This window comes from Talpa europaea (assembly GCF_964194135.1).
Source record: "Talpa europaea genome assembly, chromosome: 4".
Taxonomy (NCBI): domain Eukaryota; kingdom Metazoa; phylum Chordata; class Mammalia; order Eulipotyphla; family Talpidae; genus Talpa; species Talpa europaea.
In genome coordinates this window covers 101680266-101744618 of record NC_140070.1, presented here as the reverse complement: position 1 = coordinate 101744618, position 64353 = coordinate 101680266, and the positions used below count along the sequence as shown (strand labels likewise).

The window sequence follows — 64353 nt, the reverse complement described above, 5'->3', positions numbered from 1 at the left end:
CACCCCAAACAATCTCTGTCATTTTCAAAGAAGCAAAATTGTGTTAATTGTCTCCACCCTCATCACACACAAAAATGCCTAATAATAGCAACCCTTGTCTTCTTTCCTCTCCTTTACAAATGGCTCAGTGGCTAGAAGAGGCGGACTGATAGCTGGAGTTAAATATAAATAGATTAATAATACATAGAGAACAGCAGCACAGAAAAGGAGAATTCTATGAGAAATTGACAGCTCACTAAATCCTTCGCTCTTTACAGGTTACAACTGTCTCACTCTTTCTCTTTTCTGTTTGGAAATTGGTAGGGTGAGATGTAAGAACTGCACAAGGGTAGTAGAGATATTTACAGTCTCTTCAGTTTTTATTTTTTTTTAAAGGAAAAGTCAACTCCTGAAATGTCCCTTTACTGTAGCCAGTAAACTAAGAATATTATTCTTTGTGTCTAAGTCTATTTATGGAGAGAAGTTAAAATAAGCACCACAGCAACACATTTACATGAATTATGGTCTAGGATTCTTGCACTTCACAATCCAAAATTGGGGGCAGGGGGAGGGGGTATGTGTATGCGTAATTGTTCGTTGGTACTTTTTTTTTAACCCATCTTTCTTACTTGTTTAGTTCTCTCTGTCCCAGTTCTTATTTTAATATATAAACCTGCTTTCCAAAAACTATAATTGGCTGCCTTATTCAACACTTTTTCACCCATGTTTTTTCTCTTGGTTCTGCTGCAGGTCTTTACACTCCTGATTGTGCTCCATATTAAAACATAATAATAATAAATATACAGTTTCACTTCTCATTTGAAAACCAAAGGGAAAACAATAAGTTTAATTTCTATTCCATTTTTAATTAAATTTCAGAAGTGCTTTAGAAATCAAGGTATTCTAAAAGAAGATATTAAACTAAGAATGTTAGAGTATGCTTTTATAAAGTCAGTACTGGAAATATGGGAAAGGATGTTTTAAGCACTTTTTGTAGTGCCAGAATATTCTCCAATGTTTCTTTGCATCCTCTACCACAAGACGTAGCCCTGATTTCTTTTTTTGACGTAAGGATATCAGGATCTGTATATAGAACTTGGCACAAGTGTGCGATGACAGGGCTATGAAGTTAGGAAGTAGAAACAAAATGCATATCCAAAATATTATACAAAAATGAACAACGATGTAAGAAATTAAAAAAAAATTTAAATGCATATCCAAAGACCTAACCCAATTAAAGATCTTTATGTTTAAAGATAAATGACCCTTCCCTTTGCTCCTCTTTCTTCCTCTTACCTAAAAAAAAAGACCTACCCCAATATCTTTATTTTCTTCCTTATTAAAAAATAAAACTAACCCATCATTGGCTTCAGGATTCACCTTGAAAACTTAATAGTACTCCTTAACTTCATTTCTTCTTCCTGTCAGACTTTACTCCTTGAATTACAGTTTTCTACAAAAAAATATTTTTTTACCTAAAGTAAATGTGCTACAAATACTAGCAGCAAAATAAGACTTTGCCAAAATATTAGCCAGTGTTCTTCAAAACAGTGTTTTTAAAGCATAATTTTTTCCTAAGTCTTCCTGAGAAAATACCTCAACTCCAACCAAGACATAAAACCTTCATCAGAGCCACCTTTTTCTCAGAGGCATCTATACAGGATTTCTTCTTCTAAATCCATTCTAGAGTAACTTAGGCCTGTCATACTCTCTTTCATGTTACCCTGTAACAAACCCAGCTTCCTGGATACAATATTTTTCACTCTCAATGTTGGTCAGTCTCCTAACTAGGATAGGTATGTGTCCCCACCCAAGAGGTGCAAGCACCCAGCTTTGAGGCAATCATTTTCCAAATCATTAATTTCCTCATGTATATGTATGTTAAAATCATCTGCTTATGAGCAGCCCAATATTAGTTTTTATTTCCACCCTCTACTCTCGCAACTGCCTTTTGTCTACTACCGAAATTGAACATCTCACCACTAGTACAACAATACTATGTCATATTACTAGAGGGTATAAATGTTTTCAGAATGCCAACAAAAGGGAAATTTGGAGTATTAGTTTCACTAAATGACTGAGAACAAAGCAAAGAGCATCTGTGAAAATATTTAAAGCTGGCACATTCTTCCATGGCAAGGCTTCCTACTGGTCTATCAAAATACTGAACTTAACATTTTTATCAAAAATAATTATATAGGCAGATGTGAATAAAATTAACTTTTTTATTTTTCCAAAACTTAATGAGTTAGCAAAGCACCTCTCGGTGAACAGTAACAAAGTTGATTCCACAAGTTAGTTAACAAAGCCTTTCCCAATCATGTTTCCAATTATTTGCTTGCAACAAAATTTAAAAAGAACTTAATTGAGTTGTTAACTGATAGGTCATTAAAAAATTTTTAATAATAGATTACTATGTGTGATTTTTGGTACTTAGAAGTGAATGATGCTATAACAAAATTCCTTCCACTCATACTTGTGTCAGCAAATTTTCTCAACACTTATGCATGTAAATCCCAAAAATAGCACTAAGTGATGCTGAATCTTAACCAAAAAAAAAAAAAATTTATTAAATGATGCTGAATCTTGCTTCATTCTAGAAATTAGAGTTAGAAATAATAAGTATTCATGAATATATGAATTAATGGGGGAGCACCCACTTTACTAAAAGATGTAATTCCAGTAGTCCTTATTTAATAATCATTTATCAAAATGTGTTTATGGGCCACCATCCTAGAGAAGAATCCAATTTCCTTCTGGATGGCAAAGCACTTGCCAATAGCATTCAAGAAGGCCACTAGATGAGGCTGCAGGTTTCATCACCACTTATTATACTTGGTTTTGGTCCTACTCCCCCTTCCTGGTTGAGAGTCTGGAACTTCTTTGACTTTTCTTCCAGAAATACTGCAGAGAGTAAATATATCTTGTGCTAGAATCTGGGTGTGGCAGAGACCTGCTATCTCCAATTCCTGGTCCTTATCAAATTCACCTCAAATGTTCCCCTTATGTGGAAACACTGAATCCATCTTCCTCTGCCTGTTTGTCAGCATCTGTTCTTGTTGCTCTGTGACACTCACTCTCTGCCCCAGTACAGTTGCCTTGCCCCTACACATAACCTGCTTCTTTTTGAATGCTAATCACCAGGCCCAGAAGACACCCCCCCATTCAAACTCCCCCTACTTGAAACGTCTGTCTAAATGTTCCCCTTTGCTCACTGGTTTCTTCCACTACGTAGCAGTTTTAGTCACATTTCCCTAAACACTACTTTGCACTGACCTTCCATTTCTCTGCCTTTGTATGCACTCTTCCCTCTGTTCTGTGCCTATCCAACACTTTAGAAAGCTTTCCCTGACCCTCCTAGTTAGGGCAAGGTACCCCCCTACACCCTTCTGTAGGTCCCCTCAACTCTTCCCTCTTAATAGTGTGTATGGCATACTTATAATGGCATCTCTGTATTCCCAGGGTCTGGTGCATAGCAGGTCCTCAATTACTGTAAAATGAATTAATGAGTCTGGGCTTATATTAATTAAAATGGAAGGTCAACAGATGTAGAATCACCTATGCCTGTGTTTTATTTGTTCATAGGCTTCAACCAGGTTACTATTTTTCCCCAACTTAATATTAAGATTTAATTGATAGATAACTTTATATAAATTTAGGGTATACAATGTTGAAAAGTCTTAATATGACTAGTGATAAGAAGGGAAACTCCTAGAATAGTTTTTAAGAAAATCCTTTATATTTTATATGGAAGAATTTCTGCCTTACTAAAAGTAAAAATAGTTACAAAGCAAATACTTGTTTTATCAAACTTAACCAAAAAAAAAAAAAAACCAGGAAAAACAAGATACAGAGTTAGCCTATAACGAGAAATTCCTAAACTTTGGAGATAGGCTTATTCAATTTTAAAGATTTTCAGGCCTCTCAAAGTAATTTTCATCCAGTCAAGGATATGTTACCACTTTCTGCTTTTTTGTAAATCTCTCACACCTTAGGAAAGAACAAACGCATCTTTAAATCTGCCATCAAAACTGATTCAATGGAAAGAACACAGAACATTTATGGAAAAATAAAGTAATAAAGTGTCTGTCTTTTATTGGCTTCATCCATTTTTTTGTCCGAACCACCCAAGACTTAATCTCCAGGATCAATAGAGATTTAAGACCATTGTACTTATAAACTCAGAAATGTAAGAAATAGTTCTTGAATTCCCTTGATTCTGAGTCTGCATATTACAGAAATAATAAAAACCTAGCCTTACTTAAACTGTAGTCTGCATCCCCTTTTCATCCCAGGCTTGCTTCTAAATTCTAGGGAAGCCTATGTAACACTACAATGTCACCTGTCTATGCTGACAATAGGATGAGACATCCTATGAACTGCTTGCTCCAGGTATCAGTGCACAGTTTGCTAACCTGTCATTTCTTTATTTGACATAGCACCTTTGGTCTGATCCTCTCTGTTACCACCTCATGCATTCACAGGAAAATTATTCTGCTCTGCAGTGTCTGGAACCTGGGGACCTTTGGAGATTGCATGGACCCATTTAGAAGGTCTAACTGGGTTTCAAATATGGAGGGTTTCAAACTGGAAACCCATAAGCACTTTCAAACCTGCTTTATATGGTTTTTGACATAATTGCATCAAGTGTCTGTCACCATGTACAAAGCACCCCAAAACATAGTAGGATGTAATAAAACATTCTATTTGTTCACAATTCTGTGGGTCAGCAATTTAAGCTAGATTTAGCTGATAGTTCTGCTGGTCTATCCTTGGGTCACTCATGGCTGTTGTCATGAATTGCCTTGCTCACATCTGGCTATCACATGGCCCCTTTGTCCATGTGGTTTCTCATTCTCAAGGAAGCTACCCTTGCTTCTTTGCATGGTGGTCTCAAGCAGCCAGATATGGACAAATCCTAAGGCACAAGCACTTTTCAAGTTTCTACTTGTGTTTGCTATTAGATTCAAGGAGGTATGAAAAAGACCTCATCTCGTGATAGGAAGAGCAGCAAAGTCTCAATGCAAAGGGACAGGCATATAAGGACGGGAGAAATTTGTGAACATTTTTTGCAATCAACCACAATGGTTTGTTCTTTCATTCATTCTAGTAGTCAAAGTTTAAAAATTCAAGTTTCCCATAAAAGCCTTATCTTGGCCTTCCTGGTGGCACAAGGGGTTAAGATGCAGCACTATGAAGCTGTCTGCAGCCACTGCAGCATGAGTTCAATCCTGGGCCAAAGAAGTGACCCACATGTCAGTAGACCTCTCTGTCTCACCCGCTGCTCCCCTCAGCAGTGTATTTCAGTTGATCCGCCTGTTCTACTTCCCATTCTGTCTCAGTGAATCCTCTCACCCCCCACACCTCTGGCCTGTACCCCAGTTCTTGTATGCATAAATAAACCTTTTTTTTAAAAAGCCTTATCCTGAAAAATCATCTAGCGTACTTGACCCTTTTATATTGAGTTTGTGATAATAAAGTTTGAGTTTGTGATAATAAAGCCTAATTTACAAGATTATTTTGTGAAATTAAATGGGGGCATGTCTGTGGGAAAATATGGTACAAGCAGACCCTCACTACACAGTTTCTTCCTTCCTGAATACCATTAACCACAAATTTGATACCTGACCATGGCTGAGGTGAGTTGCCAAGATGAAGGACAAGAGAGTTGGGGAAAAGGTTCCCTTGCTCTGTTTTCAGAGGAATAAAGGCATTAAGGAACAAGATTCTTAAGCGTTTATAGGAGTAATAAATGTATTTAAGAAACTAAGAGGAACAATGGTAAATATTTCTGTTTGCTTTAAATGAAGTGCGTCAGGCTCTTCACAGATCATTCAACTCATCCCCGGGAGGCATGCATGGAGAGCTGCATAGGCCCTCCCCATTTCAGGCAGCTTTGTGTAACCATCCATGTCAGAAAACAATTTATTTTCCCACTGCTCTTCAGAGGACAAACACTCTGCCCTGTTCCTTCCCAGCCTGAGTCAGGATTGAGTAGAGAAGCCTCTGCCACACAGAGCAGGCCTACCTACCACCGTGCATTTCCTAGATAGCCTTAGCCCTCTGCCTGTAGTAATAAGCCTCTTTCCTTTTTTTTTAAGATTTATTTTTATTTATGCATACAAGAACTAGGGTGTAGGCCAGAGGTGTGGCGGGTTAGAAGATTCGCCAGAGACAGAGTGGGGAGCACAATGGGCGGATCTACTGAAATACACTGCTGAGCGGAGCAGCAGGAGAGACAGGAGAGGTCTGTTGCACCGTGTGGGTTAGTTCCCTTGCCGGGATGGAACTCATGCTGAAGTGTCTGGTAATAGCTTGATAGTGCTGAGACTTTAACCCCTGCACCACCAGGGAGGCCCCCATTAGCCGCTTTCTTTTAACTGGAACAAATAATTGGTCAATCTTTATTTCAGGCAAAGAAGAGATAGGCCTCTGCAAACTCTTTTAGGAAAAGCCTGAACTTAGTCAAACCAAAGACAATTGTGTAAGTAGTTGAGAAATAAGCATTTTGAACTTTCCCCCTAGTTTATCGGTTGGGCAATTCTTGTGGCCAATTTGAATGTCCTGCTGATCAGTGAGCACAGAAAGCAGTGGGAATAACAACCACTGGAGAGTGATCTGAAGGAGAAGCAGAAGCATTTTGGGCTGGCTGCATATAATCTGTGGGCCTGGGTTTCCTGAATTCATCATCCTTGCAGCAGAAGAAAAATGCAGGCACTGAAGGTAAAGTATCTGCCAAATTTGCTGTGGCTTCTTCGGCCAAAAATTTGTGGATATTTCTGAGATTCTCAGGGTGTCAGTTAGAAAGGACCGCAAGGGACACTAGTCCAAACTCCTGTGTTTAGAGGCTTCATGTGGTGAAGACACAGGGCTGGGGTGCAGAGAAGTGATGAATAGATGACGCTCTTATTGTCCATCTCTTGCTGGTATTCATTTAATATGGTCGTGGGAATGTGTAGACATCATAAAGTCTGCCCTGCCATGAGCACATTGCTCATGGACTCTGTCTCCCATCCTCAGCTCCCCGGGATGTTCCTATTCCTGCAGCTTCCTGGACTGCTTCTCATGGGCCAGTTCAATATGCTAAACCTATTTGGTTATTTTGAGGCTCCCAATCAGCCCTTGGCCAGTAGAAACCCTAGCAGCTCCTCTAGGAAATAGTTCTTTTATATTATTTAGTGGTAATTGAGAAATGTGTGTGTGGGTTATGTGCTACTAAGTGCAAAGCAATTTAACTATGAATTTAACTATGGATTACAATTTAACTCATAATCCTCAAAATAAATCTGAGATATGACATTCCTGTTTTTATTGAATCAGTAAAAAAGAGTTCAGAGAGATTAAGGTCACTACAGATAGGTGAAAGAAACTTGATTCTCGTCTGGGTTTCTCTGAATCCAAAGCCCAGGCTCCAGGAGATATCTTGGTGGCATCTGCTAGGCTAAGTGCCTTAAAGCCAAGGAAGGAGAGCGTGTCCCCAGTGTCTAAAATGGTGCCTACTGTCCAGCCCGGGCTTGTATCAATGCCAGCACATGCATGTGAGACTGAATAGAATTACCCAGAACCTTGTCTCAAGTCAGGTGGGTCAGACCACAGTGTTCTTTTTGGAATACTAGCTGTGAGCATTTCTATAAGGCCCTTAACTGATGCTGAGATTGAAGAATCGAACAGCTCCTTAATGGATAGGGATCCTGAAAATGCTTGACACAGGTGTACAAGTTTTTTTTATTTTTAAGATTTATTTGTTTATTCAAGAACCGGGGTACAGGCCAGATGTGGGGGAGGGTGAGAGGATTCACCAGAGACAGAGTGGGCAACAGAACAGGCAGACTGACCAAAACACACTGCTGAGGGGAGCAGCGGGGAAGACAGGAGAGGTCTGCCCCACAATGTGGGTTGCTCCGCAGCCCGCGGGGATCTTACCGGCACTGCAGAGGCTGCGGACAGCTTCACAGTGCAGCGCTCAACCGCCTGCACCACCAGCCACAAGTTTGTTTCTTTATCTTTATGCCTGATTGAGAGTTAGAACGTGATGCTGCAGATTAATACAGGAGAGGTACTGAGCCTGAGGCAGGTAGGGTTAAAAAATACTCCCTGGGGCCTCCCCTGGTGGCGCAGCAGTTGAGTGCTGGGCTGCAAAGCTGCTGGCAGCCTCTGCAACACCAGTTCAATCCCTGGCCACCAGGCGAGGGTCCCACATGGCGCGCAGACCTCTCCTGCTGCCCGCTGCTCCCCTCAGCAGTCAGTGTACTTCGTCAGTCTGCCTGTTCTGTTCCCCACTCTGGCAATGGTGAATTCTCTCACCCTCCCACGCTTCTGACTGTACCCAGTGCTTGAATAAATAATTGTTTTAAAAAATACTCCCTGAAGGAGGTTGTTCTTGAGTTGAGTCTTAAGAGAGAAACAGAAGTTAGCTAAGTGAAAAGAGATGGGGACCAGAGGGAGCGGTGAGTGAAAAGGTACAGCATACGCAGAAGGCCCTGCATGTTGTGGGATTCAAGAGTGTTTCAGCTAAATTTGAGTTGCTGCAGGGACAGTCAAGTGGAGATATCCAGGAGGCAGTTGAATGGATGAATCTGGATCTCAGGGGAGTAGGTAAGACTAGGAGAAAAGAAGGGAAGTCATCCTATGGTGGTAGTTGAAATATTGGAAGAGAAAGTGCATAAAAATCATGTTTCCTGATTAGAATCCTATGGGGGTTGTTCAGCAGGAGTTGGACATATCCTTACCATTTATAAATAAATTATATCTAAAATGCTATCTTGCTGAAACTTTTAAGCAACTTATTATGCGCAGCACCAGCACACCAATGTAAATTGCATGCTGGTCTTTGTTCTCAGTTTCAAAGGCATTCTTCCCAGCCTGCTGTCTAATCTCCACAAGGAAAGGTTAGCTCTGGAGATCAGGAATCCAAACACAGAAAGCCAGATTGCATCATTCTAATCAATAAACATTATATAAGATAAAAAAAAATACTTCTCAGCTTATATTTCTTCATTTTAATGAATATGTCAGCACAAAGCCTTAAATTAAATCACATTTACCCAAAAAAAGCAGCACAATTGTGGGGGTTGGGGGGAGAACATTCAAACTATAAAAATAATAATATTAAATGTAACTATATTCTTAAGTTATTTCACTTCTACAAGTCTTCATTTCCTTATTTCTAAAAGATTAAGTTATTTAACGTGCAAACTTTGGGCTCTACCAGCAGATATTTTGATTCACTGGGTCTGGATTTGTGTTTAATGCTCCTGGGGTAATTCTAAAGATTAACCAGAGATGGGACCCGCTGGTCTACAAGATTATTCTATTACTTTCCTGTTTCTGCTGTAAACAACTTATCACAAATTTAGTGGCTTAAAACACAAATTTGTTCTTTTATGGTTCTAAAAGTCAGCACTCTGAAATCGGTTTCACTGGGCTAACATCAAGGTGTTGGCAAGGCTGATTCCTTTTGGACTCCATTTCCCTGACTTTTCCAACTCTTAAAGCTTGCCTGCATTCCAGACTTGCCCACTTCGCTATCTTCAAAGTGTTTGGCTCTGACCTCTGCTTCTGTCATCATACCACTTTTTCTGTAATCAAATCTGCTTCCCTCATTTAAGGACACTGTGGTTACTCTAGGGCACTCCTAGATAATCAAGGCTATCTCCCCATCTCAAGATCCTTAGTCACATCTGCAAGGTTTATTTTGTTACATATGATAACACAAATTCCAGGGATTAAGACATTGATACCTTTGGAGGGTCATTTTTCAGCCTGCAGCAGTACTCTGCAAATTCCCCTAACAATCTCTGTTCTATGTTCCCAACAAAGGTACTGAAAATATTGGGCTCTTTCCACAGGAAAGAAGGGAACTGTAGTTCCACCTCTACCCTGACCTCTGTTTCCTTCATGGTCAGTAAAAGGAATTGAGGTGACCTCTGTTCATACCATCAGTGTTACCTAGAATCAAAGTCAAGAGAAAGCACCTTATAAAACTGCTCTGACAAATAAATCATATCTTGGGGATCAGGTGAGAATCGTAAAGCTATAGATAGGGAACAACCAAAGAACCGATGAAGCTGAACTTTCAAGGCGCTCAGTAATTTGTTCTTTCATTTAGAAAGGATATCTATAATTCACCTGGAAAGAAATGAAATCATAATTTTTACATTGGATCAAATTATTCAGAAATCTCGACTGAAGAAAATATACTCACACAAGTGTTTAAAAGTGAGACTATCATTTTTTATGTTAGGTATATTTGAACATAGTCCTGAATCAGTGGGAGTTGAATGCTTGGATTTTCACCGTTGATATAAGCAGAGTTCAGATTTTATCCTTGATCTCAAAGCCTTGGGGAAGCAGTTGCAAAATACCACTTCCTCAATTCAGATACCTCCAGCAGTGAGGGACATGGCATTTTAAAGCTCAAATAAGTTCATCTATAATTTTCTCTCAGAGGATTAGGAAAACCAACTGATTTGAAAGTGACTCAGCAATTTCCACCCTCCTCTTCAGCAAATACAACTCAGCTAAGACTGAGAAACTGATTCAGAATTCACACCTCTCCGGGAGCTGGGAGGCTCCTTTCCAAACCACCAGCTGTTCTTTCTATTTTCTTTTCTATTTTTTTTAAAGCAGTCTGAATCAAATGCTTCATAATCACATATACTAACTCTCTTTATCCTTGTTCCAACCATACATATGACCTTGGAGGCAGTTGCAAAGAATGGAGAAGGTTAATGAGTGTCCAGCCATGCCAGCCAGGAAGTTCAGCTGTATTTCTTAGCACTGAAAACATCCTTCCTCTCTGGCAGAAAAAAAACAATGTGGCAGTTGGACAAAGTGAAGGCACAGTAAATACTCCTCACAGATTGGTCTAAAATTCCATTCCACAGATAATTTGGGGTCATTACCATTTCTGAGCTCAAATTCAATCTTGTTGATGGTGAGCATGAGTATCATTTCAAGAGAAGAAAATTGTTTTCAGAGGAGAGACAGGATGCTGGATGATGTCTGCCATTTCCCTAAAGAAGTCACTCCAAAATGCATGTCACGACTGTTAACCAAACTGGATGTAATATTACTCCATGTTTTTAGTGCTGATAGATTTTCAAATATACAAAAAAATGTGTCTGGAGGCGATAAGAATAATTTCACTTCCATTGCGTTCTAGGTCATAACATTTCACATAGCTATTCCTTCCAAATAGAGACAGCTGCCGGCCTGATCATTGCTCTCACATCCAGGCATTGCATCAAACTCATCTCTCTCTGTGCTGCTGAGAACTGAAGGGCTCACCCTCCACCCGCCTACATCCTTCTTATATTTCTTAAAGACATGTACTCAGATGATGGCATTTCACTTACTGAGTAAGGCTGCACTTTCATTACCCTAGGCTAAAATTAAGTACATTTTTTAGGAAAAACTATGAGAAGAATATGGCCTTTTTAAAATATGTATTTAAGTTAAGTGAAAGCAGCATATGTACACTCATATTAGAACAGCTCTACGTAAAACCTAAATCAAAGAGTAGCTATCTATCAAGTGCCTTCGAGGACTGAGCACAGGGCATGTAACAGTAAACCAGACCACCATAGCCCCAGGCATATAAACAATTCGAGAAGCCAAGCAGTGAACGGGAGCTCACAGGTGTATGAAGTGTTGCAAGAGTAACACATAATTTTACACCTGCTTTCCTTCAAACCTCCTAACGTTTTTTCTCTGGGTATAAAGACATGGCAATCAGAATAGACTTTATTATACCACTGTGGACAGTTTATGGTCTAGCACTCATATTTTTGAACTTCATATCCCTGCATCCCCATCAACGCACACACTCTCACACACACACACTCACACACAGTGCTCAGTAGATGAGTCAGATAATGTAGGCAACTGCCTGCAATAAGACTAGTGAGAACACTTTTATCTCAAGGGTTTTGCTGTCAGCTAGGATCCTGTCAGCCTGCTTCCATGCTTCCTTACCACTGCTTATTTCTGAGTATGGAGGAAAAATGAAGCTCCAAACTCAGAAAGGTTTCAGTCTAGGTCCTGCAAGATCCTACTAATCTGGAGTTGAGGTGATATCTGAGCCATCTCCTTCTCCAGAACTCCCAGATGGAGCCAGAATTAAAGGAACTGTTCATGGAGTGGGATAGATAATGAAGAACAAGCCCATAAGTAGACCAAGTACAGCTAAGGCAGAGAGTTTATGCAGTATCCAGTAACTTTCTCCCAATTCTTTGCTGGTCTTTAAAATTTACACAGATGGGCCTCCCAGTGGTGCAGTTGAGTGGGTTGAGTGCAGTGCTGTGAAGCTGTCCACAGCCTCTGCAGCGCTGGTTCAATTCCCAGCCAGCCAGGGAGATACCCACATGGCACAGCAGAACTCTCCTGTCTCACCTGCTGCTCCCCTCGGCAGTGTTTTCAGTTCATCTGCCTGTTCTGCTCCCCACTCTGTCTGGTAAATTCTCTCACCCTCCCGCACCTCTGGCCTGTACCCCAGCTCTTGTGTAAAAATAAATAAATCTTAAAAAAAATAAAATAATAAAATAAATAAAATTTACACAGAAATTGTCTTTCCAAAATTGCTCACATACCACGATATAGCAGAGATATTATGCATGGATCAGACACAAACACATGTCCATATAGAAATTCTTACTTTTGTAGATTGCCAGTGCTATAAAATGTTCTTTAAAACCTATTAATGGTGGTATTTATGTCTTTGTCACATGCAGTACATTTCTGGATTTGGGAATGAATGTGCCTCAGAGGATCCTCGATGCCCAGGTGCCCTGCCAGAAGGACAGGTATAAGTGAATCAAATATTAACTTAGAGCACTCTGAATTGCAGACCTGAGGAACAAATCTTAGAGCAAAGTGTCTGGTCTCACTGTGGCTCTAACAATTAACCTGTGAATTTTGTAGGAAGTCCACAAATCATTAAGATAATTAGGATACAGAACAATAACAACACAAATATATATATTTTTTAATTTATTTCTTTACATCTTTGTTAATTTTTGGATCGTGTTTGATTTCTCCCCTCAGGTGTAGTTCTCATGGTTCTCCAACCAAGGTGCCACATGGACTACACAAAGATTAAAGTCAAATGGTGGTTACTTATAGTAAAACACCCAATCACAAACAGTGAAACTGAGGGACTTCTAGGAGGATCCCAAGGTCCAGGGCTTGGGAACTTCCCTGTAGATCCTTTGAATAGCATAAAAGAAGGCAATGATAAGAAAAGAAAAAGTCTTTAAAAAGAAGAATGCACAATGAGGTTCATACTAGTATTGGTTACAACAGCAAAAACACAACAGATATTTTGTCAAAAATTTTGAAGGGTATTTACTTCATGGCATTAAAAAATTCTCATAATATTGTGTTTCCTCTAAAAAAATGTCTTCATTATTCCAGGACTGCACATATCATAAGACCCCCATTTTGGAGGATAAAGTTAGTAGGAAATATACTAATATCTCAGCATTGGATTATTTCTATTGGGTTAGTCCCATATGGTGAGATAATGGGTGGTATCAATTTGACAATTTTCTCTAATAAGTATATATTTTTATAATCAGGGGGAAAGTCAGCTAAAGTTATTACCAGAAGAATATAAGGGCTGGGGATGAGCTGTCACCCAGAACATCCCCATCCAGGACAGAATTCCCCACTGAGCTGCTTAGTGAGGAGGTGGGATGTTTTGTGACCTGAGTGATGATATTTATTGCCTCCTTTGTTTTAGAACAACCCTCAAGTCTGCCCCTACAATCTGTATGCTGAGCAGCTCTCAGGATCAGCTTTCACTTGTCCTCGGAGCAGCAACAAGAGAAGGTACAGTATTAGATTAACTCTGACCTGAGACTGGGGGACTCATGACCAGGACAGGTGCTGCCCCCCATAACTGAGCCATAACCTCCCAGTGCTGTCCAGGTCCTGCCCTCCCAGGCTGTGCTCTGAGTCATATTCTAGGGAGAACTGCAATAGAATGAAGTGGGAATCAGGTTAAAACCAGTTAGAGTCAAGTGATAGGAGGAAGAAGGTGGAAGAGCAGGTGCCTGGAGCCTGGAAAACACGCGTGTCCAGTTCCATTTACAAACTCTCACCAGTTCTCAGAAGAAAGTTTTCCCGAAAATCTGTCCGTTCCCTAAGGATTTCTCAGTTGAGTTTTGAATTTTGGTTTACTTGTTTATTTTTGTAAATAATGATTAACTCAAAAGTATAGAAGATCCAGTGTAATATGTTCCCACAGCTGACTAGAGACATTATGTTCTTTACATAAAAATGTTGGATATTCTAAGCCTGAGTAGTTGAAAGGTCATGTATTATGGCCCCTTGTGGTTTGAATTAATGAGGTTTTTTACTCTTTAGAATTTGCCTTTGCTGGAAACCAGCATATTCATTAGCACAATGTGTCATGTTTCATGTTTGCACTAATCCTACAAGCCAGGTCAATGAACTCGCTCCCTTGATTAACTCTTATGGGGCAGGTTGGATGCAGTAGATGGTGTGGCTTGGAAAAAAACCCAGTAAGTATGTTGACAAACAAATTGTGTCTAATTGCAGGAATTTCAGGTGAGGGCATGTGAAGAGGGTTCTTACAGACACTCCCTTTGAAGGGAGGAGACTTGAGGAGGAGGGCAGGCAATCTTATACTGCCTGGTAGGAGGGACTGCATTTATCTCCACAGATTCCTCCTGAGCTACTCCGATAATGAGTACAAAAGCACAAGGGGCCATACAAATGATAAAGCTTGTTCCCCTTAATGATTAATCATGACCACTCTGGGGCCTCTCCGGTGGCGCAGCGGTTGAGCGCTGGGTTGCGAAGCTGCCCGCGGCCTCTGCAGCGCCGGTTCGATCCCCGGCTGCTCCCCGGCCACTGGAGGAGGGTCCCATATGGCGCGCAGTCTTCTCCTGCCGCCCGCTGCTCCCCTCAGCAGTGTACTGCGGTCCTTCTGCCTGTTCTGCTCCCCGCTCTGGCTCTGGTGAATTCTCTCACCCTCCCGCGCTTCTGACTGTACCCAGTGCCTGAATAAACAAACAAATAAATAAATAAAACATGCCTCTATTAAAAAAAAAAAGACTTTTGTTTTAAAAAATTAAAAAAAAAAAAATCATGACCACTCTGGAGTCAAGCCCTGGAGTTTAAATCCTGGCTTCTCTTCTTTCCATCTGTGTGATTTTAGGGGAAGTCACTACCCCTTTAGTCTCTGGTTCCTCATTTGATAATAGATAGATAATAGCACCGATTTCATAGTTGTGAGGCTTAAAGGAAAGGATGTAAGTGGTTAGCAGACTGCCTGGCACATAGTGAATACTCAATTAATATTAATGATTAAATCATCATGATGCTCAATTAATATTAATTATTATCATCATCACTATTGGCACCATAGCAGAGCTTCTGCCTCCAATAAGGGTATCCCTAGGAGGTTATCCAGGAATTGAGTGTGAGATGTGGCAGGGCTTATGTTATACTTTTCAATTGCAATAATGCTTACTCTCAATTGAGACATGCATGGAGGGAGGGAGGGGGAGAGGGGTAATTTCCTATACTTGTTAAAAGTCAAGAGTTAACTCTATTGCTGTTTTTATTACCTCTATCTCTATCTCTCTGAAATCCCACATAGTCAAAGCAAGGTAAGTGCACAGACAATTCCTGTCCATTCTAATTTCTAGCAACCTGGCCTCCATGAATATGTTCTTGCCTTTATGTCCCTCTCACTATGGGGACACCTGGACTCCGGATTCTGCTGCCTGCCCCCATTATTCAGCAATATCTTCAGCCAGCAGGAGATGAGCTCTGTTCCAGAAGGCTGAAAAGGAGCTGTTGGCATTTCATTAAGAAGCTGGCACCAGTCCCTGAGTTAGAATTAAATGTCAGTCCAGGGCAAGGTAGTGCTGCTTGGGGAGTTTTATAAACTCAGCTGAAAAACAAGGGACACTAGATATGGTTCACTCATCTGTTTAGAACTCTCCAAAGATATCCACAAGAATTTTGTGAGAATGTTCAAAATTCTCAGTGGAAAGATGAAACAAGTCCCATCCATAGGCAGGCAAGCCTTGAATTCTTAATTTGACGTTATTCATTTAAATCACAGAGCTCCTATAAAGCTACCAAAGATAATATCTATCAGGGATTAGTTTTTACAGATGATGTAGCTGATCCTTTATGTCCTCTGAAGGTGACAGTTATGACAGAGATATTGGAAAATTTGGGCCATCATAAAAACCCACATAATTAAGGAGCAGACAGACAATTGAACACAAGTCTCATAAGTAAATACCTACTCTGTGGCAAACACTTTTGGGCCATAAACTCTGCACCTTCACAACGATCCTAGGATATAAGGATAAGGAAAGTTATGTGACTTAGCCAGAATCACACAATTGGTTCTAAAATATGCTTGACACATGCTCACAATTCTATATATTACTAGAAGCTAGAGAGGCTTAGTTTACTCATGTCCTGATGTCCAAGGTCTGAGGTCCATCAGCTAGAGCTAGAGGAATAAAATGGAAACTAAGATACCTAGCTCGGCTCTCTCTCCCAAATGGTAGGTATTGTGCTGGGGCAGCACTGAAGTAGACTCTCCTAGGACTTCAAGGGTCACAGCCTGCAAAGGTGGGTCTGGTTCTTCCCTTGTCAAAAGTAGGGTTCTTCTTCCTCTACACTCTCTCAGGGTAATGACCTCTGAAAGTACTAGGGCCCTCTTTGTGAGTTTCAGTGACCCTCTCAATTTGGGGAGGGTTCTCCTCCTGGCTTGCATCATCAGAATCTTTTCTTCCTTAAGCCTGAGATCTGGATCCTGGCAGGGATATCTTTGGCTCCAGTCTTAAGATATATAGATAGTAAAATGCAAAAAAGAAAGAAAGGGAGGAAGGAAGAGAAAACAAAGACATAAATTTACTATTAAAAGCATGGACAGATAGTAATAACTTTGGAGTGCAGGAAGTAATAATTTCTTAAAGCTCTTGCAAACTAATATCAAAAAGACAAATAACCCAACAGAAAAATGGTAAAAGACTTGTACAAGTAACTCATAAAAAATGACAGCGGACCAACAAACATACAGATTCTTAACCTTAAAATAAAGAAAATACTAAAATCTTAGAATACTGTAAAAATTCTTAAAGATGAAGTACTATTTTTTCCACCTGTGAGCCAAAAATTATTAAAAATACCCCAGGTTTGTGAAGATGTGAATGATCAGACATTTCCACACACATTACAATTAGTGTGAAAATAAACTGTCCAATGATTTGGCAATTTTGATTACATATGTACACATTGGAGAAATCTGAGAGAATACACAAGGAAGTTGTTAAACTCTAATGCCTTTGAGGAATGACGGCGAAGAAACTGGAAAAGAAAAATTGTCTACCTTTCAGGACTTTTTTAATCAGTTGAATTACTTTTATCATTTTAAAGAAGAAAATTTATTTATATTTCAAAAGTAACAAACTGCCACATTCTTTCAATATATTTAGGCTTCACTATCCTCACCTTCCAGAATTAGTACCTTCCAGGATAATACCTTCCCGGATTCGTGTCTGCTGATGTACTTAGGCTAATGTTTTTCCATGGATTTTCCTGCGCAGATTTCCCACAAGGTCCTTCCCCTTCCTTTGTAGTTTTCGTTGGGAAAGACAATTCATCATTTTTTTTGGCCAACATGGGAATAACCAAGAGCCTCAATTTAGAGTGAGGAAGGGAGTGAAAAGGTGAGAAGAGTCCAGGGCTGTGGGCAGAAGTGACTGTTCAGAAGTGACATTAAAGCCCACAGATGCAGTGTACTTGAGCATCTTCCTGAGTCAGTCTGTGCATCACTTACGACATCACCCTAAGGCTTTTGTGTCCTTGTTTCCCCCCAGCTGGCTGTATAGGATTCTACCCTCAGTTTCTCACAAGCCCTTTGAATCCATCGATCAAGGCCATGTGACCCACAATTGGGATGAAGTTGATGCTGATCCTAACCAGGTAACCTGGTCCTGTGAATTGGAGCACACCATGTATCCAAAGCCTTGCATATTATATTTAAGTCAAGACTGAGTCTGAAAAAATCAGTCTTTTTTTGCTCAAACTTAGGTGGGAATTTTGGGGTTGATTGACAGATTGTGCGTGTCTACATATAAACTTGCATATAAGCCTATATCTAGGTAGGCACAGAAATGATTCAGAGCCCAAGTGAGTGATGGTAGAAATGATATAGGCTGGTGAAAATATCTATATTTCTATCAGCTGGTTTGTTTTTAATCTAAATTTACCGTGGACTACAGAACACTTACATATCTGAGAAGAGGCCTCTGATAATAGGGGTGGGAGGCTTGTTGTCTTAGTTGAATTCTATAAATCTATTGTGGTGACAGATTGGTGTCACATTTTCCTCCAGTGTAGGAATTCTCATTTATTGCCTTAAAATTTCCTCCTTTTGCCTTAGTGACAAGTGGACTTTTCCTCTGGGTATCGGTATTATTTATATACTCTGCTTCTGTAATAAGACAGACCCAAAGCTGCATTGGACGAGTCTTTTTTTCCCTTAACCTTCTGAGAACCCTGGTGTATTCCTTTGTCCCCAAGCTTAAGTCCATGTCACTGATAACAAATATAGGATGCTAGAAGACAGACAGCCCCTCTACTAATTCTCTGCATCTTGGAGACACAGGGTTTCACTCATAGCTGGGATGGTCCCGACGCTGCTGTGCAGCACTGTCATGAAGATGCCATGAAACAGCAGGTGTGCATGTGCTTTGCACAGTGCCTGGCACACAGGAGGCCAAAAACCAGGGCTCTGATTGAACCATTTTGATGGATTCACTTAACAACAGCAGTAGTAGTTTGTATAAATCTTAGAATTATATTCAGGTAATTTGTTTTTCATTTGATACTTTTTTTAAGTCCCCATCTTTAGAAAAAACTTCATATCAGCCTTCCCTGAGAATCTCTCACCTTAAAAATTGCCCAAGTACGAGTGGGTGTTGGGCCTGGCTAGTTTGTCCTCGGTCATTGGGTGGTGTTGAGGTGCTGTTTGCTGGGTAATAGGATTTGGGCATGGAATCATCTGCAAAGCTACTTTGGTCCTATGATCCCGGATATGCCACAAGGCTATTCCCTCTTTTTAGTAGCAGCCAGGTCACAGGTTTAAGAGTCCCTTCTGTAATCAAAGTTTACACAAATGCACAAATCATTCCCTCTCCCACAACACAAGGGAATCTGCTTCCCCTAGATTTCCATGGCATTTTATCTATACCAGCAAATCCCCCTAAATGCTTACACATTTGGTAGAACAAAAGCCAGAGTAATTCATCATCCCTTTTAATATCCTGCCCCGCCTCTTCTCTTTCTTAATTAGGGAAATCTCAGAGAATTAAGTACCTGCTTAAATGCTGCTGATCCTCCTCCAACAGGGACAGAAAAGGAGGCATTCAGAGTGGGGGATACATTGTGAGTTAAAAATTAAAATGTTAGGGCCTCCCCGGTGGCGCAGCGATTGAGCACTGGGTTGCAAAGCTGCCCGGAGCCTCTGCGGCGCCGGTTCGATCCCTGGCTGCTCCCCGGCCACCGGAGGAGGGTCCCACATGGCGCGCAGACCTCTCCTGCCGCCCGCTGTTCCCCTCAGCAGTGTACTTCGTCACTCTGCCTGCTCTGCTCCCCGCTCTGGCTCTGGTGAATTCTCTCACCCTCCCGCGCTTCTGACTGTACCCAGTGCGTGTATAAATAAATAAATAAATAAATCTTTAAAAAAAAAATTAAAATGTTAGCACCTCATAACCATTTCCAAATCCAGCTATTTTGTTGAAACAACTGACCCTCAAACTTGTGTGAAATGTAGTGCATGAAGCAGACCTCCCTCATGCCCCGCCCCCACCTCCACTGGCCTTGGAGCATGTTGGGAAAAGGCAGCACCTGCTCCAACCCCAACCCCCAACATCACAGAGTTGCACGAATGGGGACAAGCCAAGTCACAAGGCTAGGCTTTCAACTCCAGCCTCTTTCCTTTCCGCTGTCAGCATTCTTGTGTGGGACACAATTTGTATAGTCAACCTAGGACCCATCTTCACTTGGTGCAGAGTCTCTCCTGGACTCTTAATCCAGTCTTATCTGCTCTCCCACACCCTGGGGCTAGGGTCGCGTGTCACAGACCATGAGCTTTTCATGATTCACCTCACTCATTTAGTTCCTACATCCTCACTCATCTCATCAAGGGTCATAAACCACTGTAAACAAGCTCACTGCTCTTTCTTGAGACTCTCTTGACTCCTCAGGGGTTACATCTCAAATTCTCTAATCTCTGTCTTAGGCTTGCTTTGTTTTTTATTAATAAATAGACCTGATTGATTAATAATGGGAGTCCATCTTCCATTAGAAAATGTAAAGGATGGATATCTGTACGTTTGTAGGACTCATGGTCAGAGTAGATAATAAATTAAGCACCTGCTATATACCAGTTTGGGATGGTTGAGATGCATTTGACCATAATAATTCTTTTCTTCAGATGACATAAGGAGTCCCCATTTATGTTTCTGACAGTTATCTTAAGTAGAGTCAAATCTCAAATAATAAAATAAACAAACTAGTTATAAATCAGTAAGACAAAAATAACGTAAAAACAAAAGTATCTCTGAAAAATCTCTTAATCACCCATAAGGTATAGGATACATGGTTTTGCATTTATGGTAATAACTGCAAATTATTTATTACCATTTATGGTAATAACTGCCCTGTATGGTAATAACTATAATATTAAATTTAATTAGCATTGGTCTAGACTAAAAAAAAAAAAATTGCAGGAAAATTCCACAAATAAATGTATGGGAATTCAAATTGTGGGGCCTTTAAGATAACAATCAAATAAGTAGTGGTAAATGGGGTGCGGTGGGAGCCCCAGTACCTATCTGCCCACATCACCAATCACCTAAGCGTCTACGACCTTACTACATCTTCACAGATTTGTGGCTGTGTGGGCAATGGTGAAGTCATCTTAATTTTTAAAAAAATATTTATTTTTGTGTAGAAGAACTGGGGTGTAGGCCAGAGGTGTAGAAGGTGAGAGGATTCACCAGAGACAGAGTGGGGAGCAGAGCAGGCAGATTTACTGAAATACACTGCTGAGGGGAGCAGCCTGAGAGACTGGAGAGGTTTGCTGTACCATCAGGCCATAGTGGTAATAGTGCTGATACTTAACCCCTAGGCCACCAAGGAGATCCCCATCCCAATTTTTTATAATTTTATTTGGGGTAGAGGGGAATTAGATTTTAAACCTAAGCTTTAAGGAAAATGTGAGTGCAATGTTGACTCTACTGTGAGTGTGATGTGTAACATGAGCAGCGAAGTCTTTTTATTACACAAGATTATTATAGCTATGTCTACGATTGGCACAATTTATTTAACAAGAATCTACCTCTTTACAATGATTATTTTGGGGGTACAGATGGCCTATCCACGGATGCTAATCGTGTTCTGACAGAATCTTTCTGGTTTTGGCCTACAATAAAAATGATATATATACTTATAAAAATGAAAATGATGCAGAAATTTACAAAACACAAAATGGAAATTTCTCATTAAGTGTGCAAATCAGAATGTCCATTCATTATTTCATAAGTCGCTATATATTTTGAGAAGGAAGTTTGAAAGAATTGGGTTTAAAAGCCAAAGGTAATATAGAGGCATCAAAGTTTTGTACCAAAAGTTTCTCCTTAGTTTCTAGTAGATGCAAAACATCTAGAAACAAAGATACTTTTGTTTCCTTCCCCTTCCCCTCTGTTTCCCATTCTAACCTTGCTGTGCATTTCTCCTTCAGCTTGTGGCCTTCTCTTATTTAGAATTCCTTCAATTATCTTCTGGGTGGTGACCACTAAATGAATTTTCTCCACTATGTCCTCTGCTCATTTTCAACCTTGTGCTCACCCATTTGAGACAGATATGCCCCAAGACTCAATAGGGCTCTATGTCCACCAGCAACAACAAGGTAGTGCCTTCTTGTCCTCCTGCCCTGGAACCTGTCACCTGCCATCCAGCTTCCCTTGCCATGATACATACTTCCCTCCCCGACCCCCCACAAATTGCCCCCCACCCGCTGTTATTGCTACATCTATCCTTTTGTCTTTTTATTCACGCCTCTTGACAAGTTAACATCTCTTTCCAATTTTATGCTTCATTAATTTACCACAGCAATCTGCATTCATCACTTTCCCCCCTCATAACCTCTTCCAAATATGTACTCCAGACTTTCACTGAGAAAGTCTGAGAAAAATATATTTAGGTATCCATCTGACAGTCCTCCATGTACGGGAGCTTTGTCTTCACCTGTCACAGACCAAATCCAACACTTCATCAGCTTCCCCAGCTGCCCACATTAGTCATTTCTGAAGACCTGAGAATTACCTAATATTTCCTTTCAGAGAGCATCATGGATTTGCTCTCCTCACAGTTCTCGCTGATGCTTTCCCAGGAAAGCTGGGACATGCCTCCAAAACCTTGAGTCTCTCTTTATATTTAATCATCCAAGAATTAATGCAAGACTTTTTTTTTGGCCTGTGGACATAACAGTGCTAATCCATTAATAACACACATAAGAAGTACACCTAGTTTTGTTTATCATGCATCTTCCTCAAATTTGTGGAATCTCTGGAATTTAACAAATCTGTATCCAGTTTAACTGCGAATCTATAGACTTCAATCAGCTTTCCTGAATCAGTACTCCTCTTCAAAGGTCAGAATCTTTTAGAGTTTATCATTCTTATCACTACGACCCTTGATTGTTGGAAAATCAGACTCTTGACCCAGTTAAACCTCAGCTGAGGAAATTATCTTTTATTTCTCCACTGGTACAATTTAGACAAAGTAACAAATACCTTAGAGATAAAGACCTATCATAAAATTCCCTCTGTTTCCAGGACATGCAAATTATCAAAAACGTTTCAAAACAGTACTCCTTTATAGGGTATTTACTATCTAATTTGTCAAACTGTTGAGGTCTTACCATCCTAAAAGCCCCCTCCCTCCAAAAATGTCTTGGGGCTTCTGGCACTTTTAAGCTATTGGCCAAGTCTCTCCTATTTACAGCCAGAATTCTTGTGAAAATAATCTAAACCCACTTTATCATTCACATTTACTCCTTAACCCTTTGCACTTCATCCTGCCCAGACCACTTTATTGTGGCATTTATGTCTTCTTTGTACAGCCACAATGCGCCCCCAATAATACATGTTTTTATTCAACATTTACATGAAAGTGTCAATGCCCAACAATTCACCAGTGCAAAGTTAAGCATTTTATGTGTTCATTTCTTTCTTTCCAGTTTTTTCTCTGTACATTTATGTAAATAAATAAGATCTGGAGTCCCACATAGCCAGTTAACAAGTAATTAAAAGTGGTTCCAATCTCTATTTGCTTCTCCCGTAAGCATTGAAGAGGATCCAATATTTATGACCATTGGCAACATTTAAAAAATTCCTTTTGCCCAGTTTTTCCCAGGTTCCAACTCTCTCACACGTCAAATCCTCTCTCTTCTCACCTCCTGTCTCCCCCAAGTTCCTCAAGCCCATTCCACTGGTTCATGACTTGCCTCCTCCTGCTCCCTACCTTCTTGCCTTAGAAAATGGCATGCAGTATGTTTGCTTTGAGTAAATTTTAAAGGACTTTGACTTTAAAATGGCACAAAGTCCTCCCAGCAGCCCTTTCTCACACACACACACTTCCTAGGAGAGGAACGTGCACATAACATGGATCTACATGATAAGATCGGAGGTCAAGGACTGAAAGAAATAGAAATGGATAAATCAGAATTTTTTTTTTTGTAGCGAGAAGGGAAGGGAAGGGGAAGAGGCAATGAACACTCTTAATAATGCTAATTTGCCAAACTGTTCAAGTCTTGCCACCCTAAAATCACCCTCCCTCTAAAAACGTCTTGGGGTTTGTTATACTTTCAAGCCATTGAAATATATATTTATAAAAATTTGCATTTACTATAATTAAACTCATATAGTATTTTACAACTTTTTTTTAAATTTAAACATATCTTGTTCCTTTATTCATGTCTTTTAAAAATCCTTGAGTATAGATATTTTTAAAGGTCACATTATCATCCAATATGTTTATAAGATAATCCTCCTATTGTTAGATATATAGATTGTTTCCACTTTTGCTCTTAAATAAATCATCCATCGCTAAATACAATTATTTTCCCCTCGACCCAAAGCCTGAAGAATGGACTTCCCTCTTTTCTTTCTAAAATCTCTGTCCTTTCCTGTATTCTAACACTATCTGCAAAATAGGCGAACTCCCAGATCCTGAACTATCCTGTCTCGCCTCCCCCATGTCTCCATCGCTCTCCTGGAAGACAGGAAAATACTTTCCTCTCCTTGTGTTTCTTACCCTCTTATTCTCTTCTTATCAGCCCTATCTACTCCTTCCTCTCTATATTACTTTGTTAGGACTGCCTGACAAAGTACCACAGACTGGATGGTTTAAACAACAAAGATTAATTTTCTCACTGTACTAGAGACTAGAGGGCTGAGATAAAGATTAATTTCCACAGAAGCATCTCCCACTGGTTTGTAGATGGCTGTATTTTCACTGTGTCTTCACATTGTCTCCCCTCTATATGTGTCTGTGTCCAATTTTCCTCTTCTTATAAGGACACCAGGCATATTGGATTAATCCCCCAGCCCAATAACCTCATTCTTTAACTTTCTATAAGGACTCTATCTCCAACTATAGTCACATTCTGAGGTACTAGGAGTTGGGAAATCAACCTATAAATTTTGGGGGGAAGACAATTTAGCTCACAACACTCTCTGCTTTCTCCCACTTTCTTCCCAAATATTAAGGATTCCCATTTCCAGTGGGGGTCTTTGTTTTACAGATGAAGGATTAATTACTGTTGATAAGAAATATCCAGATTGGATGGACTAAACACCAGAGGATTTTTTTTTTAAAGATTTATTTATTTATACAAGCACTGAGTACATTTAGAAGTGCAGGAGGGTGAGAGAATTCACCAGCCAGAGTGGGGAACAGAAAAAGACTGACAAAGAAATACACTGCGCCACCAGGGGAAGCCCTCACACCAGAGGATTTTCTAACCCATTTTACTTGCCCCCTTTCCTGGCTCCTATCCCCATACCCACATGCATATACCTCAGCTTGTAGGATTATAGAGATCTATCTCACCCATCATAATTTGAGCCCAAAATTTGGTATAATCTGATAAGCCACATTGCAGTGACAAAACCAGTGGTCCTATCCCGGGTCTTTGGAAGTCATTCTGGGGCTGCCTATATTGTGAAACCTTGTACATAGTCTATTTTCCACTTCATCTCCTTCTCACTTTCTGCATCTCCCATATTTCACTTTTTAAAATCTAACAAACATCATTCATTCCCATGATATTATCATCTCTCCAATATGATTTACAAATCTCTCTCCCAACTTCGAAACCCACACTGGATATTGCCATGTACATGTCCCCACCCAACAGCTTCCTTATAGAAGTCATCAAAGTCCCCTCCAAACTCTCTTCTCTACCAACTTTTCTAGGTCTATTAGTGATACAGCCATTCCTTTACCACACCCAGGTTTGAATCCTAAGAGTCATCTTTAAGAATTTTCTATCTCCTTTTACGTTGAATCAGATGCCAAGTCAAGTACTATATATCAGAGTTACCAGGGGACTTGTTAAAAATGTAGATTCACCCAGACTCTAACTCAGTAGGTCTGGGGTAGTCTGTTCAGATTTTTTACACATGGGTTAGCTCTGAACCACACTTTAAGAAATACTGCTGCAGAGTTTGCTTCCAAAATGTCTCCAGTGTCTGTACTTTCTTTTTCTTAATACTACCTGGTTTAGACCTCATTTGCTCTTACCTGAACTTAGGACTAAGTGGCCTTCACTTTTCCAAGACAATCCTCTAAGTTAGTGTTTTACACTCTTTTTACCTAGAATTTTCTCTTCTTCCATCATAAATATGCACCCATCCAAACCCCACCCATAATTTAAGACCCATCTTAAATAACACTTTTTTCATTGAACCACTTCAATATTTCAAAGGGTATTTGAGAGGGGAATCTATACCTCCATTATCTTTATATGACCCTCAGTGTCCAGCACATCTTCCTAATAGTAGACTCACAAGTATTTGTTGAACTGATGCCCTGATAGTTCAGAGCCTATCCTCTTATAAATAGACTAGACTGCATTTCCCTAATGCATTCACTGGCATTTACCAACATCACAGTGCACATTGTCCTGTTCAGTACTTTTGGACAGCTTGATGGCTCATTTTACAGTACATCTCCATCAACTTACATTGTACTCTTTGGAGAAATGTTGGCACTATCTGCACACCAGATGATTTCATTGTGTGTCTCTTATTTTCTATGTATAAGAATGTTAAATAGGCCCTGTGCCAGGAATTATTCCTAAGGGAACATTCCTGTTTACATTTCTCTTCCAAAGTCTTTTACACTTACCCATTTCCTTGTTTTCCTCTCAGGAAGTATCCACACTTCCAGGGTCTTCTGTAATGGGTTCCCTGAGGAAAGAGATTGTCATGTTCAACTAGTATCAAACCTGGCACACAAAGAGGTTCAATGAATCATTTGAATTGATTAATATAAGGGGATTGAATAAGAATGTGGACCCTGAAGGGCCTCAAGAGGTGGGTCCCAGGAGTCAGATTGAATCATGGCAAATCAGCACTAGAGGAGCAATAAAAAAGAGTCAGATTGGATGCCACATACAAGACCAGTAAAATGAGGCAACCCTTGGCTCAGGAACAAAAAAGATCATGAGTAGACTGGGAAGCAGACTGAGATTAAGGTTCATGGTATAGGTTAATGAGAGAGGCTAATAGGGTATAGAAAACTTAGTAGAGAAAATGTAACTGCTATAAACCATAAGTTTTCTCACTTCTAAAGTACAGATCATAATTATAAAAGTGTCAGAGGCTTGTGAGAATTGTATGCTATCCAACAAATATTTATTGAATGACTGCAATGTTTCAGGTTCTATGCTAGGTGCTGAGTCATGGATGGAAAGCCCTTCGGTTTATATGGAAGGGCAAGACCAAATGGGAATCTAGGTTTCTAGCCATGAAAAAAAATGTCATTCAAATACCATGGGTCATTTTTTTTTTCCTCATAGCCTCAAGAAAGACTCAAAATAAACTAAAGCAGTTTGACTCCTCCTCACCTGTATTCTTGTCTATTACTCCCAAAGAATGCCAAAGGGCCACTCAAAGCCTAGTTTCTTCCCACATCATCACATTGCCCTTCTCCCTCAAATTGCTAGATTTGCTAAAGAATTCAAAGAGCCACTGTGTTGTTTTATTCACCCCTCACCTTCCCTAGTCTGGATAAAAACTCACCATAATGGATTCCTCCTGGTGATAGTTGCTACAATAATTCCTCATATATTGTGAACACTGTTGCCTCTTTAAGCTAATCAAAATTCTTAAATAAAAGATATTGACTCCTAATGACATATCTACCTCTACCCAGCCAATGTTGTTGAGCGTATCCAACTCATCCAATCTAGTTAAGTCCAAGGCAATTTTGTGAGGGAATCTCAGTAAGTCAAAGAATCTCAGTATTGAAAGAGATATCTGCATCATCCTGCCCAATGCTCAGTCTTCTGATGCTGGAAATACTGAGGCCAATTTGCCTTTTCTTTTCATCCTTGAGTTTGCATTTCAAATCTTGATCATTAAATGTTGCTCCTGGTTCTCTGTTTTTTTTTTCTTCATTGTAAACTTAAAGAATTTTTAACCCTGACTTCAACTCCCTTGAAGATGCTTTATTTCTCTTTATTTTAATTGCAGCAGTGTCACATTTGCTTTCAAAAATATTTTTGATCACCTCACTGCTAGTAAGTAAATGTTTATTTTCCAACAGAATTTGCAAAATACAGCTACAAAACAAGTGAGGCAATGGGACTGAAAGGAGAAATAGACACAAGGATGGTTGAAAACTTCAACACCTTTTCCTTAACAGTTGATAAAACAACCAGACAGAAAATCAAAATCATATAGAAAAACTGAGGGTTTTTCATGTGCATAAAGAATTGACTTACATTAAAAAAAAATCTTTAAACTTTTAGAAACATTTCTCGATTTACTAGTTATTGACTAGATATTATATTCACTTCCAAAAATTTTACAAATTTGCTTTAGTCTTATTCTTTGATGTATTTGCAATGTTCTCAGTGCTTTATATTTATAGTCATCCAATCACCCAACAAATAATCATTAACATCCACAATAGTCCAGATACTACAAATAGCATTGTTTTTGAAATGTCTAATAATTAAATTCTAATTATTTAATATTAGAGTTAATATTTAATAATATAAAGCATAAATAAAATAAACTTTAAAAGTTATAATACTGTCACTCAACAAGCATTCTTTATTACTTTCAGAAGCTTTTTTCCAAAGAGAATAATGAAATTAGTTTTCATCTGCACTCCATTGTTACAGGGAAAAATAATTTAAAAGTCCACAACCCAGAGAAAATAAATAACTTGTTTTGGGTCACAGAATAAATGGGTTTGAGGTAGTAGCAGAGTCCAGACCTCCTGGTTCAGCGCAATACACAGCCCCCTTGGGCTGACTTCAGATCAGAGGGCTTCTATATCACAGCATGAAATTAAGCTGAACCCCTGGATTTAGCAGAAGTTACTCTCCTCTACTCTATGAACTTTCCTGTTCATCCTCTCTCCAACTTTCCCTCCTAACATTCAACAAGCTATCACACCAAAGCTCCTGATCAAAATTTCTTGCCTGAAATTCAAAAGCTTGCTCCTTCTTGTAGATACTGAGTTTATCAGAACCACCTTGGTATCTTCATTATCCTTCATGATATTCTAAATATGTCTTGTGCAATCTGTTGCCATCAAACTCAGCAGATAAATTACTCCTTTTCCTACACCGTATCTATCATTTTGACAGGCTTTTTTTTTTTTCAAAATAGAAAAGGTTATTCAAGGCGCTGCCTCATCCAGGATATGGGCCTTATTAAAGGCTGCCCCCTACATAAGCACCTGGGTACACTGCTCCAAGCTCTGTATCTTGGGTTCATTTTTTCCCACTCACAGAAGTTACACCTCTCTTCTGGGGGCCAGAACATCATTTCTACCCATATCAAGTGTTTTAACTTCAGGAGATGTACAAATGTACAAAGGTGTTATTTTTTGCATCAAAACAAGCAGGATCATTCTTTCTCTCTCTCTCTCTCTCTCTCTCTCTCTCTCTCTCTCTCTCTCTCCAGTCCCTACACTGCCCCCCAATCCTCTTCCCTCCCAACCCCTCTCCTTTCTTCTTTCTCTTCTCTTGCCCTCCTTCCTTTCTTCCTTAGATTTGTAAATGCATAGACTTGTATTATTTAAACATCCTTACTATTTGATAACAGGATGTCACTGTCACAACTGACTCAAGATACCACAATTTGATTGATTGACTGGTGGCTTGCTTGCTTGCTTGCTTGGCTGAGTAGACTTTTCTGAATATGATACTTTGTTCAGCAATACAAGAATTACAGAATTTCTGTATTGGGTGTGCACATTAGAAGGGCTTTGATAAAAGAGTTTTATAAAATGCTGATGCGTAGGTCCACCTTCACAGTCTGATTTAATTTGGTGTTGGTTCTCAAAGACTCCAGATGATTCTCATGGTGAGCCAGAACTCAGAATCTCTGAAAGATCTAAGGTTTCCCAGGCATCGATTTGATATTTAAATCCTTTCCACTGGGAAATCTAAAATTATGACTGTTCTTGGAACCAAGATTCTAGATAGTATTATCTTCCACACAGTCTTCCTGGATATATAAACGCTGCATTGCTACTGTAGAGTGAAGCAGCAGGTAATGGTTAGTAATTGACAAGAACCTCCTATTAAAAAGCCAGCAGAGCTTAACAGTGCTTAGCTAATGTCAGGGGCATATCCCCCTAGATCAGTGGTTCTCAACCAGGGGAGATCTTTCCCTTCAGTGACATTTAACAAATATGGAGACATTTTTGGTTGTTACAACTTTAGGAAGTGCTACTGGCATCTAGTGAATAGAAGTCAGGGATGCTGCTAAACATTTGCAATGCACAGGACATCCGCCACAACAGAGCATTATCTGCTACAAAATATCAATTGTACCAAAGATGAGAAACCCTTTTTTAGATCCTTGGTCTCAGGTCCTCCTTCCTTTTTCCCCAGGAAATGTCATTCTTGGGAATGGAATTAATCCTAAATCTTGTCCTTCTTTCTGAAACATAATTTTAACATGTTTTTTTCAAATCAACATTATACATTCTTTTAAAGTAGTCCCAGAATGTGATAATCCTGCTGTGCTTTTAAGACATAGAGACTGTTGCCTTATTGTGTTTATCAGGGCAGCAGTCCAGCTCCAGCTCCTCCCTTTCCATGTACTGCATCCTTCCCATCTGGCTGCCTCCTGAAACACTGAATGAACCAGCTCACCACCTAATGGATGCACTGCCTGCCTGCCTTGACCAGGTGCTGCAGCCAGTAGAGCCAGCTCTTGGGGTGCAGGCCACCCCATGAGATGTGTCCTGAGGCTGCTAGGTTTACCAGCTGCCAGGCTGGCTGCAGCAGGCCTGCTGCCAAGTTGATTAATAAGTGCTGGGCTGACACTTTGAGTAGAGCCTGGACCTGCTGGTTTCTCTCCCCACTTCCTTAGATCATTTCATTATTAAATTAAAGATTGTTGTGATTTAAACTGAACCATCAGGCAGCCTGGGGACAAACGCAGGGTTTGGTGAAGAAAGCTGAATCTGGCATTGCATTTACCAAATCCATTCTCAGCTGGGTATTTTTCTTTTTCCTTAAAGAAATAATTCAAAATTCCAAGTGCTGGAAGCAGAAGTAGAACCTTCCCCTGCAGTGTCAGGAGCCCACACAGAGAGGCTGGCATGCCAGGAAAGGGAACTGATTATAAATAGCATGAAAAGCAGCATCAGTCAAATCTCACTGATGTGCCTGAGCAAAATGTTAATGGAAACAAACAGCTCCTGAAATAAGAAGTTATGATCTTTTTATTTTTGTAATGTAAATGGCTAAAGAACAAAAGCTATGTGTGTGTGTGCACGCACACACACACATACAGCACAGAACACAGCAGAGCCCCTTTAAGGAAATGATGGATGATTATTAACTTTAAAATATCAAAATCACACTCAGAGCCTCACAGAGGGAGCAGCTGTCCTTTTTCTGGATAATCGATGCTATTTATTTAGAAGGTCTATGGTTTCCCCTTGTGGAATAATTTTCCTGTATTTTTTTTTTCCAGCTTAGATGGAAACCATTTGAGATTCCAAAAACATCTCAGAAGAAAGTGGACTTCGTGAGTGTAAGTCAATACCATACACACCTTTCCTCTGTTCTCCTCTTCCACATGAGTGATGCAGCACTCCAGGCCGAATGCCAAGCAGAAGCGGCCTTAGCGGCCGGAAGCAGAGACAGCACCACCTGTCTCCGCTTGCAGGGCTGGCCGAGGGACATCTTTCTTACAGGCACCAGATGGCCCCTGACACCAAAGGGCACTCAGGAGATATTTACACATCTCCGAATGACCAATGGAAATTGAGCATCTACTGCAGGTTCCTTTCTGGGGAGCTACAATAGGGGTTTGTAGCTATTTTATTCCATGGGCTCTTTGGATAAGCAGGTGAAGCCTGCATTTTTAAATGCATAAAATTACACAAAATTATAAAGAAGCCAATTGTATTGAAATGCAATGATAAAATATTAATATAACAAATTTGGTAATCGACCATCCCAAAACGAGTTTTTGGCAAGAGGTTTGTTTCATGGGAGGCTTCAGATGTTGGGTGAAAGTTGTGTTTGATGCTTATATATAAACTTATTTCTGTAAGAGTCTATTCCAGGAAGACCTAACCCTCTTATTGGATTGGCGAAGGCAGAAGTACCTTTGTTTTCCCCAGTAAATGTCCTAGTTAACTTCCCTTTCTTCCCCCAACTCCCCCTGTCTTAGTTAAGCTATTTAAGATGGTGTCTAAAGTCACATGGGTGAGTCATGCTGGGTCTCTCCAGGCATACAGTGGGTATACATGTTATTATTAAACTTCTATATGGCTTTCTCTCTTATCAAAAAAAGTTTTGGTTGGTTTATAGTAACATACATGCTTCCTTATAAGTGCACTCAATCACAAGATGTAGGAACAGATCTAATAATATTTTGGGATATTGGAACAACTATAAAGTGATAAGAAAGACATATGATTTCTATCAGTGACAAGGTTATAGGCACTTCCAATACTACTGTGGCTGGTTGCTTATATGTATATTAATTGAAAGAAATGAGAAATTTCAAATTAGTGAAAATAAACATATTTTTCTCTCACCCAAGTTCAAGAATGCCCCAAAATGGACGTATGGGTTAGGATAGCATCAATTCAGGGTGGCTACTCTAGTTAGTACAATGCTGATTAGAAGTTCTGCTTGATAGCTATGGGCACTGGGAGTATTGGAGTACCTGCACTCAGGGCAAGGAGTATATGGAGGAAGAGTAGGAGGAGGAGGAGGGTAGCTGCAAGGGGGTGGGACTCAGAGAAGCCTGGGAAAGTTTCTGCAGACGAACCTCGGCTCACAGATTACTTACCGGGAGACTTAGTGCCCAAGCACAGGCCAAATTGTTGGATCACACTAAATTCCTTATTCATCCTAGTGATCCAAACCCTGTGTTGACTCATTTAAATAGACCACAAACTTGCAGACTGAGTTCAAATATATAAAGAAATTCCTCATCTTGTATGAATAATGAATATAAGGAGGAGCAGAGCTCCTTCCTTTTGGGCACTCCATCTTCAGGTTTGGCGTTGAGGACTGATTTGAGATGACCCATGTGTTAAGCTTCCTTGGAATGTGGATATCAATTATAGTTGGTCAGAATGATTTTCTCTCTCCTGTTCTGGAGAGATTAGTGCTGACCCTATTTATAAGCAGATGGCTGTCCACATGTTGAGATATATTTAAAGGATATTATTTAGTCCCTATTGCTGCAACTTTCCTCCCCAAGCCTCCTAGGAACCTGATTTTACCTTCAAAGGAAACTCTCCTTCAGGTTGATCATAAGCACCAAACTGATAAATGTCAAGTAATGAACTGATCCTTGTAAGGTGATCTGATGTGGCCATTAAGGCAATCCAGACATAGGGCCATGGCTGGCAACTAGGATGAGCCACTGTCCACCAAACATAGGTCAGTAAATCCTGGCCTCCCTAGAGCAGCCTGGATCCCAAATGTCCCGGTGATTACTAACAGAAGAACATAGCTCATCTTCGTGGTCTCAGAGGCCATGAGGAGTGCTGGTCTGGGCACTATTCACACTCATCCTTCCTTCTCCTGTGGGTCTCTCTCAGGGTCTACACACCTTGTGTGGAGCTGGAGACATCAAGTCTTGCAATGGGCTTGCTGTCCACATTTTCCTCTGCAACACCTCCATGGTGAACAGGTAAGAGCTCAGTGGGAGGATGTCCCTGTTCTCCAGGGCTGGAGACCAGAGGTTTTGTTTTGTCTTTTTCTCAAACCATGTTGATATACCTTTATTAATAATGACAATTAAATGAACACAGTTGACCTGCTGTCTCCATGGGCTCCACAGCCTCAGATTCAACAAACTGCAAATGGAAGATTCCTGCCATGGAGTTAGGCCTACACTGGATTCTTCTGTGCTAAACATGTACAGACTCTTTCTTGTCATTTATACGTAAACAACACAGCTATTTATGTAGCTTTTACATTTTATTAGGTATGAAATGGTACAGGAGGTGTGCATAGGCTAGATGAAGCACTATGCAATTTTATGTGAGAGACATCTGAAGATTTGAATGTCCATTTGCATCCTGGAACCAACCCCCTGTGGATACCAAAGATGCGTATCTCTTGGCTGACTCCTGTGACATAAATAAGAATGTCACATCACAATGCAAATAGAAAAGGCATGATGGGGCACTGGGAAGCAGGAGTAGTACAAGAGGCATTGGACTTTAACCAGGTTTCAGTCAAAATACTCTAAAGTTCTTGAGATTCCCAGGACTGTAAGTGAGTCCAAAGCCATACTGGATGAGCCACCATTAAGGCCACTTAATGGAGCCTGGCTGACCTGTTAGATTTTGGCTTTAGCAGATAATTGTGTAAGCTTATAGATCCTACATGAGGAGCTTACCTACTGAATTTTTTTAAAATTAGAAAAGCATTAATAAATGGCATTCCTGACTTTTCTTTGGGAAGCAGAATATCATAGCTGGTTCTTACTGGAATCAGACCTTAGTGCCCAAAGCTCAATTCTGTTCTTCCAGGATGAGTGAAGGTGGGCAAATATTTAACCTCTCTGGATCATGAATCAGGGTCAAGATCCCAGACCTATGACAAGCTACTGAATGTCCTTTTGGTCCAACCTCATATCAGTCCACCTCCTCTCTTTACACTTAAGTCACACCATCTTCCATTCAGTTCTTTTAGTCTGCCATGTGTTGTTCTGCCTCAGAGCATTTGCGCATGCTATTCTTTCTGCCTGAAATCTACCCTCTCCCCAATCCTTGCCTTCTATATGACCTTTAGATCTCAAGTCAAATATCCCTTCTTCAGGGAAGCCTTTACTGACATCTCAGAATAGATCAGGCGCATTATTCTTTCATTCCCCTTAACTTGATTTTGATTGTGCCATTGCCATTTGCAGTGATATAGTTCTCTATGTGATTGCTGTCTGACTTCCTACTTGACTCTAAACTGCATGTGGGTAGAGAGATTGGGTCATTTTGTCTACCTTTTCTTACCCAAAATGAAGCCTGGCACATGGTGGGTACTAAACAATTTGTGAGGTGAATTATTTTGTCTGGATTGTGTTAGAACTAATAATCACAGGAGTCATTCTATTTGTTTGTAGATGCTTTTACAATTCAGATGGAGACTTCTTGATTGGTAAGTTTGAGAGATTTCAGATCCCCTCATTGTGAATTAATACATATAGCAAGCTGCTTTTTTATACATATTATTTTCCTTCATCCTTCAATCTGTCTTATTTAGTGGAATTTATAGACTGAAGTCTAGAGGCCATTGGTAGTTTGCAAATGATTCCTAGCATGCCTCAAACTCCCTACTCTATTTCCTGTTTTCTCTGTCTTTGCTCATCTCTTCTGGGACTCTCTGATATGGGAAGACTGGGCAGTTCGAAAGAAATGAAGAATAATGCCAACATGTGATTAACTTATTAAGTTAACTCTATTTGCCTTCAAACTCTCTCAAGATATCCATCCTTTATATCTGCAATCTAAATACAAATTTTCATGAAACCATCCAAAAAGGAATATCTATTAGAGATTTCTTGGGTCTTCCCATTCTATTTGATGGTTTTATGGTCAATATTTTGGAGTCAACATTTCAATGTAATTACTAGAAAGACAAATGTCTAACTTGTGCTAGAACTATTAGAAATGAAGGATTTTCCATCCTTTTTCTACTGCTCTTTTTGGTCACTCCCCAGAATTGTGCATCTGTAAGCTCCTTGTCTAGCAACCAAACACAATTTTAGTCCAATTTTTCATTCTTGTTCTTCCAGATAGGAAAATTGCTAACCTAAGTTGTCAGAATATACATTTTTCCCTGAGACTTATAAAGCTCTTTTCATTTGGAATGAAAAAGTGAATGCAACCCTTAAATCTCTTACTCATAAAGTGATTCTTATATGAAAAGAATTGCTCATTGCTGCCCTGTGTTTTTTGTTAGTTCCCCAGAAAGGGAAACTTCTCATTTACACTGAGTTTGGCAAGATGCTTGTGCAACCCAATGAAATCTGCGTCATTCAGGTTGGTGATGTGTCCCTTCTCCTCCCTGCCTCTCCCTAATTTGGGAGCAATCAGATGTTGCAGCTGCTGCTATTTCCAACTCTAAAATTTCTCTGTCATGTCTGGGCAATGGGGAGGAAGTTGGATTTACGCAGAAGACTCTTTGTGCAGAAGGGTAAGCAGGCTTGGGTGCCTGCATTGTTTTAAAATAGCACACAGCCATGAAATAAAGAGTAATGTCAACTCACTTTCTAAATATCTGTACACCGTCTGGATAGGCCTGTTGCCCTGATTGGAGTGAAAGGCAGTAAAGATGGAATTCTTAAAATTTTCACTAAATCAGGGCTCTATTATCTCTGACCCAATAAGAGATTAAACTAACATTTGTTTGGTCACAGATGTGATTAGGAGCTAAATTTTTCCTTTCAACTCATCTCTGAGTTGGTCATCTCTCCAATATAGCTCAACAGATTAAGGCTTTACTTTTGCATGTGGGGCTGACTGTGGTTCTGGGGTGGCTTCTTTATAAGTACAGTTATGATTTAAGAGTACACAGGTGCGGGTGTCTACTTCTGTTCCAGAGAGGAATGCGGTTCAGCATAGATGTCTTCGAGGAGACCAGGGGCTACATCCTGGAGGTCTACGGTATCCACTTTGAGTTGCCTGACCTGGGACCAATTGGTAAACCTTCACTACAGGCCTCTAAACCTCGCTTGAGATAGCTGACACAGATAATTGCATGAGAGTTAAACATCCTTTTCCCCTCATTATCTCACTCAAAATTTGTCTTCTCTAGATAATTTCTTCTATAGACCAAGTGTACCTGGGAAATTCAGAAAACTATTAGAACTCCCATACTTTCTTTTTAGACCTCTAAGTTCAGGGCCTCCACTGAGAATGACTGACCCATCTGAGGAACTGAAATCTTCATCAATGAGCTGATCAGTTTATCAGTTCATCATCTAGTCTTGGTGCTCATGTTGTGCTGAGAGTAATGACAGGAACCTCATCAAGAGTAACACAAGCCTCTTCCCATAAAATAAACACATTAGAGAAAATGAGCCAAGTCAACCCACTGTAAATCTCTCTAAAATAGCATCTAGACCTATGGAGAGCAAGACAGTATATTACAGACTTCTGGTTCAACAATGTTCCCCTAAAAGGATATAGAAGTCTGGATTACTGAGATCAGATTTGACTAATTCTTCATGACAAGTTGGGGAAAAATAAAGAGAAAGTGGGCAGCTTAAGTAAATGCTTAATGAAGAGGAGAGAGATCATTTTCTTAAGTCAGGGGTTGTGCGTAGGCAAAAAGTCGGAAAGCCATAAAAATGGCAGCATCTATGTTCTTATGAATAGGGGAAATGGCCTGCGAGACTCAGTCTACAAACCTCACGTTCCCACTGTGCACACGCCACAAAACTGACACCTTTAACAGTCAGAAAACGTACCTCACTCTGCTGTGGAGGTGCTGGAAACCACAGCTTCCATGAGGCAGATTAAAACTTTCAAAAGTGAACCAAGGTCCCCCCACCCCCGATTCTTCTGGAGGCAGGAGATTCAGGAGAGACGTGAAGGTGGTGGGAGGGGTTGTTCTCAAAACATCTCTTGGAGTGAAAGGAGTGGTTGGGAAAATTGGCCCTTGGATTCATCTTTGGCGTGTTTGCTGAAGGTGGTGGCCACACCTCCCATTTCTTCTCTTCCTAGTCAACAGCTTTTTTAGAGCAAAACAGGGACAGGACAGCATGTGCCTTCTGGTCACTCCCCTGGGGGGATCCAAATAGTCAGAGGAAGGTGGGAGGCAGCAAAGAGGCAGCTGGAGCCATGGTGGGCCGTCTGTCATCCTGCTCACCACCCGCTCTTCCCACTTTGGTCTGGCTTCCTGCTGCTCCACAGTCAGCAGAGCCTCCAGGTTTCATGGAACACATACCCTCTGGAAAATATATATAATTTACTAACCAGCTGGGGGCTTATTTTTTTTAACCCTGGGAGCTGGAAATGAAAAACACTCCCCAGGTCTCTCCTCTCAGAGTTAAATTATGTTTTTGCACTGATGCTTTTCATTTTTGGTCTTTTGATTTATTTTCTTTCTCTGGAGGAAACACTTGCAAAGCAAAGGTAAGCAGGCAAGTCCTGAATACTTTCTCCCTCAGTGGCAGACAGATTTGTCAGACAGCAGAACAGTTTGATAAACTTGGATTGATTCTGGTTCTGTCTGAGGAGCAGAGGAATGCCCCGGGCAAGAGTATATAACCCTCTTTCCAAGGGCTGCAGATGAGTTTCAGAGTTATCAGGGTTCTCTTGGAGGGGGAAGAGATCTAGGATGCTATCATATTATCCCCTTTACTCCTTTCTAGTTTCTCCTCTCTCCTCCTCCCACCTGTGGTGATGAGATAATGCATGCAAAATGTTTTTAAACCATATTCACTCTATAACTTTAGGAGGTAATGCTGGTGATGATGATATTTTCATGATTTTTCTCCCCACCAAATTCTTTGGGTTCTCCTAAAAGCGTACCAGGTCTTTAAATAATGAAAGCAAACTGTAGAATCACTTTTGACATAGAAGAAAACCCTTTCTCCTTGCACAACCACGGGCATCTTTCCTGTATGACTTCACAAATTTCTAAACGACTTTGGGGTCGTTATGTTCTAGGAGCCAATGGCTTGGCCAATCCTCGTGATTTTTTGATACCTGTTGCCTGGTATGAAGATCGCCAAGTGCCAGGTGGCTACACAGTGATTAATAAATACCAGGGCAAGATGTTTGCTGCTAAACAGGTAAAGTAAGAGGATTGGCAGGTAAGGGAAGGGCTGAATCATTATTGAACACCTACTAATCACCAAGACCAGTGTTGAATACTTATATTCTTTTATCTTTACCACACCACTAAGATATGGTAAATAAGGTACTATTTGCCTTATTTGTAGTCAGAGAATAGGCAAGGTAGTGACAACTAATTTACCAAATGTCACAGTAAATGACAGAACCATCATTTGAACATATGTATCTGTTTCCAAAAGTCATATTTTGTCCATTCAACAAGCTATGAAAACCTAATACGTAATATACAGGCAGTGAAATGTGTTCTGTGAAGGGAAGCAAGTTAATGGAGATCATCTAGTGTTTACGTTCATCAATGGCCTCCATATTTCCAATACAAGCTATGATTGTTTCAAAGCAAGTAGAATGTCATTAATTCACTTGACTTGGTATATATCATCAGTCTCATAAACTCAGAAGATAAAAAAGGACATAGAAAATAATAATAACATATATGCTATATTAACATATGTTACATTATCACTTAATATACATACTAATATATCACATTAAAATAACTTATAATAAAAGTAAACCAAAGATGTTTTCAATTTGCCAACAATTTGTTTGCTTTATTTTTGCTTATTTGAATTATTATCTATATATTACCAAGGCATGCTATTCTCCTTGAACAACATCTAGAAGGTATGCTGACCAGCAGAGGTCAACTAGTTGTGCTTAAAATTAACCCCTGAAGTTTCATTGTCACCATCACTGACACATTTTTACCCTCATTTTCTCTGGTCAGGATTTTTCAAACTGTGGTTTAAGACCATTTGCATCAGAAATTCTCAGGGAGGCTAGTTTAAAATGCAAATCCTTAGATACTACTCCAACATGGCAAAAATGATAACCTCTGGGGTTGGGGCATGAAAATCTACAATCATTATCAGCATATCTCCATCTTATTTTTGACATACAATTGATAGCAAACCATCATTTTAAAGACAGACAGCAGCTAGATGAATCTATTTTCCAAGTGAATCCTGTGCTGGTAATTCTCTGTGTGAGCTCCCCTCGGTCCACTGTCCCTTCTCTGCCTGGTCTGTGCCTTGGAAGGCATCACCCAGGCTCCCTCGCCAGCCCACTTTTGGTTGAATTCAACTAGTGGGAGGTATCCACAGGAAATTGGAGGTGGGAAAAAAGGCAAGTTGGGATTTCCTTCTTCTGAATCCTCCCTGCTTGGGATTGCATCCCTTGGTGATCTCCATTTCTGTTGGGCAGTCCCAGTAGCATGCTGGAGCCAATTCTTAATGACATGCAAGAGCTGATAAACACACCTCATCCCAACTTTGTGCTCAGTGGCATCAAATTAGTAGCTAAAAAGTTATCATAGTAAGTAATGGTAATAATGCTCCAGAAATCTACAAATGCTCTAAATCTCAATATTGTTTCCCACAGACCTGGAATGGCAATGTCTGACCCTATTTCTAGGCTCAGGTACTCACCATGTCTAGCCAGTTTATTTAATCCTAGTCAAACCTTTGTGAGTATCCCTTCATTAAAAGTCATTAGAGGGCCTCCCTGTGGCTCAGTGGGTTGAGCGCAGAGCTGTGAAGCTGTCCGCAGCCTCTGCAGTGCCAATTTGATCCCCGCCTGCCATGGAGATACCCACATGGCGAGCAGACCTCTCCTGTCGTGCCCACTGCTCCCCTCAGCAGTGTATTTCAGTCAATCTGCCTGTTCTGTTCCCCACTCTGTCTCTGGTGAATCCTCTCACCCTTCCACACGTCTGGCCTATACCCCAGTTCTTGTATAAATAAATAAAAATTTTTTTTTAAAAAAAGTCATTAGAAAGTTCTGAGTTGGATTATATTTCCATACAGACCCATAGCTGCAGAGCCCACTACCTTTCTGCAGCAGCGCACTGCTTGTCTCCTATTGCAAGGCAGGCACAAGAAGCATCGCCTCAGGGTTGCTCTAAAAACTCAAGTCTTGGGAGCTAGAACTCTTAGAGACTTTCTTGCCTTTCTGCACTCCCAACCCAGGCATGTGTTTATTGGAAGTCCCTCTAGGCAGCAATTACCTGTAGACTAGTGTCTGTCCTCCACACTAGGAAACCCAGAAGGTGGTCCAGATTGGCTGAGAATTGCTGGCATCCACAAATTCTCCCAAATGTGTTAGAAATTGTTGAAAAGGCACTACTACTAGGAGAATGTGCTGTGTTCTGGTGCACATTTTTTTTAAAGATTTATTTATTTATGCATGCAAGAGCTGGGTACAGGCCAGAGATGCGGGGGATGAGAGGATTCACCAGAGACAGAGTGGGGAACAGAATAGGCAGATTGACTGAAATACACTGCTGAGGGGAGCATCGGGCAAGACAGGAGGTGTCTGCCTCGCCATGTGGGTTGCTCCCTGGCCGGGGATTGAACTGTGGTACAGAGGCTGTGGATTGCTTCAGAGTGCGGAGCTTAATCCCTTGCACCACCAGGGAGGTTCCTGCTGCACATTTTAAACTGCAGCTTTTGAACTGGAAAATTAGGGTTATTGACTGAAGGAGGGGGCAATTAAGGGCATGTGAAATGACCACGGGATGATTCAGGTTATGCTTCTCCCAAATGATGGTCTTATTAAATTATCAGAACAAAATCAAATGAAAAAAGACAGTGTGGTACCAAGTACAAACTGTGGAACCACAGCAACAAAAACATTAGATCTAGAGTCATTCTTTTCTTGCTTTTTTTTTTTTCTGTGTGTGTGATCAGGATGTCTCCCCATTCAATGTTGTGGCCTGGCATGGAAACTATACCCCCTACAAGTACGACTTGAAGAACTTCATGGTCATCAATGCTGTGGCCTTTGACCACGCAGTAAGTCTGGATCATGGAGGAGCCTGGGGATGGAGCAACCCTTGGGTGGAAGGAGTCCATAGAAGACATTCAAACTGACATTCACAGATTTAACATCTCCAGTGACACCCTTGAAAGCCCAAGATATAGTCATTTGTCATTGTGCCAACAGGAATTTCAATTATCTGCAGCAAAACTTTAGCGAAGGAGTAAATATCATAGCTGATGAGGGGCCAGGTCTGATATTCAACACTCACTCTTGAACATTAACTATTCCACACAGCCATTCACAGAAACTCTCATAGATGGGTAAAACTTAGTTTCTGCATAGAAAATCTATTCCTAAAAGAAAACCAACTGCTAATGTTAGTGATGGCCTGCTAAGACCATTTCTGGATTTAGAAAGCTTTCTGTCCTGCTGACAAATATTGAGTCTGCTTGCTCTGACTGTTTTTAGTAGTGATGGAGAGGACAGCCATCTACTGAAGTTCCTTGTAATGTTCAGGCTTGAGTTTAAACCAAAGAAATTCTAGAGTATGAACTTGGTCCTATTCTTCATTCAATGGAAAGGGGAGTCACCATTAGGTCCCTGGTCTACAGTGCAAGCTCCCAAGGCCCCACATTCTTGATAAAGTGCTAATTCTGAGATCCCCAGGGGGAAAGCTCATTTTGGAACATAGTTCATAATAGATTAACTTTAACCACAAGTTGAAAGGATAATTAGGACAGAAGCCAGAGAACCAGAGACAGAAAGATGTCTGAGCTGATTCAGCTTATCTCTGGAGGTACAAAACTACCATTCTAAAGAGCAGCAACTGTTAATAAAACCAAAAGGGAAAAGAAAATGAAGCATCAATCCCAAAATAGCATTAAGAAGAATCCTAAGACATAGATACAGATGCATTTGAGGCCCACTACCTTTTCTTTCTTTTTTTTAAAGATGTATTTATTTATGCATAGAAGAACTGCAGTGTAGGCCAGAGGTGCAGGTGGGTTGGGGGGAGATGTGTGTGAGAGGATTCACCAGGGACAGAGCAGGGAGCGGAACAGGCAGATATACTGAAATACACTGCTGAGGGGAGCAGTAGGCGAGACAGAAGGGGTCTGCTGCACCATATGTGTGTTAGCTCCCTGGCTAGGGATCGAACTCAGGCCGCAGTGGTGATGGTGCTGAGACTTAACCCCTAGGCCACCAGGGAGGTCCCTCACTACATTGTTTTTAATAGTTTCAGATTATCTCATGACAGATGAAGATGTCTTAACCCTCGCAACAATAAGAGTTGGCTTTTTATCTCACATTTACACAAGTTCAATCTTTGTAAAATTATTTTTCCAAAAGTCATATCTGATCATTCTACTACTGCATTAGAAAATCTCTGTGGACACCCCATGGTGGTATCTGATGCTTTTCACCATCTGGTCCTGGATTTATTTTCCAGAACCCCCTCTTGCCCCTCAATCTTCTGTCAATGAACCTTGAGCTTTAACTTTCTTACCTCTTAATAAAACTCTACATTTGATGTCTGCTCTGTGCTTAAAGTGGCTTTTCCTCTCTGCTTTCCCTCCCTCCTTCAACTCTTCCTCCCCTCTTTTTTTCTCTCTTCTTCCATTCCTCAAGACCTACATCAAATGTCACCTCCTGTCAGAAGTCTTCCCTGATCCTGTCAGATGACATAGGTACTCTTTTCCTTGTACTTTCTTGGATCTCTATTGAAAGCTGGATTGCCCTTGGCACGTTGCTGTAATATGTTGCTCATGCACCTGTTTTATAAACATTGCCCCTCCTTCAACCACCACCACTGACAATAACGCTGAAAGGCCAAGGAAGAGATCCTCAACCATCTTTGAATCCCAGCTCCAGCATGACAGCTGAAAACAAACATAATTATTGACCTCAATTAAATTCAATCTCAATCCTTCCACTGAAGGATTCTAAAGTTATTTTAAAATAATAGTATTGCCCCCAACCTATTCTCTGTACACTACCACCAAAACTAGTGAGGCAAATGGTGTATTTTAGACCTGAGAGTCAAATATGGATAAAAGAGCAGTGAATCAATTCTTAGACCTTTTGCCTGAAGATACCATCTGGAATTTTATTCCCCCAAAGAAGAGCACACCTATACCATCACTTAGACATTGTTTCATTTCTATTTCAAACTTACTCCCAGCATCCTCTGCCAAGAGCTCCCTGCAACACTTCCCAATTCTGTCATCCTGAGCTGAAGTTGGAAAGCAGGCACCACTGGTTCTCAGACCCACAGGGTAGTTCTTTCAGGAAATGGGAACTCAGCGGGGTGAAAAAACAACTCAGAATCCTGTTAGCTGGTGTTAATTCATTTTGCTTCAAGCACAGCAAGAGGGGACAGTCAGATGAGTGATTACTGCATTTCGGTGACAAGTCCAGACTTCTTAGCCTGGCCTGTGAGCTTTAATTAGAAACCGTGTCACTCAAAAACACCTTCATGTGTGGGTGACATGAGTGGCACTGTTCAGTCACCTCCCTTTCTCTATGTGTTCAGTCTCCCTTGTGCTTTCACAGGACCCTTCCATTTTCACCGTGTTGACTGCCAAATCTCTCCGGCCTGGAGTGGCCATCGCTGATTTCGTCATCTTTCCACCTCGATGGGGGGTTGCCGATAAGACTTTTAGGCCTCCTTATTACCACAGTAAGTCTCTCTTTCACCAAGCCACACTTAAAAAGCAAAGAGGCAACAAAGCAGTGAGCATTACCCATTACTGCTGAAGTGTTTCTGGACATCCTGCCCTAGCTGGGGTTCAGCATCCTATCACCTAAAGCCCAATGCTGTTACTGGAATAGGCTGGGTTCTGGTGCTGCCTGTCACTGCCAAAAAGCCAATGAACAGAGACAGGAATTGAATCTATAAGAGCTTTATTTTTCTCAGATTGCTAAGCAGTGATCTGAGAGAATGGGCATAACGCCTTAAAGAAACCATTCTGCCTTCTCATCTCCACTGGCCTTTTTATATTGGGTGAGACAAAGACAGCCATAAGCAAACAGCACATCAGGAGAGCCCATTACACTTGATGTTTCTGGTATTTGTCACAGTCAGCCCCCAGAGTTTATCAGCATCTGGGTTATCTTGCCCCTGGTTCTGATGGTATCAGTCCTCAAGGCATCATCGGAGCAGGAATCTCAATTTAAAGCAAGAGTTTTCATTTAAAGAAAACATAGAGTGTGTATGTGCAGCCTGTGTTGTGTATGTGCAGATTCCTGTACTAGATGTGGTGCTTTTCCTTCCTCTCTAGCCCCATATCAGTGCTGCTCCCAATTTTTAGCTGCTTCTATACCACAACTTTAATATGGCGATGTGTTGACTCTGAGATGGAAACACTATAATGGTTAGGGTCCAGTTCCTCTGGCCCTGAGAGAGGCAGAAAATGTGGTAAAGTGTGAAGCAAGAAGTTTCCTTACATTTCAAATGCTGCTTTGTGGGGAATGGTAGTAGCTGCCGGTGTGCTGTTTTTGGAAAGCTCATTACTACCTAAGAACCAATAAGGCATGCCTCCTCCAATTACTAGGTGAAGCAGACTGCAGTCCACACTAGGAGATGGGTTCTATGGAGAGAGCCATTTCTGCACAATATTTGTTGTCCATATGAACCAAGAAACCAAAGCCTGGTAGAGCTGGAATAAAGAAAAGGTGTTTGTTTTGGACTTTAGGATGGCAGCCCAGGAGACACAAACCTAAAATGCTTGAATTGTGTTCCAGGTTGCCCTGGGATGAGAGGGGTTTCTATACACAAAGACAGAGCAAGAGTTCCTCCTCAGGGCTGATATGCAGTTAGGATAGGTTTAGAGTCCATCAAGTTCCAGTTAGCAAAATAATATGCAAATTGGGTGAAGAGTTAGTCAGTAGTGATTGGTTGAATTTCAGTCTTGAGCAGCCTGGTCACTGGCTTGGTTTCATTTTCTTCCTGGAGGTGACATGCCTGGAGCTGCAACCTAACAGTCCGCTCTTTTCTATTTACCCAGATTCAGTATGACTCCATTTTTTTTTTTTATTTCTAGTCATCTACAACAGGATGGCAGCCCTGTTGTTTTTATTTTGTTCATATTGTTATTACTAACAGCTAACAGTTATGGACCATGTTTGTGACCATTTTTTGCGACTCTAAATCCTTTAAAAGGATTAGCTCATTTAATCCTCATACAATTGTAGAAGATCGGTGGTATCATTATCCCTTCACCCCTTCTTATTTCAGCAGATGAGACTGAGACAAGAAAGATTAAGAACTGTTCAAGGCTCACAACTAGTTAAGTGGTAGAGCTCATTATTTAACTGAAGGCAGTTTGCTGCCACAGCAGACACTCTAACCACTCAGTGACATGCCTAGCACATTGCCTAATACTCGATATGCATCTATTAAATGTTTATTTAATACATGAAGGCATCACCAAGATGCCACTTCATGACTGCACTTAATGAGGTTGGCATGTTTCATTATGCTGTAACCAGCTATAAATCCAACCTTAAGGTCAATGTACAATTCTGCTTCCTAGAAGTTCTATTTTTGTAAGCGAATTCTGTAAAGACTCTGGGGTGTATTTCAGCTGGAACATTCTAAAAAACAAACTCCTTTCCTTAGTTAACCTCAAGACCTTCTTATCTATATCAGGCTCCTCTCAACATGTACTGGCTCCCAGCTGCCAGGATACAACAGGACAGTGAATGGCTAATTGAGGTATTTGTAGAAAGTGGAGAAGTGAAGCTCTCAGAATGGAAGAAAACCACTTTCTGCTCAAATTCCAGTACCAACTTTTTGAAGTGACCCCACTATGGCAGAGAAAAGAATACAATCAGTTACCACTGCAAAGATACCAGATGCTCTATGCATAAAGTCATCACAAACTATGTCCTTTATGAGAGCACCTAGTCCATGCCAGGCCCTAACTGTTCTCCTCCTGGAAGTTAACCCTGGAGGACCTCTTGTGAAGGAGAGAGAAGTGCTCTGGCTTAGGACCTATACTCACTTCACTATTTCACAAAGATCTTGTACTGAGGTTGCTCTAAGGCCTGAGGTAGCAGTGCTCAAATTTTAGTATGTGTCGGAATCATCTGGAGGACTCATAAAACAGAGATTTCTGGGCCCCTCCCTCAGCCTTTCTGCTTCAGTAAGTCCAGGTTGGGGCCTGAGAATTTGTGTTTTTTACAAGTGTCCAAGTAATGTTAATGCTGATGTTCCAGGATCCACACTTTGATAACATTAGGGGTTATGATATCCCTCGAATGTTTTGGTTTTTTTTTTTATTTATTTTTTTTTTTTTTGGAAGAAAATCACTTTATTTTAATTCACAAACAGTAACGCCACAAAAGCAGATTTAAGAAAGTCAAACATTTTCCCCAGCCCCAAACTCAGTATCATTTCAGTGAACTTCTAACAATACCTTCTTCCATTGTGATGAAGCCATTAGTGATAAATTTAGCTGATAGCTTTATACTTTGCATTTCACTATCTTTTATATTTTTGTATTAAATTAACTTGGTCAGGAGAGGTGATTTTCCATGCCTTTAATTTGAACTTCTTGATTAGGCTAATCCATTTGCAAATCTGCACTGTTTAAGCACCTCACTGAAACCCTCACAAAGCTTGAGGTCACCCTGGTTCTGGGCACACTCCAAAAACTGCTTCATCTCATAGTGGCATGGGCCAAACTGCTGCTGCTGCTGCTGGTATGCTGGCTGGGTTCCCTGAGGTTCCTGGTAAGTGATGTCAGGCCTTGCGGGCTCAGCATTACTTCCTCCACTGAAACCCCCAGTGATGGCATGACCTATTGTGTGTCCAACAGCAGAGCCCACAGCCACACCTGCTGCAGTGGATGCCATCTGGGCCATGAGGCCTGGCTGACGGGGAGCAGCAGCAGGTGTGCCAACAGCAGATGGGGGAGCTGCTGCTGGTGGCTGAGCTGCAGGTGCTGGCCTGGGTGCAGCTCTCATCTGAGGTGCCCGGCTGGCCGGAGGGGCCATGCGGGAAGTGCGGCTCCAGCTTCCACGCGGCATCGCAACGGCACGGCGGCTCGGCGTCGAGAACAGCCGGTTTTTTTTTTTAAACAAACAGTTCATTCCAAGGGCCCAATCCCAGAGAGTTTGGTTGGTTTTGAGGTTTCACCTCAAACCATTTTGCGCTAGCAAGTCAGGTGATTCTGATGCAAAACGTCCACATGCTGAGAAGTTGGCCTGGGCTTGTGTCCTCAGCCAGATAACACGTTAGTCTGTCTTGGGTAAGTTTGCTCCTGTGCTTCAGCTGTCAACCCACTCTTTGATTTTGGTTTGTAGTTCAAACTGAATGAAATAAACAGCCTTGTAAAATGCCTCTTAAAAGAAATAAAATGCCTCTTATAATTTTTTAAAAAGACTTTCAAGTAAATTTGCTCCAGAATAAATAGATGTCAGAAAGGAAACTTGCCCTGACATGGATAGAAAAACCACAGGACCCTAAGTTTGCAATTATTTTTAGCAGAAATATTAAAAATATTATTTTGGCAATAATCAAAATCTTTGCTACTTTGATGTGACCTTGTAGAAGTAGAGAAGTATTTCTGCAGAGATATTGCCTCCAGTGATCTTAAGGTATCTTAGTCAACTGGATTCAACATTAATCAGAAAGGCGAGGTCTACCCTCCCCAGTGTTCTTTGAAATATAGAAAATGATGTACAAATATCACCAAACTCATTGCTACATAAATTCATATTCAGATCAAAGCTGAATTCTGTCTTGGTCTCTTCTTAAAATTAAACCATGAAGGTGACCCTGAGGACACATCCTGGAATGGAGAGTGTGGCAGCATATTTAATGAGAAGAATTGCCTTTAAAATATACTTTATGCTAGCAGTTGCTTCTTTTCCTCTATTTCTGCTTCATGACGAAACAAGTAGTTATTTGAGCCTTATCTTTTCTACAGGAGCATTTTGTTTTCTGGTGAAGATGGGTGTCGCTTAGCCAATTACAGATGAATTTTAGCACTTGGCTAGACTTGGCACCCAAGGAAGAGTGTTGGGGTGTCTAGTATGTGAAATGTCTGATTTTGCAAGGGCTACCACTGCCACATCTCCTCTATCTATAGTTGTCACTCTCAGCACTCTCACAGGGCAGGCCATGAGCAACATTAGGAAGGTGATTTCTCCCACAGTGCTTAGCACAGTGTCTAATTACATATGCTGGATGGATGGGTATAAGCCTATGGATGGGATGGAAAATGGACCAATGAATGAATGGGTAGGTACATGGGTAGATAGCTAGAAAGGCACTTTTATTTACTTGTGTGCTATAATTCTTTTAAATTCTTGTCTAAATGTGTTGTTATTTATTTCAATAAAGCATAAGATTGAAACAGTGGGAACAAGGTGATTTTTGTCAAATTTTATATGACTCTAGAAATGACAACTGGGACCAATGCATTTAACTTATATGAAAGCAAATTTCCTTTTAATATAAGAGAACTTTCTAGCACCCAGAGCTTTTTAATAATATGATAAATTGCCTTGTTGAGTAGAGAGACCTTCCATTCACAGGAGGCATGCAGGCAAAACCCCAGGGGTAATCTTCAGATATAATATAGAAAGTTCTTCTGTATTCAGTGGAAATAGGAACCTTTCCCATTTTAAGATTTTAGGATTCTATTAAAAAAAAATGTCAATGGAAATAGAAGGGAAAAATAACTTTAAGAGACATCTTGAAAAATATGATGATATCAGATTCAGATATAGAATGTATTTGTTAGACTATATAGCATTTATGGAGTTGGCTTATAGATACTAAGAACTTTTCATGCAGATTATCAGTTGATAATGGCCTACAAGCCCTGAGTTCTTTTCTTTACATCACTCTCTCACACATACACACACCACACACCACTTCATTTTTCTAACTTCAGAACCAGAAACGTGATGATGTCGTGTACTTCTGTGGGACTATTGCAAAAGGGTTCAAATCTGAGAAAAAAAGATAATGTTGATAAGCCTAGATGATCCACTAAATATTATGACCTGCATCTTAATTATTATTAAAATTCTTGTCTGTCCATGATTTTCTTTAGATCTAGATTTCTTTCAAACAATTACTTTCTTGAGTAGAACTCAAGACTCTTGATATTCCACATGGTCACGAAGTAGAGTTTTGCCTATCAAGAATTCCATTCTAATCAGTGTTTTGTGGTAGTCATATTAATCTATATTCTTTATTACTCCTAAAAAACTTATCAGATTCTCCTATCTTCTTGGCATACCATGGAAATAATATTTGAGGGATCTTGGTGTTTTGTGGGTCTTGCCTTGGATAGTAAAAATAAACTGCTTCCAACCTCCAGGGAACTGCATGAGTGAATTCATGGGACTCATCAAAGGTCACTATGAGGCAAAGGAAGGCGGGTTCCTGCCTGGAGGTGGCAGCCTGCACAGCACAATGACTCCCCATGGTCCTGACAATGACTGCTTTGAGAAGGCCAGCAAAGCCAAATTGGAACCCGAGAGGGTTGCAGATGGCACCATGGTAAGCAACTTACATACCTAGCTCTGGTAACCTTTGAGCTTCCCAACCTTGTTAAAAAAATAAATAACTACTTTTTATTTCTCCAAAATCACAAAGAAGAAATCAGGGCAAGAGATTGTGGGTCTGTGCATGCACGTGTTCTATGTATATGTGCACATCACCTGCCTGTGCATGCTAGTCTGTTGGAGAGAGCAGGGTTGAAAGAACTGGGAACTTGAGTCAGACACAGGTTCAAATCCTAGCTCTTAGCTCCTGTTTGAGATTGAACAAGTCATTAACTTCTCTGTGCTTTGCTTCAATGTGTAGAATGGGTATGGTATCCAACCCAGTAAGTGGTTGTGATTTAACTTTAGAGACTGTGCAACATGTCCAAATGTAAAGAGACATTATTAATACTATGTGGTGGTCTTTCCTCATCTGTAAATAGCCCTGTGTGTATGTTTTGTCTCAGAGTCAACTCCTGCTTATACCTCCAAAGCAATCCCCTAGGACCACAGTAGCAGGGGATGCAGGGTATCACATTTCCCATGTGATACCCAAGGAGGGTCAGGAAGCCTTTGCCTCACTACAGTCAGGGCTTTTGGGCAGCAATTCTCAGCTGTTTTCTCATTTTCTTTTGCTCTTTGTTGCCATGTGATGAAACTGATGGGATTTAAAACCTGTTTTGTATTCCTTCTGTGTCAGGCTATAAACATTGAAGCCAAACACAATTGCAGTTGGCTGCGGTACTTGATTTTATTTTATTTTTGCATTCCTGGAGGTAGCGTTTATGGACCAGAAGGGGTAATTTTATGCTAAATCATATGCAAATTTGCTTACATTTTAAAAGAAATGCCATCAATGCTACTGGACTTTAAAATCAGTAACACAGACCTGCCTAACTCCATGTCCAGCTTGCAAATTACCTAAGCAAGGTGTTTTACCTGACCCTCTGTCCAAATGCAGTTTATTTTCATTCCCAACCCCAAGCCATAGTGGTTGGAGCTGCTCTGAGGGTGGAAGGCTGCAGGGTGCCATTTGTTTGACTTTGGTTCTATTTCCCCTAGAGATGCCTCTGCAGGGTTTCTGTAGAATCCCTGTCTCTATGAGATGAAGTTTAATGATTCGTTAAATTATTGCCTTCTCAGAGTCCTGGAGGTGTACAAGCTACCCCAGAGTTGCCACTGGTAACCACTGGTGACGAACTTGACTTTGGATAATCAGTGTTACCAGGGAGCAGTGTTGTGCAACAATAAGGCACAGGATAGTGGTGTAAATTTTATGAAGCGCATGTCTCAGTCATGTCTAGGGCCTGGAAAGAGAGATGTGTCCTGTGTAATAGGAGGTCTTGGGTAGCCAGTGAGTTGAACTAGCTGGTAACTGAGGGCCCAATATTTTACCTAGTCCTAATTTGGGGTCTCCCTCACGATTTCTCATCATATAACTTGAACTCAGGCCCATTTACATGCCTCACCTTATTCCAACTTGAAAGAACGAATTAACTTGATACAATACTTGTAGCTCACCTGAAAAGGGATCTAAAAACTCCATTCACACAGTAAGTAGAAATTAGCAAAGAGATAACACCAAAACAAATCCTTCACATCTAACTGCAGAACTGAGGCTACGAGAAAAGGAGGGTGGAGCAAAGTGTGGAGAGGTCCGAATGGAATATGGTAGAAATTATTAGGGCTCTGGTAGGTAAGTATGATAATTTGTAGAGGTATGAACTTAGACGCTTAAAACATATACAGTGTTGTAAACCAATGATACTGCAATAAACATAATTAAAAATAATAACAACCCCTATATCTGAATAGTGCTTTATAATATGCATGGTACTTCCATATGCCCTCAGTTGGTCCCCATATTAAGCATGTCATCTCCATTATTTTAGGCATAAAGAAGTTAATATATATTAAAAGCAAACATTAACATGGATACCATGGATTGTGACATAAGAGATATTTTTTCATTTTCCTTTTGTCATCTATATTTTTAAAATTTCCAAGGATAAGAGCACATAAGAATTACAGGGTTTTGTTTTGTTTTCTTAAAGCCACAGTGGGTAGGACACTCATCACATGGTGAAACTGGAATGTCTGAGAGGCACAGAGCACTGGCATCTTTTTGCTGCTACAGATAAAACCTCCTAAACACAGGGGAACAAGCGCCACTCAGACCCCTCTGGGTAGGACTTCTAAAGGGCTACAGCCATTGCCGCCTGTTCCTTCCCACCTCCCCCTCACTCTGTTTTCCTCCTTTTCCTTTTCCCAGCCCATTTTTTGGTCAGACTTCTGGAAAGAAAGGCTCAACTCCCAGCTTTGCCATTTCTTGCTACCATCACCTTAAACAAGTTATTTCTTTAGTCTTAGTTTTCTCCTCTGCAAAATGGAGAGCACGGTCTCCCTCACAAGGACATAGCCACGACAAGTTTGGCCCCTGAGAAAATGAATATTCCTAGCCCTCTTCTACTTATACTCTTGGAGTTACCAAATTTAGTGCTATAATACTCCAACGACAGTGTGAGGCTTAAGTGATTTGTTCCATCTTCTAACGTGAAACTTGAGGCTCTGAGAAGTTAAGGGTTTGGCAGCATCTTATAGTGGTACGGACAGAAGCAGAATCCAGACTTGAGTTGGCACTCCTCCATGTTAGCACATGTGACTTATTATGCAATGATTCTGCCTACTCACATGGTCTCGCTGACATCTATCTCTTGACATCTAATCAAATGTATTTTATTATCCACCTCATCTCCTGTTTTTCTTCCCTTACCTGATTTCCTACAGGCATTTATGTTTGAATCATCTCTAAGTATGGCCGTCACCAAGTGGGGCCTCAAGACCTGCAATTGTTTGGATGAGAACTACTACAAGTGCTGGGAGCCTCTCAAGAGCCACTTCACCCCCAATTCCAGGAACCCAACAGGACTTAATTGAGATTGGAGCTTTGCTACCATAATTGAGAATGGATTGTGTTGCTTCCTTTAGAATTTTATACCCTCTGGGAATATTAAGGGAAAAGGTTGGTCAAAATGAGAACTCATTTTTTCAGTCATGTAATTCAGACATTTGTAGAAGTGTGTTTAGAAAGTTCTGTGGCTGCCAACTTAATTAATAAATACTTGCTAGTGTTCTGTGGAAGTGGCACTTGGTCATAATCAAGTCTTCATGAGGCCAACCTATAACAGTCAGGACTGGGGGTCAGTGAAAGAGAACTGAGACCGGGGCCCATTCCTTTGTGCTTAGCCTAAGTGCCTTTATTCTAGGAGCAAAAGTTCTACCGCAGACCACCAGGCCAAGTCACTAGGACCCGTAGCTCACATGGAAGGGGATCTAAAAATCTCTAATCACACAGCAAGTAGAAAACAGCAAAGAGACAACACCAAAACCCTTCAAATCTGACTGCATACTGAGGCTGTGAGAAAAGAAGAGTGGGAGCAAAGTATGGAGGGGGCCCAATGGAATATGGTAGAAATTATTCGGGCTCTAGTAGGTATGGTCTTATATTTTGTGGACAAAGGATAGGCCAACATACGAGGTGATCCTGAAACCAAGCCCACACCATACTTGTAGGAATCAATCCAGGCATAGGGAAGCACATGTGTCAACTTAGCTCCAAACTTTCAGTTTCACCCTAAAACAGATGGGAAGCCAGTCCAGTACACTGCCCAATCTTGGGGCCAATAGCAACTAACATGGAGATAATGGACAAGACACCAACCACCAAAAAGTAAGTGTATTCACTGAGGGTGACCAACAGCCCCAATTTTTGCACTGAAAACCCAACATTCCAGAAGACCCCTCCATTCTGGTCAAACCAGGGCAATGAGTCTCCCTATTGTCACTCCATTCAGTAAACACACATTAATTCCACACTATGTACCAGCTACTAAGTGGGATGTTGAGGATGAATGATTGAAAAGAAAGAAGTAATCTTTACCCTTAGTGAGCTTAGATAGATCAGGGCCAGAGAAGATCAAGGCCTGAGCACAGGGTCACAACAAATCTGTGGCACTACCGTTCAAGAAAGCTTCTCCTAACAGCTCCCTTCTAGTTGTCAGCTTGCCTGCCAGAGTCCTGGGCTGCCTAAGACCTGGAGGTGAGCTGATTAGGTTCCACAGAGTGAGAAGACAGGAAATTAGAACAGAAAGGAATGGAAAGTGGTATTTGGCCCTACTTTCGTTCTGCAGTTTTAGCACATTCCCCCCACGTTGTTGCCATAGTAGCAATTTTGATATGCTACCAGGTTTTATTTTAACAATATGTAATGAGAGTCAGTTATGTGTCGGCCTTGGAACTAGGGTTGCCAGATAAAATACATGATATCCAGTTAAATTTGAATGTCAGGTGAATTCTGAATTGTTTTTAGTGTAAATTTATCATTTGCAACATTTTGGACATACTTATACTAAAAAATTATTCATGGTTATCTGACATTTAAATTTAACTGGGAGGCCGATATTTTTATTTGCTAAACCTGGCAACTCTACAAGAGGTAAGGTGGTCAAGGAGAAAGCATGGTCTTTGTCCTTCTAGAGGTTACGTTCTAGAAAGGGAAACCAACAAAATAATTTAAAAAACTGTGGAATGTGCCAAGAAGAAAACAAACAGGAATTGTTTGGGAATAACAGGTGAGATGAAAGAGATTTTTCCTTAGGGGAGGGTGTTCAGTGAAGAAGTGACATTTAGCCAGAGCCAAAGGACAGGAAGGATGAAATCATTGGAAGAGCAGGGTTGGACTATAGGTGGGATGGAGAGGAGGAGCATTCCAAGAAAAAGTCTACGGGTTCAAAGAACTGAAAGAAAAGTGGAGGTGGGAACCCAGAAGGAGGTTACAGCAATAGCCAAGGCAAAATCACCGTTCACCTAGACTAATGAGGTGACAGCAGAGTGAATAATGAACCTGAAGGAACCGACTACTGAGTTGAATGAAAGAGGCATTGAGGACAGGGCTGGGGACAGACGCTGCTGGGTTTCTGGCCAAGGTTTCGTCGTCTCCAACAACCATTCAAATGTTTCTTGGAAGGTGACAAAGGTTAGTGTGCCTTCATAATGTTGCTTAATATAAAAATTCTGCTTTAGAAATTAAAGGTTACTAATTAACAAAAGAGTTTATACCTTTAAATATATTTAAAAACAGCCCACTGCGTAAATTGCCAGCAGCCCTCCAGCAATCACTATCCCCAGTACCACTCGGGCAAGTGCCTGTAGCCAAACCAGAACCCTGCTGAGAGCTGAATGGTTCTGGATGCAGCCCTCAATCAATAAGGACTGGGAATTCATAGATAAACACACCAGCTCTCTTACCCTTACCTGCGGCTGTGTTCCGCCCTGGCTCTCTGCAACTTCCCAGGGATTACACAAGGCAGTCCTGGTCTTGCACCCGTTATTAACTTCCTCCCTCCTACTTCCATGCCCTCTTATGATACCTTCTAGGCAGTTCTCGCAAATACCCAAATTAAGACAACTACTCAAATATTTTATTCCTAGCCCCAGGCTTTACAGAATGACCTCATTCTGACCTTAACCTCATCATTTTGGTGACCTTATCATCGGCATGGTGGCAAAGCCTTTTAGAGCTAAGGAAATGTTCTGAGTTTACATCCATTTAGCATCCAGCCCTTTATCTCCCCGCTACTAGCAGCAACTCCTCAGCTGGAGACAGTATTTCACCCAGGTTAGGCTGTTCATGCTAATTAAAAAGAGATTGAGTTTCCCTTTTTGTGTGCTTTAGATCAGCTAGAAAGATCCATATTGCTTCCTTAATTTCCTATTTTCAAAGATATTCTCTTTTATCATGCTCCCCAACAAATATGCCCTGTCTCTACCTAGTTATGGAAAATCTTAAAAAGGGGGGAGGGTAGCCTGAGTAAATTTCTTCCAGTGACAGAAGGGTTTTCTGGCACATCCCCCTTGGCATCATAAAGTTTTTTCCAGTTAAGGAAGTTACAGTAGAAGCCACCCAGCTCTTTCTCTTTAGAGACTTCTCTCACAACCCAGAACAAGAGTAGTTGTTCTCAACCTATGGTTCTCAAAGGGCAATTTTGTACTACCCTTCACCCCTGCAAATATTTCTAGCAGACTCTAGAGGTATTTTTGTTTGTCCTAATTGGGAAGGGTGCTATGGGTTTCTAGCCAGTAAAGGCAAGGGATGCTAGTAAATACAATACATAGGGCAGTCTCCCACAACAAGGGTTATCCAGGGCTGAATGTCAATAGTGCAGAGATGAGCAGTCCTATCCTAGACCTTTCAGCTGTACATTGGATCTTCTGGCAGCTTCTGAAACTCCAAGTGCCCAGAGTATAACTTAATCAACTAAATCAGGATCACGGGGGATGGAACCCAAGTGATTTTTTTTTTTCTAATCTTCAGGTGATTCCAATGGAGGACCACTGTTTTAGAAAAAATCTATAAGTATCCAAAATCACCTTCTTTTTTTAACTCCCACATAGAAGAACTGGGGTGCAGGCCAGAAGTGCAGGGGGTGAAAGGATTCCCTAGAGACAGAGTGGGAGCAGAACAGGCAGATCTACTGAAACACACTGCTGAGGGAAGCAGTGCGGAAGACAGGAGAGGTCTCCTACACCACATGTGGGGCCAACTCCCTGGTTGGGATCAAACCCAGGCTGTAGTGGTGTGTAGGGCAGGAATACCACAGTGCAGGTTTTCTGATCCCATGCAGACCAGGTAAAGGAGTGTAAGGGACAGGAACGGACACTGTGCAGGTTTTCTGATCCCATGCAGACCGGGTAAAGGAGGAGTCAGAGTCCTCAGTGGTTTTTTGCAGGTCTTTTATTGGGGTTCACCAGGCATATGGCAGGCAGGGGTGCTGGGGGGCTGGGAGACTGGCAGGCCTCCCAGCACCCAGCAAGTCTTCACTCTATCTGGGCTCCTGGCGTTCGTTCTGCTGCTTCTCGGCTTCTCTTTCGGCTTCTGCTGGCGTCCCCGTGACGCCGCCCTTAAAAGCACAGTCTTAGCCCAGGTGTACCCACTCTAGGTGCCCACCATCAGGCATGCATTCAGGATCACAGGGTTCCCTCATCTATCCTGATGGCGGGAGGGCAGAAAAGCCTGTTATTTTTCCTTACCCTACAAGGAGGAATCAGAGTCCTCAGTGTTTTTTTGCAGGTCTTTTATTGGGGTTCACCAGGCATATGGCAGGCAGGAGTACCGGGAGGCTGGCAGTCCTCCCAGCCCCTAGCAAATCCTTACTATCTGGGCTCTCCGGCCTTCTCTTAGCTTCTGCTTCTCTTGCTTCTTTCTTGGCTTCTCTTTCGGCTTCTGCTGCCACTGGGTGATGGGGTGGCCTGGTGGGCTGGGTGGCCCGCGTCACCTGCCTCTGGGCCTAGCCTCGTCCCTGTGCCGAGTCCACATACCCCCTGCGGTTGCCAGCTAAGTCAGGGGGCTGTGTGGCTGGGCATTTCTGGCCTGGAGAGCTGGAATTTTGCACATGACATACAGGGTTGTTCCTGCTACAATTGCCCCGCAGCCCTGTCGATCACTACTGCTGCTGCTGGCATCCCCGTGATGCCACCCTTAAAAGTCCAATCTCTCAGCCCAGGTGTACCCACTTCAGGTGCCCGCCATCAGGCATGTATTCAGGATCACAGGGTTCCCTCATCTATCCTGATGGCGGGAGGGCAGAAAAGCCTGATGCCTTTTACCTTACCCTACATGGTGATAGAACTGACTCAATCCCTAGGCCACCAGGGAGGTCCCCCAAAGCACCTTCTGTTTCCCTCCTCAGATCATGGTCCAAACCAGGGGTTATAGAAAAGAGGTGAAAAACTCCCTACAACTCCAGCATTCCAGTAGAGATGGAAAGGGATGGGTGTGCAGGGCTGGGCTGGACTGGGCTGGAATGGACACTGCTTCATGCCAGAAAGCACCAGCTCTACAAAGTCACCCAGATGAGACATAGGGGGTCAGGGGATAGGGAGAGGGAAGTTAGGAAGCCAAAGGCCTAGATGTTAACTATTTTTAAGTTAAAAGTTAATGTGCAGTTATTGTGTTGTAATTTTCCAGATTGATGACAGAGTTATCACTTCTGAGCTTAAAGGAAATTTAGTCCTTCTGAAAAGATATTTTAGTACTAAACTTTTTTTAAGACTGACTTCTTTTTTATTTTTTACTTTTTTTTAAAGATTTATTTATCTTTTTTTATACAAGAGCTGGGGTACAGGCCAGAGGCGCAGCAGGGTGAGAGGATTCACCAGAGACAGAGCAGGCAGCAGAACAGGCAGACGACAGAAATACACTGCTGGGGGGAGCAGTGGGTGCGACAAGAGAGGTCTGCTTCGCCATGTGGTATTCTCGCCAGCCTGCCAACATTGAACCTGCACTGCAGAGGCTGCGGACAGCTTCACAGCGTGGTACTCAACCTGCTGCGCCACTGGGGAGGCCCTGACATCTTTTTTAAAACTTCTTAAGCATTTTTAAAACTTACCATTAGTGATCAATTAGTCTTCAATTTGATGTACTCAACTTTATATAATTGAGTCACAAGTTCAAAATATGTCCCAAATTTATCCTTTTTGAGGCAAAATTTATCCTTTTTGTAGTGTATGGTTATGAAGGCAGATGTTAGAGCCAGACTACCTGGGTTATTAGCTGCGTGACTACCACTTATTAGCTGTGCACTTCCAAGCAAGTTATTTAATCTCAATGAGACTGTTTCATCAGTTGTAAAATATAGATAATGATAATTCCTACCACATACGTTAGTATGAATATAAAATGAGTTAATATAGGTAGATGGCTTAGAATAGTACTGGTCAAGATAATAATCACTGAAAAACAAGTATCTATTATTCAGGGGATTTTTTCCCCCTTTGGGAAGGTATTTTGATCTAGATATATTTTTAATATAGTTATTAGATACTTTTTAATATAATAAGCATTATGAGTAAATTTTAAATTTCTCTTGAAGAATAGTAATTAAGTAAGTATGTAGGTTGTGCTTTTGAAGCTGAATGAGTTTGACCAAATGAATTAACCTAAGTCTCACTTTTCATTTCATGATCATGGAAGTTTCTTGATACCATGCACTGACACCTCCACTGCTTTTGCCACATAGTGGGCATAGGCAAATATTAACTATTATTATTACTGTTGCTTTATGCTGTTGTGTCTCAGTGAATACTTAGCTCCTCCCTCAGGGATGGTGGGATGAGTAAGTCAACAATCTTGTTCCTAAGTAAACTAGCGTTTAGCCAAAGAGGAAGGTGCATGCCCTTCGGATGCAATAAGCAGACATCCAAAGCATGAAAAGTTTAAAAGTGCCTATCTCCTTTTCATCATCTTTTAGGTCTTAAAGCAAGAAAACCATAATGAAGTTCAATTTAACATCTCAACCATGCATATTAATAGCTCAATTAAAGTGAAAGTTAAGACAAATCTAAAGACACTTTAATGTAAGTGGTTCACATAGAACTATCAACAGGGCTCTTCCTGAAGGAATAGCACCTAATCATGTGGGCCCTTAGAACTCTAATTAGACTGCTCCGGGTTTTTAAGTCTAATATTACATCAGAAGTTTTGACACAACCCATTACAGCACTACTAACAGTGATAGTTCATAAAGACCAAATGTATGTAATTCTATACAGTCCCTGGAAGAGAAATTCAACAAATGGGGCAGCTCATTCATAAACACTTATTTCCTTTATTTTGGAGCCTATGAATAAAATTAAAATCTGAAGAACAAGTATATTTTATGGTACCATTTCTATTAAAAGGATATGGTTTGCGTTCAACTACAAGTAACTGAAAATCTAATACTTGCTTAACAACAAGACTTTATCTCATTAAAGAAGTCGAGTTGGCAGTTCAGGATGGGCAAATGAAAACACAACGTTATTCTGAACTCAACTTCATTTTGTTTGTCTGCTCCTCTGTTCTTGGCATATTGTCATATATCCATTCCATTTCTAAGCCTCACATTCATGTTCTAATAGAGAAGAAGGGTGAAAGGACACAGGGCTTTCTCCTTGGGAAAAGGCTTTTTATTTAGAAAGAAAGCCCTCCCCAGCATACTTTCTTTACGCCTCATGCAAAGAACTAATTACTATGTGCACCCCAGATCATCCCCAGATTCACAACCTGGTGGGTTCATGCCATCCTCCCTGTGATAGATTTCCATGAGCTTCCTGAACAAATTGAGATTCTATCAGAAGGAAAGAAAGGTGGGTGTCCCAGCAAATCTCATTTCCAATCACAAACAGATGACATGGGCAATCAGAACAGCCTGGGCCAGTTTCTCCCTTCCCCCCCTCAAGATTTTTCCAGAGCCTAATTGTTAGATAAAGGATGATTTAAATGCAGATGGTGATAGAAGATAAAAATTGACTCAGAACTGATAAGGTGATTCTCTGTAATTACAGAGGGAAGTGAGCATGACTTTAATGCCAGATTGGATCCAGAAATTGCAGATGTTTCACTAGCCAGCCATCTCCAGGGACTGTCAGGGGTACGATGACAGACTTGGAGCTTGACTTTAATACTTTAAATCCTGAAACTTAGTGGTGAGGTCAGTGCACACTGCACTTTCTTGGGATGAGGAAGCGTATCAAGGTAGACAACACCTTTTGTGTCTCTCCAGACCACAGTGGATGACAGCAGAAGGAAGAGTTTCTCAGCTAGAAAAATGGCAGTTAGCAAGGCACCAGAGGGGAAGCTATAGAAGGTATTGCTGTCATATAGTAAGAGGTACAAGTGGGTTCTCTCAGAGAGAAACAGAAACATGACAAAATTCCCTGGTTCCTACAAAGGGAGAAAGTGACAGTGAAAGCTTTGAAAACTTAGAATCTTTGACTATATTTACTGAATTATATTTTCACTAATTTTAAAGTGCTATCCATATTTTTAAATCGTACATCTTGATTAAGATAGCATATTGGGGCCTCCCTGGTGGCACAGCACTGCGAAGCTACCCACAGCCTCTGCAGCATGAGTTCGATCCCGAGACCCGTCAGGAAGTTACCCATATGGTGCAACAGACCTCTCCTGTCTCACCCCCTGCTGCCCTCAGCAGTGTATTTCAGCCAGTCCATCTGTTCTGTTCCTCACTCTGTCTCTGGTGAATCCTCTCACCCCCGCACCTTTGGCTTGTACCCCAGTTCTTGTATGTATAAATAAATCTTTTTTAAAAAGATAGCATATTGTACACATCTCTAATCTCTTCAAATACCCCCATTTATGATTCTGAAGGATATATAGATATATAGTCAATACTCCATACTCTGTTAAAGTTATAGAAGACTGAGTCACGTGTTATCAGAATTGAGAAGGGAAAAAAAAAAAAAAAAGAAATCAAGGACTGAACCCAATAGGATTTAATCAGATTTTCCTCTTTAGGTAGGGTCCATAGTAAAGGGTACAAAAGACAGTACTTATGTTACAGCAATTTTTTCAGAGAAACCAGAAGGCACTCAGAGAGGTAGAGAGAGAGATTTGCCACATTGGTGGGCTCAGTGGGATAGCTCCCAAAAGAGAGATCCCCAAATAGCAGGACTGGTAAGGTTTTATACAGTTTGTATGCAGAAACTTTCTATGCTTGAGCAATAACTGGTTGCATGGGGTATGAGAGAGCTTTGCCATTTTGAGTAATAAGGAACCACTTAAAACACCAGTAGGGGGTCATGATGACCATGACCACTATTGTAGGCAAGTTGTTCAGCTGCCTTAGTAACTTCCCGCTTCACTTAAACAATCCAGCCTTTTAGAAAAGCAATATTAGTCCAGAGAGGGAATGTCATACAAGGAGAAGGAAGACTGGCTCCTCATGCATGTGCACAAAGGGAAACTAATGGAGGTAATATATTTAGACTATCATAAAGCTTTCAACAAGTTCACATCTAAATTAGTCATCCTCATTTGGGGTTGGTAGGGGCTGCTTTGTTTTGCATTGAAGTCTATCTAAAAAAATTGAAAGTCATCTGGCCTACTCTTTTTTTTCATTTTTAATTGAGGTAATATTAGGATACCCCCCTCAGGTATTGATGCCATAGTGCCCTCACTATCAAATCACTCATAGTCCACATTGTGTTTCCTTCTTTATTCTTACTCCTCCTCCACCCTTTGCTTCTTCTAGATGCTTCAGTTCTACAGTCAGTTTTCAAGAGTTAGACTTTGTCTTTACCTGACCCTTAGTTTGGTTTCTCTATACACCACATATTAGTGACACCATCTGGTATTTTTCTCCTATTTTTTTAAGATTGATTTATTTATGCATACAAGAACTGGGGTGCAGGCCAGAGACGTGGAGGGTGAGAGGATTCACCAGAGACAGAGCGGGTAACAGAACAGGCAGAATGACTGAAATACACTGCTGAGGGGAGCATTAGGTGAAGCAGGAGAGGTCCGCTACGCCACATGGGTAGCGCCCTGGCTGGGTATTGAACTTGTGCTGCAGTGGCCACGGACAGCCCCATAGGTTGCTTCTTAACCCCCTGTGCCACCAGGGAGGCCCAGTTTATCTTTTTTGATTGCTGAGTAATACTCCATTGTGTCTTACAACTTGATTACTGCTCAGACCAGTCTTGTTTCATTGGATGTTATACTAGCACCTCTCAGTAACAGAAAAAGACCTTTACAGTATATTTGTAGTGTCTAAACTTTGAAAGAGCATGTCCAGAGATGCATAGTCAGGATTTTTAGAACCTTTTTTTCACATTGAAAATTATTGAACATGTTCTTAGCATTTTATCAATTTAGAAATATTTTATCAGGGACAATGTCCCAAATCACATTCAGAAGTGATTTGGTGAAGACACCAATAGCCACTTCATCTGAGCTCTTTATGCTGCCATGTGTCTGACTGATGCCACCAGCACTGAGAACAAGAACCACACTAGTACTGCTACCTGTGTTGGTCTGACAATTCTAACGTGTTAGAACCACAGTTCAAGAAAGAATTCCTCATGGTTCTTACATATTCCCAACACTTGTTCCTGAGTCCAGGAATCTATGATTGAGCCTAGGTCATGTGCTTGACTGGTAGCCACCTTGAAAGCTGAGAAAGCAAACGTGTCAAGTTCAGCTTTAAAGTATGAGGCAGATAAGAAAGTCCTAAACATAGAAAGCGTTTCAAATGCTGAGCATCCAAAAATTAACTCTGTAATGATATTCAGCACACATAATAATTGTTGAATAAAGTTGTTAGAGTGTATATTTCTTAGGCACAGGGCTTCAGTCTGTCTGACGGTTGTAAAAGCACATAGAACAATGCTCGATTCATAGTAGACGCTCATTTGTTGAATAGTTGAATGAATGACCATGAATCTGTTTCTTCAATAAACCATGAGCTTTACAAAGTAGGAATTCTACAATGTCCAACAAATGTTTAATGAATTGAGGTAATACTAAGAAAAATACTAAGAAAAGGATTTAATGATTGATAGATTTATTTAAACAGTAATACATATAGTTATCATTGTCAGACTTAATATGAGATTGTAAATGTTCGATCCAATTTTCCTTCCTGGATAAGTTTTTCTTTCTTATCCTGTAAAGATAAAAAAAAAAAAAAAAAAACATTAAAAACAAAATATCTGGCATAACCCATGGTACAACTCTGAAACAGGAATGAAATACTCCAAACCTAATTCCAATCTCCCTTTGTCTAAAACCTAGAGTATGAGTGAGAAGCAGTAGTCTAAAGCAACAAAGGGACAATAAAAAAAAAAAAAAATTCCCATTAAAAAATCTTACCCAGGGTGGGGGGCGGGGAGGGGAGGGATTGGAGTCAAAATAAGAGGGTTGCAATTGTATGGGGAATATAAAAATAAAATTTATTTTAAAAAAAATAAATCTTACCCACATTTTAGTAAGTAGAATTACATTACACAACTAAAAATTACACATTGAAAGCAAAATGCAAACACCTTCTGTAGTTTCTTTCTGTTAAGCAGATAACTTATCTGCAAATAAAATTATGTATGCATCAACAGGAGACTGGTGTCAGTGAAATGGCAGAGCAAGATGGGCAGACTCCAGTTTAGATGGCCTGTGCATTGGAGCTGGGGGTCCAGTACCAGAGTGGTCTTGTGTCAAAGATTAGTGTGGCTTTCTGTGCAATCTCCGACCTATGATGGCAGTTATTCCCATCACAAAGCTGCTTTTGCTTTTCAGTTAGGGCATTAATAAATGTTAACATTAATTCACAAAATGTGACCAACATAACTAGAACTCATAAAGAGAGAATATAGTGAATATGTATTCTGTTAAAATGTAACCCAATAAACAACTCTTTAAAACAAATGAACTAAGAAAATATAAAAATTTGCAAAGATAGTATCTAGAGGTTAATCAGAAAAATTTAACTTCTGCACATCTTCTAATGAGAAAAAGGAAATGAACTCTTTTTTAAAGATTTATTTATTTATACAAGTACTGGGGTACAGGCCAGAAGTGCGGGAGGGTGAGAGAATTCAGCAGAGACAGAGCAGGGA

At 40.8% G+C, this 64353-nt stretch overlaps 3 protein-coding genes across 3 annotated transcripts in view; 1 reads left to right on the top strand and 2 right to left on the bottom strand.

The window, feature by feature from the left end:
* Positions 1 to 12704: 12704 nt before the first annotated feature.
* On the top strand, positions 12705 to 52839 carry HGD (homogentisate 1,2-dioxygenase; the record flags this gene model as incomplete). The annotated part of the gene is made up of 13 exons (XM_084232674.1): positions 12705 to 12782; positions 13721 to 13809; positions 17853 to 17958; positions 31278 to 31337; positions 33370 to 33461; positions 34896 to 34930; positions 35735 to 35814; positions 36375 to 36474; positions 38449 to 38573; positions 41325 to 41429; positions 43951 to 44077; positions 49737 to 49918; positions 52690 to 52839. 13 exons carry the CDS (start codon positions 12705 to 12707, stop codon positions 52837 to 52839), a joined length of 1329 nt encoding a protein of 442 aa, XP_084088800.1.
* LOC311169737 (coiled-coil-helix-coiled-coil-helix domain-containing protein 2-like) lies at positions 46458 to 47430 on the bottom strand (the record flags this gene model as incomplete). The annotated part of the gene is made up of 1 exon (XM_084231916.1): positions 46458 to 47430. The coding sequence occupies one exon, from the start codon at positions 47428 to 47430 to the stop codon at positions 46960 to 46962; it is 471 nt and encodes a 156-aa protein (XP_084088042.1). The 3' UTR covers positions 46458 to 46959.
* A 10424-nt stretch (positions 52840 to 63263) lies between the features above and the next one.
* The window catches only part of NDUFB4 (NADH:ubiquinone oxidoreductase subunit B4), a gene marked incomplete at its 5' end in the record, with an annotated part of 6605 nt that continues 5515 nt past the window's right edge, over positions 63264 to 64353 (bottom strand). Inside the window, one exon of the mRNA XM_084232337.1 lies at positions 63264 to 63407. Coding sequence (XP_084088463.1) covers positions 63345 to 63407 — 63 coding nt within the window. The 3' untranslated portion in view covers positions 63264 to 63344. The remainder of the gene's footprint in view (positions 63408 to 64353) is intronic.